General features: G+C 39.0%; 1 protein-coding gene across 2 annotated transcripts; it reads left to right on the top strand.

The window, feature by feature from the left end:
• Positions 1 to 18298: 18298 nt before the first annotated feature.
• On the top strand, positions 18299 to 56495 carry CNIH3 (cornichon family AMPA receptor auxiliary protein 3; the record flags this gene model as incomplete). Of its 2 annotated transcripts, XM_079550113.1 has the most annotated exons (6): positions 18299 to 18379; positions 39758 to 39826; positions 41006 to 41053; positions 53398 to 53510; positions 55453 to 55596; positions 56468 to 56495. In XM_079550113.1, 6 exons carry the CDS (start codon positions 18299 to 18301, stop codon positions 56493 to 56495), a joined length of 483 nt encoding a protein of 160 aa, XP_079406239.1. The 2 variants fall into 2 exon arrangements, with proteins under 2 accessions (XP_079406239.1, XP_079406240.1); XM_079550114.1 differs by lacking the exon at positions 41006 to 41053.
• Between the last annotated feature and the right edge of the window lie 15594 nt (positions 56496 to 72089).

Genomic DNA, 72089 nt, shown 5'->3' with positions numbered 1-72089 from the left:
AATTCATAATATCTAGTTACAGTGAACCGAACATCACATGCTTCCTACATGTATTGTTATATCTGTTGTTTGGGAATGTTGTTTGGAAGCTTCTCCTTGCAGGCAGAAAGAATTACATAGCAAGAGGAGCAACATCAGGAGGTACCCAGTTATACAACTGAAGATTAGACAGCTGGAAAGTCAGTTATTGCCTAGGGCCCTCTTCTTGGCTGCATTAGCTAAGTCTACAGTGTGTGCCTCAGAAGTGTTTTTCAGCTCCTGGAATGCACATGTCCTGTCTACAATCAGAATTTGGATGACATCTGAGCTCCCACCAGTTATTCATCTCTACCCTACCAGTTTATGTTCAGGGAAATTGTGACCAAAAAGGGAGTGGCAAGATAGTCTGGCAGTGTTAAATTTTTCACACCATTTTTTCATCAGTGATGACCACAGATGTTTCACATTTAATGGGTGCAGATGAAATAAAATGCTTAACTGTAACCACAATGGTTAAATACTGAAACTGAGACAAAAAATACCTTAAAATGACACCACATATTTATTGGAGCTTAAAATGAAAAATTGAGATTTTTTGCATGTCATTACTTGGATTCCTGTAACACTTAGCAGCCCTGGTTTCTGAACGCACTGATCTATGTTTACAAATACACAAAGAAAAATTACTCCCTTCTTTCAAAAGCATACAGTCTAGACACACCACAGGCAGCAACAGCTGAAGAGAGCACTCCAGGAAAATGAAATAATGCTTCACAAAAATGCAGCATGTACTATATAGACTGAGATTATCACCTGGTGTTCTTAGCTGCACTATGAATAAAAGGCAGTGATTTTGCCTTCCAGCTGCTGATAAAAATAAAGGAATGTGACATAATATTGTTCTAACAAGTACATATGCTGATGCTTACTGATGTGTAATATATATATGCAGTTGGTACAGTTCTGGTTTAGTCTCCAGAAGCAGATGATGAATGGATCTTTTGTTCTTTAAATTAATTTTAAAGTAGGGATATTTGCTATCAAAATTTGTTTTTGCTTAGCACACCCCCTCTGTTAATTCTGTATTCAAACCTCTTGAATGCTGGCTCTGGGCTGTAGATAAGCCTTGTTCCATTATATTATATATATTACATTATATATTCCATATATACTATATATAATATATAATATATATTATAAAATATATAATATAATATTATATATATATAATCTAAATAAATAAATATATAAATATATATATTTATAATCTCTCTCTATATAATATATCTACAAGCTCTTGTTCTATTTGTATTACAGGTAGTTCAGTTTTACTTAGACTATCATTTGGTTTTTTTATTTGTTTATTTTCTTCTTGTTTGTTGTTGTTGCTTTTTCACATTTAAAAAAAAAAGATTTTAATCCTTATAGAGTGGACAAATCATGTCAGAAAACAGTTTGTCTTCTACTCTATTTGCAGCACTTTTTGCTAGCTGGCATAAGCAAAGCCCCAGGAACTTTGCCATTCCAGGCAGGATTTCCAACAAGTGTAGTAAGGGTAAGATCTTTTGTTTATATTAAAAAGTGGTTGTTTTTGTTTTTCCTCCAGTTCTGCAACTTACAATGTGCAAATTAACATTTTTGGATAAAAGAAGATGCAGATTATGCGCTAACTGGAAGATGTGTGTTCCAGTACTTGAGTTATAGGAAAAAAAAGTATGCTGAGAGAAGCATGAAGTCTAACTTGTGTTGATTATTATTTTATTATTTTCCTTACTTAATGTGTTTGGGAGACAGTGAGTGGTGATATATTTAACCCTTTCTGCATATCAGTTCTGGCAATGCCAAGGAGAATCTCCTGGTAACTCTTCCTAATTACCATGATGTAGTAAGCCAGTGGCTGATAACACCTCCCAGTTGTCTCACTGAAACCAAATGTTTCAGTTGCACACAAAAATATCATAAAATACACTTTCTTCCAATAAAGCTGCACCTCTGCTGATAAGCTGGTGCCCTGAGGCCTAGTGATAATATGTCCGTCTGCCTCAAAACTCCTCGTGTGTTCCTCTTCCACACAGCCCTTCTGTGACAAACCGGCGTGCTGCAACTGATGTCTGCTGGATGCACACGTTCATTTATTATGCCTTTCAGAGAGGGGATAAAAAGGGTGAAAGAACGGAGCTTAAGACTCAGAAAAGAAAGCTGAAAGGTGGCTGCAGGAGCAGCCCTGAATCTGAGAGCAACAGCTCTCTGTCTGGAGATCAAAACAAGTGGGTCCACCCTCTTAATCTGCTTCTTGCACAATGCCTGACATGGCTGCATGTGGATGTTTCACTCTGAAAAGGGGTGAAAAGAGGACAGGCCACTGGCTTACACAACAGTCCACGGAGATAGACATAGATGTTGGATTCAGCCCCTGCAGAGAGTTCATGGAGTAAACAGCAAGTACAAGCTCATTTTGTACCGGGATGCAAAACTTAATGAGTTCCAGGTCAAACTCATGCCTTCTGCTGTTTTGAATGTTGATTTGTAAAAATATTACGTGTAAAATGCAAAATGAGATTTCTGGGTGCTAGGAGTGAGAAAAATTTTTAACAATATTTTTGTTTAAATACTGCTATTGCAGACATAATACAGATTGAACCACCTCACTAAGTCACAGGAGTTCAAAAGTTGAAAATGTATTTTTAGGACTGGTATACATAAACAAATGTCAGAGATGATGAATAAATTCTTTTCTCTCTTGAAGCTCCAAACCCTCTCAGAACCTGCAAATCACAGAAATTTCATCTTGTTCACCGGAAAGCCCTTCCAGAACATGCCATGACTTGTAGAGTCAATGTCAGCCTGAAAAGCTTTCCAATACAATTCAAGTGTAAAATTGTGCTGTGTTCTCTGCCACACATCCACCTGAAGCACAGAGTAGTGCCATCCTATCACCAATGTTTTCTGTGCCACTATTTTGCCAAGAGGCACCTCACCTTGTGTTCAAAACAAGTCTTAGTCACTGTGCCATGAATAAGAGTGAATATTAATTCAAAGCTGTGCACAAACTTGGCTGGAGCAGCACAGTGTTTGATTCAGGAAACTTGGAGGAGAGTTGTAATGCTCACGTGTCAGCTTACAAAACACAACTGAGCAAACACTAGACATGTTTTTGACAGAACTTTGGAACGATCATTATTAATCAAGAAGGGATCTTGTGAATTGTAAATAGTGCCAGAGTGGAAGCTGCCAGGGAATACAGGCACTGAAACATCTGTGTCAGCAAGGCAGGACTATCCCTTCTCTAAGCTGTTTTTATGCTTTCTTTCTTTTTCCTTTTCAAGCACAGATACCAAAGGCAGTAAGTAATACACTGAATGATTAATTGCTATGACTTTACTGAACAATCCTGTTTAAAGAGAAGTCTTTGAGAATAAGCTTATAGAGTTATTGATTGTTAACCTGCAGTTGTCTGAAAACAGAAAATCACAGAAGTGGACATCCTTCCTCAAAAAGCCTTGTCTGTTTCTCTGCAGAGTCACTGTAACTTTGCTTCATCACCTCTTACGTTGTGCACTGTTCCAGAAGTACAGGAAAAGAAGGAAGAAACTGATAGAGAAATATAAAGTGCTAGATTTAAAATCTAAGCCATTGATCACTGCGGGATTTCAGCCAGCTCTGCTAGAAATGTGCTGTACTACTTTGGACAAATCATTGCACCTGTTGGCACCTCACACCTTTATTTGATTTAGGGCAGAAGTTTCATGATTAGCCAAAGCCAATCTATGACTATATTGCTGCCAACACATACGTTCCTCCCCCTTCTTACATCACACAATAAACTGATCCAGCAGAACACCAGACCTGGAGGAAAAAAGAGAGATTAGTTTTTAATTGAGTCTGGAAGTTAAACAAAACCTGTGTGCCACCAGATGGTTGCACGTCTAACAACATGAGTGGACTGGCAATGAGCAGCAGGAGGGAAGGTTAGGCCCGGTGACGCTCAGTGTGCAGTCCCATTCTAGGTCATGACACCTTCTTTAATACACTACTGCAGCTGAAGCTCAAGGTCTCCGTGCTGCTCCCTGTGGTGCTCTTTGTAACTCCTGGAAACTTCACCCAAACAGCACGTGAACTCCTGTTCTAGCTTCAATGTGTCTTTGTGCACGGCTTTCTTGATTTGCCCTTCGGGGGCCTTTTGTGTAGTTCATTAACAATATTTTTCACCGGTCCCTCTGACAACAAAAGAAAAGACAGCAGGGGGCACCAAATCTGCATAATTCCATTTAAATGACAGCATCCACTATCTGCTAATAACAATGAAATTGCTGTGGGTACTGTTTTATGCCTAGAACTTCTTTCTAATACAGAAATTTTTTAAGACACCTCTTAGCATCTCAGGAGCTACAGCAGTGAAAGAAAGCTGAATTTCCACATGTTGAAATCTTGGCCATTAGCAGACCTTCTACCTGTCAGCTGTCATCCCATTACCGTCACCTGTTTCTTTAGCACTTTGGTGCTGTAGGCCCGAGATCACAGCCAAAAAGATGCCTCTTCTGATACTAAATTTGAGAGGGCACTTGTGTTGGCATTTCTCACAACTTATTTTTTTGGGAAAAAAAAAAATCCTCTAAAAATACTAATGAAATGCAAAATACATTCCCACATGTTTGTTTGAGAATTTGATTGAAATGTATGCTATGAGATATTCATCAAATTCAAAATCCTTCTTTATGTGAGTGAAACACACTCACTGAACATCTATGGGCATACTCAGAAACGTAGATATATTTTTTGCATACATAATACACACATATTCTTTGTACATTGGAAGTATTTCAGGATTGAATCATTTGAAAATAGGCATGGACAAGTAACAGCAGTTTGGCAAACTCTTTGTGAAATTTTTTAATTGAAATACTCATAAAACCATTTACTTGAAGAGGAAGTTCAGCTAGTTAGGTGCACACCTAAGCAAGCAGTTTATTTCTTCCAATTTGTCCCATATCTGCTAACCCATCTGCATCCAATCTTTTGGCTTGCCTGGGCTGCACTGAGTGAAGAGGAATTTTCTTGGGCCACATGTATGTAGATTACTCTCAGAGTAATGCCTCCTATTTCTTTCCATGGAAACTACAGCAGATATGAGCACAGTAACCTTGCTTGATAGAGCAAATTCTCATCTACAAAACAGTATTTTTCAACATGGTCACTGCCATTAGATGTGCATTTTCACCAGTGATGAACAAGAGTCTGCATGCCACGCTCATCAAAACCTGCACCAGTGGAGGTGACCCTCTGTCACTGTTGCCACTGCTGAAATGCACCACCCACTGCCTCATTGTGGTCACATTCACTGTTTGGTCTCCATAAATGTTCAGCAAGCAACAATAAATGTTAATGAGTGCTATTTTTCAGCATGGAAATTCAACTCCACATCACTGTTTCATACACACTCGCATGCCAGATGCCATTCTGTCAGGCTATCCCTCTGCTGCCATCTGTCACGCAGCAACAAAATGTAAAGGAACATGGATGGGAAGGTCCAACCTATACTGCCATGCTACTGACATCCACCTCTGATGCTTTGGGCCAACATAATAAAATAGGAGGCATTACTTTTGCAGCAGCCCTTGTAAAATATATAATATAGACAATCTTCATAATAAAACTTATTTAAAATTATTTTTAATATTTTTAGAAATGCAGTTTTAAAAAAGAGAGCAAAAAATCCCATACAAATAGTGGGATGTTTGACCTTGTTTTTGAGCGTCAGTGTGGTTCAATGGCAGTAGTAGCAATTTATAGTGAGTTCTGAAGGTGAACATTAGAGATTTTTTGTGAAATTTTACTTTTCCTTTGCTTCATCCTTGACGACAGCTGCTCATAGATGTGCATACTGACAAACGCAATGACATGAATAAGGTGTGATTGTGAAGCAAGAGATGCATCTCATTTTAAAAATGTATTCATGTTGAATGAAAATGGGAGTCCAAACACACACAAAAAAGATTGTTTTTTTCTTGAAACTTATTTTCTAATTCTTTTAGAAAAAAAGCTAAACTACAGATGTGTATTTTTCACTGTTCAGAGAACTGTATTTAAACTATGCATCAAAATGCTTAAAATTACTTTCTGTAACTTGAGTTAGCCCTGGTTTCAGCCCAGATAGTGAACCAATATTCAGCTGGTGCTGAGGGGCCAGGCTGGGCTGCCACAATAGTGTGGGGCAGGGGGCAGGCTTCAGTACAAGTTGTACCAGACCGTGTGCTAAACCTTCCAGAACAAGGTGTTCTTACAAGAAACTGGTATCGCTTCAGACAGCAGAAAAATAATTTCTTGTTGTCAGATGACCAAAACTTGAACAATAGCAGCTGTACCTAAGCATATCAACAACTCATTATCTGCTCAACAAGACTTTCATGCTCTGTATTCCAACTGCACACACTTACTCAGCTGGTCTGTGCATGTGTGGGTTAGTCCTCATCCTAATTCTACTCTATTCCTGTTCCAGTTGCTCTTCTGTATTTCTCTCACTTCTCCCTCTCTAGTCCATTCATAACATAATGCCAAGCAGTCAGAGTATGCTGTAATAAAAAATAAAGTAAGCAAAGCAAAGCTGGAGCCAGATTCCTCTGAGCAGAATGGCCACATCTGGGCTTTTGTTGCATTCTTACAGTCCTTGAAAACTTACAGTTCAATCTGTTCTCAATTATTCTTAGTCATGAAAACCTCCTGTATCTAGAATAAAATCTTAAGATAAACAAGAGAAATCAGTCAGTTGAGCTCATATTCTCTGTAGGTAATGAGCTAGCACAGTTTGTGAGCTTTAGAGTACCACACAGTATTTCTAAATGTGGTTGTGCAGTGTGATTGCCTGCCATAATGTTATATTTCATGGCTGTGCCATCCCCTACTCTTTGTTTACTCCACTGCCTTTCCCTGCTTCGGCACGGCACTTACAATTCCAGGAGAAATTAGCACTTTTTTTTTCTGCTTATGCAAATAAAATTTGACCCTTCATATATATATTGACACAGAGGGTTCTGGTTGGTAGTGGGGTTTAATCTTCTCTCTGAATTTAGCTACCCTACACAATGCATATAATACCAGAAAAAGCAGTCTGAATATTGGATCTTAAAAATAGATAGGTTTTCTCTTTGTGCTTTCCTAAATTACAAGGAACCTTTTGAAGAGCCTTGAATAAAAGGTAAGAAATCATTTAGACTGTGTTAGGTAAGATAATGAATCTTGGGTTTGTTACTTTTAAATAAAGTCTAGCTAAGCATTCAGCCTTCGACCTTAGCTGCAGTACACATGAAAGTTATTGGGAATGTATCTTCCATATGAACCATTATTAAGGAAATGGAGAGAATAGGACAAAGTAATTGCACTGCTTGAAGTTTTCTGGTTTAAATAGACTGTGCCACATACAGATCCTGCATATCTTTCTTTGTTAGATTTACCATCACAACTGGGTATTAAAGAGATGTCACTGAGCATAATTTTGGAAGTTGCAGTGTTCTTAAACAGAAGTGAAATTATATGTTCTCCTACTATTCCTACATTTCTTTGGAGATGCAAAAACAGAGGTTTTTTTCTTAATCATGTTCTAGTTTGAAGCCCAGACAATATTGTAATATTATGTCCTTATGCTCATCTGTTATGTTACTTCCTTGATTTGAGGAAAAACAAAACATATAACTTGAAGAAGACAATGTATTTTTCCAAAAGCTGTTTCATAGAAGTCTTGTGACCTGCTATTCAACCTGAGTGTCATTTCTACCGTAACGTGGTTGCTGTGTATTTCATTTGTTAATGACACTGATGCCTCTTTTGTTTGATATAGCTACAGTGAAGATTGTGTGAAATAAGCTAATAGTTTTTCCCCTTAGTTATTGAATTCATACAAATTAGAACATTCTTTCTCTTGAAAATATTAAATCATAGGTAACAAGGTTGGAAGGTATATCAAAATGCTTGACAGAACGTTGTGTAAGCTGCTTTAGAAATACTCCAATTCATGGAACTTGTCTCTGCAAGGAAATCTATTCCATTATTTCATTGCCTTTACCAATAAAAAACTCTTCCTAACTTCTAATTTTAAACTTTTTTTTTTGGTAATTTGAGACCATTGCATTTCACAGAATCAAAGGATGGCTTGGGTTGGAAGAGAAAAGGATGTAGTGTGGGATCAAGTCAAAGAGGAGTCCAGATAGACAATATCAATTGCCCTTCCTTTTGTATTCCATTTTAGAAGGTCACATTTAATTTTATCTGTAGTGAACACAGAATATTTCCACACTCTGTATTCCTTTATGCATTTGAACACAACTGTCATGCATGTCTTCAGAGCTTTCTTTAGGTGAAATAACCTCAGTTCTTTCAGCTTTACCTCAGAGATCGTGTTTATGACCCTAGCATCACCTGGCTTGTATTCAACTGATTCACAAGGTTTCTGCAAGTGTGATGTCCACATTTTGGCTTACTTCTCCCAGTATGATTTCTGTTTTCATGCCAGATTGAAGCTACTAACATATACTCAGATTGTGATAAAATACTCAGCTGTTTTTTAAGGGCTGCTGTCTGATTGTTCCAGCTCATATTATTGTGTATATATTCCTACTTAAGTGCAGTACTTCTCATTTGCCTTTGTTGAGTTGCTTACACTTTTCACACTGAGTCTTTAACTCATCACTGATTCTGAATTTGCCTCCTTCCTTTCACAGGCAGTTAAGAGATCCTCTGCAGTTGCTTGCTGAATGGTATTTAATAATACTCTCCATTATGTTATACAAAATATTAATGGGAGTTTTGAATAGTGCCAGACCTGAGATAGAATCCCAAGTGCAAAATCCTTCTTTTTTGACAGTGAATCATGACTTGAAGAACATCTGTTTGCCCAACATATTACTATACTCACATAAGAAAATCAACCAAACCCGTCTTTCTTAACCTACATTCAAAAATGTCATTTGAAATAGCATCGAAATCTAAGGATAAATGGCTGCTTGGCGTACCTTTCAGAAGGCAGCATCCACATAAACATCTTAGTGACAGCATTAACTGATAGATCATCAACACAGGTTGTAAATGCCAGTACTGCTAAAAATGTCATCTTTGCTTTTGTTTCATGCCCAAATCTGCCAACTTCATTAGCTCTGCTTAACAGAATAACATTGTTTGTGGTGATCGTTTCAATGGATACAGAATTAAAGTCACTAAAATGAATGTTTCAGAAAACAACTCCCCACCTAGATATTTGCAAAAAGAATGTGTCTTATTAGATAGCAATTTGAAAGCTACTTTGATTTTTAGTGTTGCTTGAATTGCAGTGAAAAGAAATTCTTACATCATCTGTTTGAGGGGAAAAAAGGTTCATTCCTATTATGTACTATTTCACACTAATTTTTAGGTCAACTATTTCTGTAACTTGGTCAGCAAGAAACAGTGATAGCAGCATCTACTATTCTTAATTGCTTGTCTGGTTGGTGTCAGGGCAGTTACGTTAATGCTGTTACTACTGGTTCAGGTAGAAATTTGAGTTTCTCTGTAGAAGAACCAAGTGCATTGAACTGAGAACAGATTTTTTTCTTTTTTTTCTTTTTGTTTTGTATTATTTTGCTCAGTGCTTGTGAGTCATTTTAGTTTCTTAAAGGCTGTTTAACTTTATGAAGTTGACGTGAGTCATTGTTCTCTTTCCAGGTAATGATTAGTGAAGATCACATTTAGAACTTCTGTTTCTCTAGCAGTCTCTAAGGTTTGTGTTTCATTGATCTTCCAGTGAACAACTACTTCAGAGTTCTGAGCAACAAGTCAAGTCTTTAAGAAATAACACAAGATGGCTCCATTTGGAGATAGTGGGTAACAAGAGCTAACACCTTTTGCCGCTCAGACATTTTTGTCTATGAAATAAAACTGATGGTTGGTTCAACAGAAGAAAGCATATCTTGTCCTTCTTTAATGATACAAAATATGTAGAACTTGGCAAAAAGCAACTCCGAATGACATAGATTTTATATTTTCCAAAGATAAGCCAAATAAGGGAAGATTTTTCTATATTGGCTACATCACAGCTTCTTGTAGTAATTCCTGGAATTAAAATGAGTGTTTTAGAAAACATCCTGAATTTTTTTGTGAAGATCTGGACCCAAGCATTCATAATTTGACCTTGTGTTCTAGGCAAATATTCTTCAAGACAACAGAAAGGAAAAAAAGAGAACCTAAATGAAGAGCATAAGTTTGTGGCATAAAAAGTATGAGACCTTCCAACCAAGATTTCCAATATTTTCTGTTCTCTTCTCCTAAGAGATGGATAAATCACAAAGAACCACTTTGTCTTAATGTATTGAAGATTTATTTTTAGAGCTGTAATGGCACAGCCATTCTCATGAGAATTCTTACTACATGTTCCCACTCCTCCGTTGCCACTTCCAACCTTCTGGTATTTTTCTAATTTACAGCATCAGTTATTCAGCTGTTGTTGTTAAATACTAAAACAATTTTTATAAGGGACTCTGGCTGAACTGATTTGAAATTCTAAGAGATGCAGTGCTACATCATTAGTATAACTCCCTCAGTTTAAAAAAAAAATCCCATTTATGGTCTTTTATTTTTCTCTCTCTTTTTTTTTCTTGATGAACATGTTTCAAAGTTGCAAAAGCTTAGGGGATTCATTTGGAGAATCTTTAACTAAACTCAGTATTTCAATAAGTGTTATTGTGAATACACTAATAGTACAACTCTTGGTACCACTGATTTTATTTTTTTCTTCTGTAAAATGAGATGTGTGAAAGCTGATACTAACTTAGTGGATGCAGTGGACAACGATGAGGGGCTACAAAGGTCCTGAGGTGATGGCAGCCGGTCCGTTTGTTGTACTGACTCTGCAGTGTGTGCTGCTCATGTCTGTACAGCCTCACTTCCCTTTCACGTTGTGGATGCACCCACCTCCCATGTGTCAAAAGTGAACACACTTTAAAAAAAAAAACAGCTATAGTCACAATTTAATTTTGATGCATTCATTAGTCAACTGATATTTATGCAGACCATGCTGAAGCTGCTTATCTATGCGTGCAAACTGAGAATGAATAACTCCATGAATTCAGTTAGAACACGTATGTCATTTTGGTGAAACACTCAAAATTCTTTATAAAAAAGACACCAGGCCTTGGTTTACAATACAGATTCTTGTTTTCCAGACAGAGGGTCTGATAATACAGTAGAGAAATAGCAGTCTCGGTATAAGGAGATAAAGAGGAAGAACATATCATTTGATGGAAAAGAATTTGTATGCGAACTGCTGAATCACAGCCTCTGATTGATCACCTGAGGCAAGCACTGAGTCAGCCCTGGGAGCACAGGTGAAGGCAATTCAGCTGTGCTGCTGGAAGGGGTGAAGCCTGGCTGCACCTCTCCTAGACCCATTTAAGAGCTGACTGCCACTGGAGAAGGATCTTTTCTGGAGGTCCCTCTTTTTGGAGTTTTCCAGTGAGCCTAGGACAAGGGTAAGCCCTATGTCTATTCTTTTTTTTGTGTAATAACCTGCTTAGCCACACTCTCTCATATATTTTTTTAGTTGTAACATCTGTATATTCATTGATTATACAGAAGATAATCTGATTCTGAGAAGGACAATTGTTGAAGTACATCACGTGTCTGCTTTTGTTAGAATCACAGAATGGTTTGTGTTGGAAGAGACCTTTAAGACCACCTCGTTCCAGCCTCTTGCTATAGGCAGGGGCACATCCCTCTAGACCAGGTTGCTCACAGCCCCATCAGCTTGGTTTGAATGTCTCCAGGGAGGGCAATCCAAGGGCAGTCCTTGTTCTGGCTTCTCTGTTTATAGCAATGGAGGCATGGAATTGAATCCTATAGGGTCTGCAATAGGTAGGAGCAACAAGAAAGTGCTGTAGATTGGCAGAATATTTCAGGTTATGTGGTGGGGAAAGAAATTAAACGCAATTAAAAGCGAAATAACTTGGCCCAGAATTTCAGTGTCTGGGGGGAAAAAAAAAAAAACAAACCCCTATATATTATTAAAATTGTCTTAGTAGCATAGTAAGGCTGTGGCATCTTCAGGGGCTGTGAAGGGTTTCTTTGAGTTCGCTTTGTCAGAAAATGTATTATTTCATTTTCAGCTCTGAAGGAATACAGTCAGAAGTGTTAAAGTTGGAGACCTCTCTCTCCCCAAACCAAGAGTAAATTACATTAAACCTGGGCAGAATTAATAAAGTGCAGCAAGAACTACATGAGTAAAGATTTCAGGTATCAGTTAGAAGCATATAGACAGCATCAAATGCAATTAAGCCTGTTTCAGGTATTTCATGTTGAGATATTACTTCTGTTCCTCAGTGGGCTTCTATTTGTGTAATGGGCTTCCTCTGCAATCTGAAGTTTTTTAACAGTTCAGCAAATGATTCACAGAAAAAAGAATTATATTGTTGGTGCTGAAAAATTCTTAATGGGAGGCTGCTTTCTCCATATGTTAGAAAGGATTCACATCTGGAAGTAGGTAACTTTTGTGTGATGAACATGACTCTGCTGTTGCCAGAAATGGTCTCTGGATAATCTTAATCATTCTGGAGTCCTTTTTTCTATGTAGAAAGATTTCAATGGATTTTATTGAGTAAACATGGAGATCATGATCTGACAGGAATCTTTGAAATTCTGAAGGTCTGGAATAGAGAACTTATTCTCCTGGCAGTAGGATGAGATTATTGTCATTGTGTTTATGAACTATCATGTTCCTGGTGTCTGGAAAAAAAAGTCTTCGTTAAGTAAATGTCACCTTTATGATTGCAAAGATAACCTTTCAAAAATGAACAGACTAGAAATGAATGCAATCATTTCATCTGAAATCTGCAGCTAATCTGAAATAATAATGCATAATAGTACAAAATGCTTCTATGAATCTCTGCAGAATATTAACAGTGAAGCCCAAGGAGAGCAAATTTTATGTAAACATTGTTAATTATTTAGTATTAATCAAAGTTCACCAAAGATAGTCAGCTGTATTTTTAAAATGTACTCAATCTAATGAGACAAATCTCTTGTATAATTAATAAATGCCTTTTACTCTAACATGCATTCAGTAATATATTAAAGTTAAAACTATGAGGGCTGTTCTGAAAGTAACACCTCCTATTTCATTATGTTGGCCCATGACTTCAGAGGAAGAAGTTGGTGGTATGGCAGTAGAGGTCAAACCTTTCCACCAATATCCCATTACATTTTGTTGCTGTGTGACAGATGGCAGCAGAAGGGCAGTGTGAAATAAAATGGCATCTGACATGGAAGTCATCATCTGTGTATTATGGCAGAGAGCTCTACAGAACCAGCTTATGTAATAAAACGTTGTGCCCCCTCCATCAAATACTTGTAAAAGAAAACAGCAACTGGTTAAAGATGAGAGGAGAGAATACAAACCTATTTTTTTTTTTTTTAATCAATCTGAATATAAATTTATTCACTTTCTGCTTGGTCTGACATTCATCTTCAAGCTTCTGCATTCTGAGGAATTATTGTTACTGCATTCCCACGGTGCAGATGTGTGCAGGGGGGTGAGAACAGATGTCTGATTTGGGAGTCAGGTGTGAATATTCCACCTAGAGGGAGTGTGAGCATTAGTGATGTTTTGAAGACAATGGGATGGAAGATGAGGTGCCAAATCTGAGGCTGAAGCTGCTGGCCACCAGAGGCCAAGGATTGGTGCATTTCCTACTGGATTTCTGCGGAACCTCTGGGACTTCTATTTCCATTAGCTCAAATGAAACCCAGGTGTGTCTGGACATGTGCATGCCATTTTATTTATTTTGGGGAGTGTGAAAATAATAGCTTTGAAAATCTTTTTCTTATTTTTTCCCAAAGGGGGTGATATTCTGTATGTCTGCTATGCTTATTCCAGATCCCATCAGCTGGTGATGCAGCATCATCAGCTCTTATACCATCCATTCAGACCTCTTTGGTATCCATTACACCAAAGGAGCACAGCTGGGTGCTGGGCTGTAATTTCTCATGCAGCTGGGATCAGATCCATCATCTTACTTGAAAGTTAAGACTAAGACCTTAAAAGTGAATGAGGCACCAAAATACAGCTTGATGTTCCTGCTGTGCTCTCGGGGCTTAAGCCAGTGAGAAAAAGATTGAGCATGTCTGTGTTATTTTCACCTTTTGACACAGTTTGAGTGATTTGCAGTAATTTAGTTCAGAAATGGTACAGCTTCCCCCTGCAATGTCCTTGTGCCACAGAAAGCTGTAATGAGTCTCTGATGAGATGGAGATAAGGAAGATATTTTTAATGACAGTATAGCCTAGACCAATTTCAGAGAGGTACTGAGTGAAGGCTAAATCCTTCCACCATTTTCCAACACTTAAGTATCTTAGGGTGCTTAAGATACCCTCATGGTGTATGGTTAAAAGAAGATGGTAGGACAAAAACAAACTAAAAGCAACTTGATGGATTTCCCTTTAACTTAGTATTGGAAATTTCTGTGATGAGACAGTCACTAAAAATTACTAGAAATAAGACTATTGGGAAATGCATGCTTTTAAATGAATATCAGGAAAGACTGTTTGATGTTGGAAGTATTTGGCTGTAGGACTATTTCCTTGCAAAATGAGAAGCATATTTTGCCTGTGTTCTTCAAACAGCTCCAAATAGATAGTTGAAATGTAAAAAGATGAGAGGCAGTGGAAAACAGGAAAATATTTACCTTAGAGTCTGAACTAATATTTAATGATTGTTTCAATATCTTTAATGATAACAACAATATATTTATATACATGAATGTGTGTATGCATGCATACTTGTAAGAGCTCCAGAAGGAAATGTTTTTTGTCTTTCCTGGAAGCCTCAGGTGTTCTGTGATAAGTCTTAACACAGGTGATGTATATCCAGATATTAAAGTAGATATGACAAAAATAAAACAAAAACAGAATCCAAATATCTATTCTTTAACTCATCAACAGCTTTTTTTCAAAATGTGTAGTTATGAATAAGCCATTTACTTAAATGTATGCTCTGCAGGATTTCAGATTAAAAAAAAAAAAAAAAAAAAAGAATTTGAAAGGCTAAAAAAACTGCAATGAATGCACTGCATCTTTGTAAGACAGCAAAGATCATTACTATTGGCTGTGTTCTGTCCTGCTTAATTAAATCATCAACCTGCCTGTACTTTCTGGAGCAGCTTAGTTACAGAAGGCTGTTTCTCTGCTCTTGTTTAGTTTATTAATTATTGGCCCTGACACTCTGTTCAAATCAACACATTTTCCTCATGATAAAAGTACATATTATGTTAAAAATAAGATAATTTTAAACAAATTTGAGAAGAAAGATAATACTAATCATGGCAGGCGACCACTGCAAATTTCTGAGTAGTTCTGCTACTGAACTTGCCTTCATCCATAAAGGACAGACAAAAGTGCTATGAGCTCTAGTTAAGTTGGTGAGGAGAATGCAAATACATAGCTTTCATCCATGGTTTTCATAGAGTTATAGGGGTTGGAAGAGACCTCTAGAGATCATTGAGTCCAACCCCCATGCCAAAGCAGGTTCCCTATACCAGGTTGCACAAGTAAGTGTCCAGGTGGGTCATGAACATCTCTAGAGAAGGAGACTCCACCACCTCCCTGGGCAGCCTGTTCCAGTGCTCCATCACCCTCACCGTAAAGAAGTTCTTGCGCACATTTGTGTGGAACTTCCTATGCTGCAGCTTCTGGCTGTTTCCCCTTGTCCTGTCTCCACATGCTACTGAAGAGTATGGGCTTGCCACTCTGCCTCCCCACACCTTGGGTATTTAGAGACCTAGATCAGGTCCCCTCTCAGTCATCTTTTCTCAAGGCTGAACAGACCCAGTTCACTTAGCCTTTCTTCATAGGGGAGATGCTCCAGGCCCTTCACCATCTTTGTGGTCCTCTGCTGGACTCTTTCCAAGAGATTCCTGTCTTTTTGTACTGGGGAGCCCAGAACTGGACACAGTACTCCAGATGAGGCCTTACCAGGGCAAGGTAGAGGGTGAGGATCACCTCTCTCGACCTGCTGGCCGTGCTCTTTTTAATGCACTGCAGAATGCCATTGGCCTTTTTGGCCACAAGGGCACACTGCTGGCTCATGGCCAACCTGTCATCCACCAGGGTGCCTGGGTCCCTCTCTGCAGAGCTCCTCTCCAGCAGCTCATCCCCTCCAACCTGTATTGTTTCATCCTTCCTAGATGCAAGACTCTACACTTGCTTTTGTTAAAGAATATTTTTAAATGAGTCCTCTGGTGTTCCTGTGGTATTTTGTACTGATTTCGCTTGTTTGCAAAGCTGCTGTGCTATCAGCTGATGTGGTTCTATAGGAGAACTCTTGATGGCAAATCTAAAGCAAAATCCCTGCAGAAATGGGAGGGTGGTGTTTGAAGGCACCATGGGTGTTGGCAGTGATGGGCTAAGAAGGAAGGGGCTTACTTTTCCTTCCTGGTTTTAAGTATACACTTCAGCAATTTGGATATCACAAATACTTGCAAGTCAGGTTCCCAAACTGTGGTTTCCCAAAATATGTCACTCCAATGGGTTTTTCTTTGTTTACTCTAACTGCTGATATGTGCTCTTTAATATCTTTATCAATGACATTGATGACAGAATCGAGTGCACCCTCAGCAAGTTTGCTGACAACACCAAGCTGAGTGGAGTGGTTGACATGGTTAAAGGAAGGGATGCCATTCAGAGGGACCTTGACAGCCTCGAAAGGTGGGCTCAGGTGAACCTGATGACGTTCAAGACGGCAAAGTACGAAGTTTTGCACTTGAGTCGAAGGACTCCCAGGCATCCATACAGACTGGAAGGAGTGATCTTTGAGAGCAGTCCTGTGGAGAAGGACCTGGGGGTCTTAACAGATGAAAAGCTTAACGTGAGCCAGCAGAGTGCCCTTGCAGCTCAGAAAGCAAATGGTATCCTGGGATCCATCAGAAGAGGGGTGGCTAGAGTGGTTGTCCCCCTCTATTCTGCTCTTGTGAGGTCCCATGTACAGTACTGTAGGTCTGGAGCCCCCAGTACAAGAAAGACAGGGAGCTGTTGGAGAGGGTCCAGAGGAGAGCTACGAAGATGATCAGGGGACTGGAGCACCTCCCCTATGAAGACAGGCTGAGGGAACTGGGCTTGTTCAGCCTGGAGAAAAGAAGGCTGTGGGGTGACCTCATTGCAGCCTTTCAGTACCTGAAGGGAGCCTACAAACAGGAGGGGAATCAACTCTTTGAAAGGGTAGACAACTGCAGGATAAGAGGAAATAGTTTTAAGTTGAGGGAGGGAAGATTTAGGTAGGATGTCAGGGGGAAGTTCTTTACAGAGAGAGTGGTGAGGTGCTAGCACAGGCTGCCCAGAGAGGTTGTGGATGCCCCGTCCCTGGAAGTATTCAAGGTCAGACTGGATGGGCCCTGGGCAGCCTGGTCTAGTGTTAAATGTGGAGGTTGGTGGCCCTGCATGTGGCAGGGGGGTTGGAGATTCATGATCCTTGAGGTCTCTTCCAACCCTGGTGATTCTGTGATATCCTTTCATAGTGTGTAAAGGAGGGTGTAAGGAAGCTGCTCTGCTGAGCCTTGTTTGCTACTGTATAGTTTCTGCCACTTCTCTGCAGGGGAAGCGATGGATCCTCAGTGCTGGCCTGCCCAGGTGACCCCTGGCAGTGCCTTCCTCTGGCCATGTTCCCCTTCTCAAGCAGCCTCTGGCACTGGGTCACATCTCACCCTTCCTTGCACCGCAGAATCATGAGAAATCATTAAGGATGGAAAAGACCTCTAACAAATTGTGTCCAATCACCAACCCATCCCCACCGCCCTTTAACAACGTTCCTCACTGCCACATCTCCACAGTTCTTAAACACCTCCACAGATGGTGACTCCACCACCTCCATGGGCAGCCTGTGCCACAGCCAGATTTACCTCATACTAAAAGAAAACGGAAAAAGGAAAAGGATAAAGTATTTCAAGTTTGGACAAGTCGTTCTTTATTCACTCTCCGGCCCAAGTCATCCTGAGTACCAGCCCACCCTCGCGCTGTCGTGACAGCATTTCAGTTAGAAACACGCGGTGGTGACAGAAGACCCCGCCCCGCCGGTGGGGGGACCCGTGCCGAACCCACCCCCCGCTGGAGGCTCCACCGCCCTCACGGGGGAGGGCAGAGCGCGAGAGGAGCCGGACCGCTCCCGCTCCCCCTCGTAGAGCAGGTGGAGGGTTCCACCGGGGCCGGACGGGTTTTTCATCCGTCCCTGGTTTTATCTGAAGGCGAGCAACTCCGCCTCTGCCGGTGTTGGAGGCGCGGGTGCACGTCTCTCCGCTGGGGGCTCGGGGCTCCCCTCGCCATGGCTTTCACCTTCGCTGCTTTCTGCTACATGCTGTCGCTCGTGCTTTGCGCCGCGCTCATCTTCTTCGCCATCTGGCATGTGAGTACCGCGGGGCCGTCCGTTTCGTTTGGAAGCGGTGGCGTTTGTGGGATTAAAAACCCCTCGCTGTTAGCCAAGACGGAATTTCTTATTCAAACTAGAATAAAGCTGCTGGCTGAGTTTTGTGTAAGCGTGGTCGAGGTAGAAATAGAATTATCTCCGCGGAGTGATCTTTGAGATCTAATTGCTCTGAGCTGTTAATGGTGCAGTTACAAGGCTTTTCTTACTAACGAAATGACAAAAAATGTGACAGTGGTGCCAAGCGCCGCGAGGCTAGAAAGGATCTGTAGCAGTCAGCGCCTGCTCTCCGCGAGGAAAGGAGTACAATTGCCGTGATTACTCACTTGTGTGCTCTTCTCTCAGCTTCCTCAAACCATAAGGTTTCCAAAAGCGTGAGTCTATAGATTCTTCAAACTTACTGAGATTAAAAAGTGTGTTTCCATACTCAATCACTTGCTATAAACTAAACTGCTGGCTTTTTTTTTTTTTTTTAATTCCATAATTATGAATACATTTGAATAGTTTTCATGTGTTTGAAGTCTGTTATCGTATTCCAGCAGTTGTCTTCTTTCCAGACTGAAGTTGTTGCCTGAAGATGCACAGTCTATCTAGCAAATGAGGCAAATCATATCTAAAGAAGTGCTGTAAGAAAGAAGGGGATGGATTTTTAGTAGAGTCTGTTGTGACAGGACAAGGGTAAATGGTTTCAGACTAAAAGATGGGAGATCTAGGTTGGATATAAGGAAGAAGATTTTTACAATCAGGGTGGTGAGGCACTGGCTCAGGTTGCCCAGAGAGGTGATGGATGCTCCATCCCTGGAGACATCCAAGGTCAGGATGGACGGGGCTCTGAGCACTTGATCTGCTGTAGGTCCCTGTACACTGCAGGGCAGTTGGACCAGATGGCCTTTAAGGGTCCCTTCCAACTCAAACAATTCTATGATTCTTCCATAAATCAGTGTAGTTACTTTGAATTCACTCTTGGTGAAATACCTATCAACTTTAAATCTGTAAGACAGTGGAGAGCAATCTGTTGTTTCTAGAGGTTCAGAAGAGGCAACTAAGAAAGGAAAGCTTTGTCAATAGATTCATTTTTAATGTGCTTGTTGAAAAATTGAGGGACTGAATTTGAAAATGACCGGGAAACAATGCTCTGCTGTAATAGAGCAAGAATTGGTACAGTTATAAATAGATAGTTCTATTGAAATGCATGGCTTGTGAAGGTCATAGAACAGACTGAACACATTGCTGGAACAAACTTTTAAACACAACCTCTACATACAAAACACAGGAATTTTTATTGTCTTTCCTCTAAGAACTGTTATAATTTCTTACTTCTTCTGAAGTGTAGTCTGATGTGTAGCTTAAATTTAGTGTCATAGGAGTTTCTTTTACCTTGAACATCTCACTGTGAACGTCTTACTGAGAAACAAAGCTCCTGCTCCTTCACTGCAACCCATCTTTTTTTCCACGGTAGTATATTTGTAATGAACAGTTGCTATATTTCAAATACAAGTTTACGAAGGTAGTATTTCCTGCTACCTGCTAAAATGCTTTTTAATTATTATTTTTTTAATGCATGGTTCCAAAAAATAAATGGTTGATTAATCAGAGCATCTCATCACATTGAATGATTTCCGAGGTTCTAAGACTGAATCTGAGTATGCATCTTGTAGATTACTTTAAAGGACTAAAGCAAATGGAAGCATTTGACTTTGTGTTGTTCCAGCCCAAATCTGACTGAAGTTTGGGCAGTTCTTTGGAATGAAATAACAGTGACTCGAACAGAATATATGTATTTAATTTCCTTTCTTCTTGCTTGGTGGTCAGATGGCTTATATAAAATTGTAATTTTCATTCATATCGGTGTAGTAAATCCAATAAAAACTGTGAAACCAAAACAGTGTAAAATGAGGATGTTCATTTTTGGAAACTATACTCTTCTGATGCATTTCTTTTAAATTGAAGTATCTCTTTTTCTTTCCTTGTGCTCTTCAGGACAGTCAGAGTGAAGCTGGTCAGAGTATTGGAAGGTGTTGAAAATGAATTACAGAAACTCCTTTAGGCTTTTGGTACACATAATAACATTGTTTCCTACCTTTGCATGGTCACTGTTGTCTGTCAAGGAAGAAAACACAAATTTGTTGATATGAACAGAATTTAAACTATGCACAAGGTTTATGTCCCTAGCTTTTTGTAGTTCTTCATTAAAGCACACTGTAATTACCTAATCAGTTTTACTCCATTCTGAACTGCTCTGAAGCAAGGTTTAGCTGAGCCATGTCAGGTCTTTTCTGAACTCCCATCCGGGTTTGACATGTTACATTTTTTCTGTATAGCTCCATTGATTTCAGTTATGTCTGAATTGAAGTTGACCAAATTCTGAGTTGACCACTTCTGAATTGAAGGTGATCAAATTGTGGTTTAATTGTTGTCCCTTAATACGTGATGTGTTTTTACAAACTCTCAGTTCAATTGTTTGGGTAATCTGACTATGTATAAGAGATTCCTTCCCTTTCTTTATATTTTAAGATGAAATCGTGTGCTTTGAGATTTGTTATTTCAAAGAAAGCTTTATAAAACAACCTTCAAAGTGTCCTGCTATGTAATACCACAAAGGCAAAAAATCATAAGTGTGATAGACATTGGTTAAAAAAATAATTCATGAGATAAGCCATCTACTTTCAAGCTCACACCAGCGTATCTGTGAATGTGTGTGATTGCTTAGTAACCAGTAGTACTTAAGGACTGCCAGAAAGGTTTAGGATTATTACGCCAGTGGAATAATGAATAGGGCTTGCCTAAGCAGTTGTTCCAAATCACCCAGGCTTATGGAATATACTTCAATGTAATAGAACAACTGCATGATGGCAAGAGCAGTGTGTGCTGAAATCAGTGATAGTTACTTCAACATAGAACCATTAAGGTTGGAAAAGACCTCTAAGATCACTGTGTCCAACTACCAACCTATCCCACCGTGCCCACTGACCATGTCCTTCAGTGCCACATCTCCATGGTTCTCAAACACCTCCAGCGAACAGTAACACCATCACCTCCCTGGGCAGCTGTGCTAGTGCCTCACTGCTCTTTCTGAGAAGAAATGCTTCTTAATATCCAACTTGAATCTCCCCTGACAGGACACATCTGCTGAGTGTGGATAATAGAACTGAACTCCAAGTACTGCTATTTTAATTTTTTTTACAAATATCCCTAAAACATCTTTGCTTTCCAACTGGAGCTGCTATGTTCTTAGAAGATGTTACCAATTCTGTTGTTATTCTCTGCCTTCTTCTGATGATGTGGACTGTGTTTCATTATTTATTAGTACTCAATTTGCAGTAGTTTAAGTTAAAATATTTGAAACCTCTCCATGAGATATGTACATGGAATTTGGTGAATATTCAGTTTCTGTCTCACTAGGTTTCCTCAGAAAATTCCTACCCTAATTTTTGATAAATTGAATAATCTTAGTTTTGAAGATAAGTAGAAAGTCCTCAAGAGAATCATTTAAAGCTTGGGTTGATAGCAAGTTGAGTTGAACAAACACTTTGATCTCAAAGTACCTGCTTCTCTATCAGTTTTCTCTGTGCATCAGTGCCTTGTTTCTGTAACTGATTTGGAGGATAGCTGGCTGTTCCGTCTGAATCTGATATAAAGAGCTCTAACCTAGCTGGATGTGGATTTCTCTTCATTAAAGGCTGCTGGCCACCTCAGTTTAACCTCCTTTAAGAGCCTGCCTTGAAATGAAAGTAGTTTCCTTACAGATTCGGTTGAGCTTGAATGTTCTTTCAGTTATTGAAGTTCAGTCCTGTACTTTAATGAGTCATTAACTGAATTTTCTGAGGATATTGGATAATCATGTAATTAAAAATAGTATCAGATGAATGTTTGAGGAGTAGGAACAGAAACACTGTTGTTATCCATATTTCTTGAAGATATTTTTTCTTCTCTATCTGAGTGGCTGAGCACATTGTCCCTGAAGGTTTCATAGTCATAACAGCTTAAGAAACATCTGATATTTCCACTCTTTTTGAAGACTGAGCACAGCCAGACTGGGCTGGCTATAACATAGCCTGACAGTTCCTTACAACTCTTCTCTTGGAAGTTTGTCACATTAATGCTGACAGACAGATATCAGCCTAGGCAACATAAGCAGCTTAACACAATATATTTTATATATTGAAAAATAAATACATTTCAGTGCAACTACCTTGCCATGCTTAAATAATAATTTTAAAATAATTTAAAAATGATAGAAGTCTGTCTTCACCACAGACTTAAAAGCTGTAAAAAGATTTAATTGGCGCTCTCTCCATGCTTGAACTGTCAATATGAGATTTATTTGGAGGAAGGTTTTAAACTGTAAATGATTGCCACTGGTTGTATCACAACTCACAGTGACTCCATTATCTATGGACAATAAATTATTCTGTGGAGTCTCATGTGTCCTTCAGAAACATACAGAGAACTGTTTCAATGATATTTAGTTGTCACATCTTTTTTTAATCATAAGATTAGCTGGAAAATCTATTTAATAAAAGGATGTTATCTCAAAGCTGGTAAACACCATATTTGTAGTGCTTTATTTTAGCTGCTCTGCGTGTTAACAAGCAAGGCAACACAGCTGTCATATTGCATTAGACTGTGAGTACAGCTCTCTGATTGAGTCTGAGGCATGAGTTTGTAGCTCTTATTACATATATTTGTATATTCATCCACCAGATATGTTAAATCATCCTTTACACCCAACACTCAGGCTTCTGGCTTCATTGATTTGCCTGCTTCCTTTGTCCCTCTCAAGATAAATGTCCTTCTATCAGAATGTTTTTCGGGAAGAGGGGGATGCTCAGCTTGAGAATGTAGAAACATCTGTTTGACCCATTCCTCTTCCTCTCTCTCTGGCATGAGGTTTATTTATAACTGTTCCTGCTGCTGACAGCTAGAGGTGAATCCACCAGGCAATCCAATGGTCTCAGAATATCAAAAGCTAAAGATACTGAGGACTTACCTCCTGTAGGTTGGTGCTTTTGGAAAGACATCAACTTTCTGTGGAAACCAGGTAGCTTTCCCATATGAAACAAGTATTGTTATTTTCATTCTGCAAAGAGAGAGTCACCTGAAGTCTCAGGACAGAGGAAGGAAAGTTCATGAAGGAAAAAGCAGAGGGGTGTTGAAAATTTTATTAAAAATGCTCGGTTTGTGGCTATGATGTCATGCAACAAGCAAGATTCAGTTTTATTAACAGGATAGTTCCCATGTTCTATGGGTAATAATTTACACCTTCAGAATATCCTCTTCCTGTTAAAGGAAACCCAATCACTGGATCCCCCCTCCAATAGCTACGTTTAATGGCAGTGATACCTCCTGATATCACCTGCAAACTTGCTCTGTCTCATCTTCCAAGTCATCAATGATGTCAAACAAGACTTACACCAATACTGATTTCTGAGGAAATCCACTCTAAAATGGTTATCAGGCAGTCTCCAGATGAGTGACCGCTGTCTTTCATCCTAGTGATACAGTCAGTTTTTCACCTTGTGGTCTGTCCATCCTTTCCCCTATTACCCTAGTTTGGGTACAGATTTTTTTATGCTGGGGCACAGCATCTTCCTCTTGCTTAGTGTCACGCTGTGTGCCCTTGAAAACTCTGAGGAGCATCAAAGCACCTTGTAGCAGCAGGACAAGGATCCATCTAATTTTATCCGCTTTCCTATGGAAAAATATTACTGTATAAAACAAGAATCTATTTTAGAGATGTTACTGTGAAAAGTTATATTAGGAGGCACTGAAAAAAATCACAAAACTTTCACAGCAGTAGGTTTTCTATTCAAGGTAGTGCAGGATTGCTGAACTCACACCTAATGTTTTGATAAAAGAGTAGGTAGAAAAAAATGAGCGCCTTTGTGGAGCTGTCCTATGGAACATTGCCTCCAGCTCCTCACCTGTGCGGAAGGTCATGAAATACCTCTGGGTTGGTTTGGGTCCTTTTGTATTTCTAGGCTTTTGGGAGTTCTGTCATATCCTAGCTATCAGATTTATATTTTGTAACATAGCTGGAAGTCTAAACTAAGCACATTACTGGGGTAATGGAGTTTAAAATGCAAAGAAGATCTGCAGTAAAATGGTGAGAATTAGTAAGTTAAAGTCTTTGCAATTCTCTAATAACAGTTTCTGTGCAAATGTCAGGCATTGTTGACAGAAGCACTACTTCTTTCCTTTTTTTTGAAGAAATGTCATTTGATTTTTCAATGCATGTAAATGCCAGCCATCTTTATGCTGTGAGTCACTGTTTCAAGCGCTTGATTGTTTAGTCAATCATCTGCAGTGTTGTTATTTTATCGTGTTAAGAGTTTGTGCTAAACTGTTATTTGTATCACCACATAAATGGGCATTTATAAGCCAGAATTACGAAGACTCCATGAAGACCGATTTGACTGTGTGTGCTTCAGAGTTGATCTGCTTGCAGTATTGCTTAAACACTATTACATCCTTTAGCAAATTGATTTGCTGATCACTTGAATGGCAGATCTGTTTGGAGTTGTGCTGAAATCTGTCTTTATCCTTAATCATGCTCTTGTAATTAAAACAAACAGTTTCATAGGGACGTAGGTAGATAGTGGAGGCATGAAAAAAGTGCTGGTGTTTGATTATCTTAGACTGTTTCATCCTTCTTACTGGCTGTCACGTGCCTTTCCCTTGCCTTCTGCAAACACAACTGCACTACTGATGTTTTGTTTCACCTTGCCTTATCTCTGCCAACACAGCTGTGTTGCTGGTGGGTGTGTGTGTCTATGCCTTGGGGTTTCTTCCTTCAAGTTCTTTATGGGTAAGAACATCGGGAGAGATTCTGAGCATTGTCATCGTTGCCTTATGCCACCTGCAGGAGAACCTCCTGTTCTATTGCCTTGCCTCTTGGTCCAGCTGGGCTCCAGCTGTGCAGGCTGGAGGCAAGATACACAGATAAGCCAGCATTTTGGCCTGCCACCCCATAGCAGGCTCCTTTCTGAGACAGCATTGCTATTACCACACTGCTAAGTGGATAATGGGCAAGAAAATCTTCATGAAAAGGGGAGAAGTTGGGCTAAGGGAAGCGGAACTCTGAGGAGAAAGATATGGAGATCATATTAGATATAAGAAAGTGTATTATGAGTAAAGGTTAAAAAGAAGAAAGATTGAAAATGTAGAATTCTTGCTTGAGAAACAGTTCCATGAGAAGAGAAGGCTGGCTGAATGCAGAAACTGTAGTTGAATTCAGGTAGTGGGCATTTTTGGGTGGCCTGTGTAATGAGTCTTCTGTGAGGGTATGCTGTAAAATGTGACATGCTTGGACAAATTTATTAGTGGCAGAACCCAGGTGCACTTATGTGTTTTGTGGGGTTTGGTGAACATGGATAAATCACTGCTGGTAGGAATGGGGAATGCAAGAGAGGAAAAAGAGGTGACAGCAGCAATGGGAAACCTGTGGTGAAACGGAAGAGAACTCAACATAAGGAGTGGGGGAAGGTATCTCTCCTAAACATCAGTTTTTACACTGTGAATTGACACTGTTGAGGAGAGAACTGACTGGAAAAAATGATGCATGGAACAAAATAATAACTTATTACAATAGGTAGGATTCTTTGAAAACTAAGTAGAATAAGTTGTGGTGTGATGATAAGATCGGAAACTTGTTAGATATAGCAATAGCCAACTGACCAGACTTTCATTGATGACTTCTGTCCTACTGATACTGGAAAAACATTTCGTCTTCTTATCTCATTCTCTTACCTTCTCCTTGGAAGCAGATTTTTTTTCTAGTTGTATTTATTTTGGTATATTTCCTCATTTATTACTGCCCTTTCTCTGAAATTATTCTGCAGAAGCATCCTGTTTGTTCCTAGCTTTGTGTTATGTTGTTAACAAATAGAAAGAATTGAAGTACATTTTTCTGAGAATAATTTATGAACACAGAGCTTTGAGAATAATTTATGAACACAGAGCTTTGTGGCTCTAAAGTCTGTTTCTCTTTGCTTCCACATCTCCCATACTGGAGGTCTGATGAGAGGGGAAAAAGCAAGTGGTAAGACTGCATGCGAGCACATTACATTTGAAGTGAACTTGATCAGAAATAACTTGTAATTTTGAGGAAAATCAGGAAGAGAAGAATACTTCCTCTTGTTACGTGGTTTCCAGCCAGGATTAACCTGCTGTCAGTCCAATGTGACCATGCCAACATCCTATAAGTTTACCCTTGTGTGTCATGCTTTTCACAAGCCCAAACCTAGCCTGTTTCTGACGTGGGGAAAGCTGGGTAGTAAAGAATGTGACCTATACAAGTAGAAGATGTACAAATCCCTAGTAATGAGTTAGTGACATAGAGGTAATGAGCAATACCTCCTCATTGTTTCATTTCTCATTGCACTTTCTTAGTGTGACATTTAGTCTAAGGAGAAGCAAGAGCAGAGCAGCGCTCTCCTTCTTTTGTTGAAAGTAGAGTTCTCCAGTCTCTCCTGGACTGGGATACAAAATGCCATCATTTTCTTCTCACCAGTGTTGTTTGGGAAGTCAGCAAGCCATTTCAGCTGTGCTGTCCATTACCTGAATCAGAGCCATGAATCACATCAGCACCACAGCTTGAAAGCTTGAATCTAAGTGCTTGTAATTTGCCCTTGGCCCACTGAGGAAACTGAGATTATGGATAATGCTTTGGCTTAACTTTATATATATTTTTTAACAATTTATTTGCAGATCTGGTCTTTGTTTGCCTCTTTTCCAGGATAGAAGAAAAAAGCGAGGCTTGAGTCTGTGTGACCTTTGCTGGGTTGCCCTCTGTTACCTTGATGAATGTTTGGCCACGACTGGGAATCCACACTGTTACAGATGGTTTTTCTGAACAGACTTGTCTGTCACATCAACTTAGTGCCTGGCTAACAAGGGACAGCGCTGCTGATAGGGCATGTCAGTTTGTTGTCACTGCTGCGCTGAGCTGAAGAATCAGAAGTGGTTAGATAGTCCAATGTATAAAAGGTTTTGATTTTGTTACTTAAATGGAAAAGCCTGGTTTTCATGAATCCATGTGAAATGCTCCATTGCATGTAGCAATAGGAGAACATATGCAGAGCAGATTATTGGCAGGATGATTGCACTGAAAGTACAGCAGGTGTGGGAGATGTGTGTTCAGCTCCCTTTGCTGCACAAACTATTTCTCCGAGTACCTATGAAGGTGCTCAGATTTTGGGCTCTCTGTGCTTGATTGTCAAATCCTGGTGATAGGCCCTGATGTCACCTTCGACATGGACTCAGAGTCTCCAGAAATGGGTGACCTGCTGGGTGCAATAGTCACATATTTCATACGTTTCTAGTATTAAAAAGCGAGGGTAGGTCTTTTGCCTCAATAAACCCTTCAGTGAAATGTCTTTATGCACTGTAGCAAGATAACAGCAATGGAATTAACCTTATTTCCAAAAAACGTTGCAAGAAATGAGTTCAGGTGCTCTTGTGAGAAATAGAAGACATGATTTTTAAGTCTATGCTGGCAGAAGAGTTTCCTTACAGTACTGAATGTAAATACATTTAAGTAATGCATCTGTAGGTACATTTAACCTTTACTTCTGCTCAGAGCAATGTGGTATAGCCATCATTTTTGCTGCTAAGTGAAGACCTTTTGCTTTGATGTTTTATTTTTGCTTGATGTTATTATCAATACGTTCTGTCCCTCAAAGCATGTCAAGGGTTGTTCTTCATTCACATAATGCTGCTCATTTCTGAACTGTCTCACTGTAATGAAGCAGCACACCTACCTTAAAAACTCCTCCTCCATTGGAAGTCTGTTCTGAAATGTGTTCTAGCTGCAGGGAGAAGAACTATTAGCCTCTTCAGAAACAGGCTCTGTACAACTGTGTTAGGATCATGTCTCCTGTACAGCTTGCTTGCTCGTTTTCCTTCTTGTAATGAGCTGCAATTTATCAGTGCAAAGCTGATTTTTTTCTTTTTTTTTTTTTCCTGGCTGGATTTCAGCTGGTCTGGACTGAAAGCCAGGGAGTGGGTGTGAAGCTGTGGCACAATTGTAGGTCATCTCTCAACTCCATACCTGGGGGAAAAGGTAGAACTTCCTTCCTGATTGAGAAGGTTGGCACATCTCAGCTTCTGGATAACTGGGGAACATATTTCAGTGACTGTGGAGAAAAAGGGAAATCTGTGTCCAGAATCCTGTTGTTACCTGTTAAAATTGTTTCTCCTTGCAGTTGGATGAGGTGACTTTTAAACACTCTTTTCATAACAGTTATAGAAAGCTGTCAATAGATGCTTGTCAGATCAGCCTTCTGGGAACATCATGCTCTTAACAGAATTTTGCAACTGCTGAGGTTTTTTTCTGTGCTTTTGTCAAAACAAGAAGTGAATTTTTTACATGTAGAAATCAGGTTGGTTTTTCATATTGTCTGTAGTGTTGCTATAATAATAGCAACCAGTAACACACTGAGATAGTAACTTTCAATTCAAAATACTTGAAACTCTTCACAGTATGGTTGTGTTCCTGAAGATAAATCTCTGCCTCTTTCACAAAATGGATGGAGTTTTTCATTCTTCTGCTAATACATGGACTTCTAGGTGTCTGCCAAATGGTTATTCTTAGTAGTTTCTCCTGCACCTCTCCACATGCTCAGAAATCTGACTTGGTGCAGCGGAAGCAACGCTGCTGCTTTTGACTGTCTGTGTAGTTATTGTTTATGTGGGGGAATATAGTGATGTGTGTAGGCATAGCAGTCTGCATTGGTGTAGCTACATGTTCTGGGCAGGAGAGCCACCTTCTTTGGGTTTTTATCACTATTTAACAAAAATAGTATAGTTATGCCTCTACAATTCCATAGGTAGATAGGGAAGCCTTTTCAATTATATTTGTGGAACAGTCACTGCATGCATTTTATTTTGCAGATCAGAATTTCTAGTGGAAAAAGCTTACGGTGTGTTGAGAAGTTACAGTAAGATTTTAATGACCGTTAAGCTATCTTAAACTTCCAGTTAGAGCTCAAAAGTTTGAACTGTATTGGATTAAATGTAGTACCACCTCACACAGAGCTAAGAATCGAAAGCCAGTTGCTCAGCTGTATGTTTATGCAGCCCTGGATGGAACCACAAGTGCTTTGTTTGCATTAGCAGTGTAGAGAGTTGTTTAATAGCAGCAGCATAAGAAATTCAAGTTAAGTAGAGCAGAGAAATGCCATACAATTATTACTGTGAAATCTGACAGATAGAACAATTTTCTACCCTTGAGTGGTTTAAAGCCATTTGCAATCTTAATCCAGAAAGGCACAGCTTAAGGCAATGCTCTGCTCCAGGGATGAACAACAGTATAATAATCACACAGAAACACAAAGTTTTCATAGCTTCTCATATGCTATTAGTCTGCTGACAGTATTCTTGTATTCTTTGTTTCCCCAAACGTTTAGGTTTGGTGCAGAAATTCAGGGGGCTCTCTTTCATCTGCAACTACTTCTGCAATCTAAGTTCTGAGCTTTGTTTTTCCCCTAGTATAAAACATAGGAGTGGTGCATTTGTTAAGGTCTTCATTGTCATGAAGTAAGTCTTTTAAATGCAAAACATAATTGTTATTCTTTACTTTTATTGATAAATACATTTCATCTCACTTTCCTCTTTAAGCTCTGTTTGACTGTAGTGTTAAGACTCTGATCAAAACCAGCATTTCAGATATATAGTCTAGAAAGCTACTGAGTTATGTGGGTAGATACGATGAAAAGAAAAAAAACACATATGTATGTTTTAGAAGATGTTTAACAAAAGGATACAATAATGTGCGGAGAAAAAAAGATTAACTTATTTGGCTTTTGAGAGTAGTTACCCATCCATTCCTGCGATTTTGAATAATCATTTTAAGAAACTGTCTGTCACTCTCTGTTAGAGGAGTTCATAAAAGTGGAAAGCCAGGAGGGTGTTTTCCACCATAATTATGCTTAATGATGCAAAGATCAGTCCACATTTTTCTGCTTTATGTCCTGTCCTTGCTTCATTGGCTATGTAATTCCAACTTCCAGAGAAATATAAGACTCACTTGAAATAAAATGAACATGCAAATGCATCTCAATATGGCCATCTGAAATACCAAGTGGGTTTGTGGCTGAGATCCTATGGAAGAAGGCAGAGAACTATGTCATAGGAGGTAATACTGAGACATTGACTGAAATACCCATGTGGGTCATGAAGAAGTGCTGTTACAAATATTAGAACATGTGTTGAGCTTCAGAGATAAGCAGTTAAAAATGTCCAAGTAGAGGGAGAGGGAAGGGAGACTGTAATTGATGGGAAAGGATTATAGGTTTGTTTAGTACCAGCATGAAAGTTGGAGTTGAGTATTTCACCTATTAGGATAATATATCATCTAAAATTACAGCATTAGTAATATTTGAGCTTCATCATTTTTTTGTTTTTCCATTACCTAGAACTTTTTCAGGGCACAAAGGTTTAAACCTGCATATATGCATATATGCTGTAGAATTGTGCCTGCTACAAAGATATATAGGTAAGGAATCATCGGTGCGTGGCATTGGCAGCTGTACTCTGAAAGTTCACGATGTGGACCAGGCGGGCAATGCTCATTAGCTTCATACATTTGTTCATTCCTGGTCTGCAATGCAAAACCTGCAGTACAAACAATGTAGGTGTTTGGAATGTAGGGCTTTCTAAGTACTGTCCGAACTGCTGTCTAAAGGATCAGACTTCAGTATGTCTTTGGGTGTCTTTATCCTTCTGTAAGAGATATTGAAGTCCATAAATAGCAATGGTGTTATCTGCCAGTATGAAACTCTTTCCAATTTCTGGATGATTGACTGAATTCCATTACTAATTCAAAAGCTTTGCTGACTTTTCAGACAGTCCCTGCACCTGCCGTATGTAAATTCCTGCAGTGTGGCTTTGATTGCAGGGACAGCGAGCAGGGCTGTGCCAGCTCTCTCCACTCTAATGGTTCCCAATCAAACTAAAGCTGTGAAGGTGCAATCATATGGGTAGCAGCAAGCAGGTTTTCTTATCTCTTTGGCCACAGCTTGGCTCATAGGGAGGATTTCCCTGACTGCCACTCATCTTCAGATTAAATTCCTGCTGTGCTTCTGAGTTAGGGACTTCTCTTTTCCTTGGCATTCAGCCACTGATTCTTTTTGGAGCTGTCAGTCCCAGCCAAAATTGAAGATGGGAAAGTGTGATGTCCTCTCAGCCACAGAATACTGGATGGCCATATGAAGCCTGAAAAAGGAAATTTATTTCACCATTTTGTGTTTTTCTGCTGCTTGTTACTGCACATCTCACAGCACTTGTCTCTTTTTCAGAAGGACCTTTCTTCTTATCAACCCGCCTAGAAGTGAAGGGTTAATAAATGCTGAGATAATTAGACATGTTACTTGTGTATAAGCGCTCCTACAGAAATTTGGCAAGAAAAATGTTTTTAGTTTTTCAAAAGAAGGTATTGATTAGATTTAGTTTCTGTTGGCAGGTGTCAAGATAAAATGTGCCAGATATCCAAGAGTTAACCCATGCTTTTAAGGAAAAACTTGAAAAATAGATACAGTCCCAGCATCATTTAGCTCTGTTATTAATTCTTACTCTTGTGCAAGGGCTGCAGTGCACAGGATCTGCATGTGTATGTGTGGGTTTGTATGAATGTCAGCTAGCAGGAACTAGGGATGGAGTCTTCTGCTGAACTGAAGACAAATGGCTTTGGAGTCACTCCAACTGCAAGTTCCTGCAAAATAAAACTTTCTCATTTTATTAAATAGCTGTTGTAATGAAGTAGTGTTTTGCAATGGCAAGGTGTTGTCTGTGAACAACTTTCATTTAGGAACAGGTTCACGGTTTCACAGCAGCTTTGTAAATGCTTCCAAATGGAATAGTCTTCCAATTGGAACAGTAAGAGGGGAAACTGTATGCCTCCTTTTCAAAATAAGCTTGGCATAGTCATCACTTGGAACACTTGGGTTGGCAGAAATAAGGGGCTATACTTGGCAGCCCAAAGTGTCCCCTCCGGTACTTCTTCATGGATTCTGTTTTGAGAATTAAATGATAATAAAATAATAACATTTACTATCATTACTGTTTCATTATGGTACAAACAAGAGGCACTTTGATCTAGAAGGTAAGATAAGATGTTTCACTCTCTATAAGCAGTGTGTTTTATTAAAACAAATACAGTGATATAATATCGAACTATGCCTCACAATCCAGTTGTCTGAAGTCAAAAGGTAAAAATGTGGTTTGGGAACAATTTCTGATTTTGTGTTACATCTGGATATTCTTTGAGTATTAGTCTATTGAAAATGACAGAAATGGTTCTGCCCAGGAGAAAATACAGCATTTTGAAAACTCTGATGTATACACCACCAAAAATGGGGATCTTGTTTGCGCTGTTTAATGAGATTAGTGTGCAGGGTCACTGGTAGATGTTCTTTATTTATGGAATAGGAGGCTAGAAGAGGCCAAAAACATTTCCCTGGATGCTTATGTGTTTTTTCATTTCCAAGTTGTGGTCACTGTAGCTTATGTTTTACTTACTGCTGCATTACATCCTTGAGTAATGTTTCTTCTCTAGACTGTTTCCATTATACTTAAGGTAATGGCTGTAAATTGCACCAGAGCAGGTTCAGGTATTAGTGAGCACTGTGGGGATGGGTTGGTAGTTGGACTAGGTGACCTTAGAGGTCTTTTCCCTAATGATTCTGTGTTCCCATGATGTTTCTAGTTGCACAGCAGCTCCCCAGCCTTCAAGTTTGTAAGTATTACGAAGCTGTGCAGTAACTTATTTTGGATCTCCAATAAACAAGGTAGTTTGCTTTGTGAAGAACTTTTGCTTTATTGCAGTTCTTTTGATGCTGAAAAAAGATAGCTCTTGGGGGGCATGTGTGAGAACAGTTTTGTATGCTTGTAATGCTGCGTACCTCCAACATTTTAGTCACTGTGCTTCAGTGTCTGCCTTGCTGAAATAGTGAGCTTACTATAGGTATGGTTGTAACCTTGATTAATAATTCTGTGCACTTCCCATGGATCACAAACTGAATGTGTGCACCTGAGCATGAAGCAGTTATGAGGGCTGCCAAAAAAAACCTTCATGCTCTTTAAGCACAGCTGCCATACTGAGTACAGATCACTAGTGTTAAGTGCACGAGTAACACAATAAATGATGAATTTATGATGTATGAAATAAGAACACAAAAATTCCCTTTTTAAGAAGTGTAAAGCAGAGAGTTGTACAAGTCTGGAGATTTTCTGGAAAGTGTGAAAGTTAATCCCAAGACTTAGAAAGACAAAGACTGTTTCTCAGCTTTGGGCTAGCATATGTGATGATGCGGCATAGCTTTGGTTAATCTATTCCATTTTTCCTGAATTAACTTAAGCAGCAGCAGCCTACGTTGTCCTCTCTTCTGAAGGCAGAAAGTGACTTGAGACTGGAGTCTGGGAATTACTGTTTTGCTGCATATGTACCCAGCTTCAAGTGTTCTAAAGTGAGCTAGATCTTTACCCTGCTGTTGCACAGAAACATGAAATCTGGGCTGTGCACCTGAGCAGCAACCAAGAAGTGCTATGAACATGCTGATTTGTTCCAATGCAACATGAAATGAGAGCTGAACACTGCATCCTCTGAGCAGCCAAGCTCTCAATTTTCAGACCTTAACAACCCCAGGCCATCTGATGTTAGGTAGTGGTTGGTAAAAACAAATAACAAATGGCACATGCAAGCACTGGAAGTGAGGAAAATATCTCCTTAACAGTGCAACCTGCATTCCACCCTTTTCCAGAGTTAGTGAACCATATAGACTGAATTGCTCTTAGCTGTACTTCACTATCATGTCAGAAAAGAGGAGCTGGTAGTTTTTCCAGTGATATTAGATTTATTTTTCTCTCCTGGCCTAGTATCAGGTTTTTGTTTGTTTGTTTTTTGAAATAAGATTGTCAAGTTAAGCTTGATGATGATGCTGTGAGTGCTGAGGGTACACAAAGTGGCCCTGGTGAGGGGGAGGAAGGAGGTACTCAAAAAGCAGTTTAAATCTGACAGCTGCATTACTGGATATCTCTGGGCCATACTGGAGACCATAGAATTAATCCTTGTAGTACAGTTTACATCTCTTCTGATTTATGGAGTTTTGCAAGAATCTTGAAAGTACAGTGACAAGCTGCTGCTAAGCTCAAATGAGCGTTCTCCAAGGAGATGACAGAGGAGGTATTGGCTCAGAGGAAGCCCTATGAACAGTTTTCCTTGTATTTACATTGCTTGGTAGCCTGGACCTGATCACTTCAGATGGAAGGAGAGGACAAACCATCTTTGAGAAAACGTTCATCAACCTCAGAGCAAAATTTCTTGTTTGGTTTTATTTTGCATCACAGTAACAGTCGGGTGGCAGGAAGTGTTCTCTCAGTCTGTCACTTTGTCCACATCAGTGCTGTTTTTCATCTCTCTGCAAGCTCCCCATGCTCCATCATACCAAGTGATGTATCTTCCTTTTCAGCTCCTTCTGTGTTCTTCACTGACTGACGCTCTCTCACACATTTTGACTCACAGCTTCTGGTCAACAAAATCCATCAAAGTAACTCACCCAGCTTGCCCTTGAACTACCCAGCGTAATTCAAACATGATTAATGTTCAACAGTATTTCCCAAACACGGTAAAGATGTCTATCCAGCAGCTGATGGGCAGGCATTAAATGAACGTAAGCACAGTGTGCTCCTAAACCTGTCTACCTTCTGTCCATGTGCTGACTTGCAGACAGCCAGGAGCTGCCTGTGTGGGAGCTGTGCATGAGAGCAGAGGGGGAGACAAATGTTTAGATGAGCCACTAACAACAGTTTTGCAGGACAGGACTGGCAGGGTGGTGGCAAGGAAACATATGTTAAATGCTGCTGTTCTGTTCTGTGCTTAGTGTGGTTGTCACTAAGTTCTGTTTTACATATATTTTAATTTTTCTAAGATACCAATGAGCAGTAATATCCAACTTCTTTGTTGTCACTGAATTCAAATGCACAGTAACCCCACCCACCACCTGAAAACATCTCATTCTCCATTGAAAAGTGTTTCTTTGAGAGCTCAGTGGTTTAAAAACAAAAAGTCTTCCCTAAAATTGAGAGGTTATAATTAATTCCTGCCATTAATAGGTGAAATTTTCAGTTTGTGTGGATAAGAAGACAAAATTCAGGTTTTGTCTATTTGAATACTTCGTTCTTCAAAGCTGTTGCTGTCGAGAGAGATGAGCACAGGGAGTGCAGGTAATTAATGCACGTTTTGTAAATCTGAATGCAATTGTAGGTGTATTGAAACCTACGATGTCATCCCCATCTCATCTGTTCAGAGCACGTTTAAACTGGGCAAACTCCTTTCTGACTTACACTTGGATCTTTGAGACTTGCAGATGATGTGAATCACGGGAGAATGCAATTGTGAATTGTATAAACCTTTAGTTTTATTAGACTGATAACACCCACAAGCATATTTCTATCAACAGAAAAAAAAAGTGCAGATAGGGCAGTGGTAGGGCAAACTTCCTGCAGTGTTTTGCAGTGTGGAATCAGGAAAAATTTTCCAAGTCAGAGGGTGAGTCAGCATCCATTGCCCCTTTTGCAGTAATGATTAAAGTCTTTGCTAAACATGAAAAAAATGAAACGATCCTTATTCTATCAAGCCATGTTCAACAGTAACGTTTACTAAAGTAGGTAATTTTCTCCTCTGTTTAAGATCAGTCCCTGGTGTATGCTTCCAAAATGCCAACCATGTGGCTCTCTGTTAGACACTGTGACTGGAAGTTGGTTGTTTTCCTTTGGAACAGTGTGTTGGTTGCCCAGCCTTTGCAGAGATGAGGTCACTGATGCCCACATGTGTGTATGTCTAAATTGCCACACTGGATCAAATCAGATTGGATGACTAAAAGATGCAGAACAGTTTCTAAAATACATTCATTTTACGAAAGCTAAATGATGGCAATGCCTGACTGGGATCTATTCCATTGCTTGCCTTTAAATGATCTGCTCTGTCATGGTACTGACAAATGTGGCAATTTCTGAAGTGGACCTCAAACACACTCAAGTGCTGTTCTATAGCAATAAGCATCTCTGATGGGCTCTGTATGGAAAGCAGGTAGCTATACTGCATCAAGCTGAAATGTATGAATAATTGGGCAGCAGATTGGTTTTTTTGGAGTATGGCCAGAACCCCACACCTCCTGTGAAATACTTAATAATGGCAAGTAGTTAATTATTTGTTTTTCTGTAGGGTTAAATGGCAACTCCAACCGCACAATACCCTAGAGCACTGAACTTCTACGCAAGGTTAGTTGTAATTGGAAGAGCAAAATGTTTACTAATTGATTATGCAAACTTCTCAGCAGCACAGCCCACCTGTAATGCAACATGGTTTGTTTTACAGTTACAGACTGTATTGTGTGCAGCCACCAATCTTAAGAAAACACAGTTTTGCTTCCATTATTTCCTATCTGTGGCTTTAGAAATTGGATGTCTTGAGAGCAATCCAAAAACCCAAATGACCAAACAAACAAACAAAAAAAAGGGAGCTTCTTTACATCCCTTCTAGTTGTGAACCTGCCTAACACTGCACTTTATAGCTTTTCACTGTGAAGGACAAATAGGAATACACTATTTTCATGAATGAAAGAAGGTATCTTCCTGTAATCACTGTATCTCCATTCCTCTGGATTTAACAAAGTATAAACTATTATGAAAGTAAAACATTAAGAATTAGGGGGAGTTATTTCTGTCTGCCTCTTTCCAGAGCAAGACTGAAACTTTTGCTGAAGAAACTTTCCTCTAATTCTGTGTGCTTGATACAAATTCTCAGTCTATTTCTGGCAGGTGTAATAGAAATGTATCTTAAAATTGTCATGATTTGCAGGTATAATCCCAAGTGGTCTGCCTGATAGACTGTTGTATTTGGAATTATTGATTTGGAGAAAGCCATATGCTTAATAGTTTCTGATTCATTTCAGTGCTTTTAGATATTATGGAGGCATAATGAGAAATGAATTGCTTGCCAGCAAATAAAGAGCAGGGGTTTGTCTGTGGAGCTGAAAATGCTGCTGGAGAAAGAATGAAGAAAGGAGAGAGAGGGAGAGCAGGAAGTCTAAAAATGTAGCATATTTGAAGTTAATTTCATTTACAAAATGTCATTTAGTATTTCTCCAAGATTTCTGCATTAGGTAAGGCCTGCTCAACAGACCCCTGCCTTTAATGGTTCTGTCTTTCAAAATGGCCTACTTCTTCTACATCTAAACGTGTTCCAGCGTTATCATCAAACCTCTACATTCAGTGAAGCTTTGAAGCCTTTTTTTGGACTCCTTGTGGAATAGGGTCCACCTCATTATTCCAGTGTTTCCAGTTCTCCATGTTATTGTCTCAGATCAGTCGTCCCTTCCAGTGAAGAATCATAGTAACTCTTGAATTGGAAGGGACCACTATAGGCCACCTAGTCCATCTCCCTGCAGTGAACAGGGAGCCATGAACTGGCTCTTGCGGACTGCCATTTCATTATTTTCTCAAACTCCTTGCTGTTACTGACCACCGAAAGGAACAGCACAGCAAATTCACTCAGGGCTTGTTTATTTCCTCGTTTCAAGGAAATTTTGAGCTCATCTCTGTATTTGCAACACCCGTTTCCATGGTACATTAAAAAGAGTTGTCATTCAAATCTCCTAATGCTTTCCTGTCTTAAAATGACATCTGTAAGTACTGGTGCAGTGAGGCAAAGACAATTCAGGGGAGATGCACAGGATCCCAGAGTAGATCTGTGGCAGAGCTGTGAACAGAGGCACCCCCTTACCTTCTCCCTTTACGGGATGCAGCCAGTGCCCACATCAATACCCAATTACAAACAAGCAAGTGTCTTGCACGGTCATTACCTTCCTAACAGTTTGCCCAGCTTGAGTAAATGAAGAACTGCTCAAGAAGTATTAAGTATAGAATTATAATGAGCCTTATTCCTCACAGCTGTATTATGACCCTCTCACAGTCTCTGTTATTGCACTTTCACCTAACAGCTTGTTGCTGATCTGAATTTTGACTTACAGAGATACTACACTAATGGGGAGAAATCCTTCACTTATAATCATGCTTTATCGTTCTTTTGGTTTATTCTGGCATATGACTTGTCACAGTGGAATAAATTGAATTCTGTAGAATTCCTACAAAATGCCCCACTTTTGATTTTAAATGTGCTCCAGCATGATGAATGCAGCATTAGGGTGCTGGTTAAATGTGTGTAACTGGGTTTTACCCTCAGATCTCTCAGCAGATTATGATGGTAGTTATGGACAGCTCATTTTCAGACTTCTTGTATCTGCATGTCATATCTGTAAAATGAATGTGTGTTAACTATACAGCAGGTCTGTTCTGATCCCCCCTCAGTTACTCAGTTTGAACATGACACAGAACGACTGCTGCACTCATACCAATTACCTGGCTGCTACCTCATCTTCTCAGTGGATACAAATACTTTCCTAGCTGTAAATTGTCTAAAAAGAAATCACTGTTTTATTGTGTGTTTTATGTGGTGCCTGTCACAGGGAGCCTCTGCTCCTCGATTGTAGCCAGCAGAGGTATTAATAAAATACAGCCATGAAGTTAAGAACACTCTTTGAGATCTTTGAATGAAACATGCTGAGGGCAATTACAGCTGTTTCATTTCCAAGAAAACATTATCACATATTATTATTTAACGGGTACTTTTATGCTGTGCTGTAAAAGCAGGCAGTAATTACCAGCTTATCCATCAGCTGATGGATGAAACTAAAGCACCTGTGCAAAAGCTTTCCCTCCATTAATGATGTCTGAGGTAAGTGTTCCAAAACCTGCCGCAATTGAGGTAGGGCATGCTTTTCTTTAGAGTGCTTGATAACGAATAGCAGCTTAATAATAAAGACAACACTAATTCAGAATTAATATCTGAAGTAAGTTCAACAACTGATAAGAGGAGTCTGTTGTATATGCATTAAGCCTGGTGCATTGTATCTGATGCGACTCTGTGTGTTAGGCAGTTAGTGATTTTTTCCATCAGGTCTAAAGATGCATTTGTTTGGAAAGTAGTTTAACATCTTTTGAAAGTTTCAGAATGAAGTCTAAGGGCAGAAACATGGAAAACAACCATGCTGGAAAAGCTGCAGATGTGGTTTTACAGTATGACAGAAAGATTAATGGATTCCAGATTTTGTCTATGGGAGTACCCCACATTTCATTTTAATGAATTAGATCTGAAAGGAGTGTATTAGGAAGCTAGGTTCCCATATTTTCTCAGGAAGCAGAAGAAAGGGAGGCAATGAGGCCATCCTTCTAACTAGCTGCTAATAGAAAAAGAAGTATTTGTTTGAACAGTCATTGCAGTGTTTGAAAAAAAATGTTTTTCAGATAATTGCCTTTGATGAGCTACGGACGGACTTCAAAAGCCCAATAGATCAGTGCAACCCAGCCCACGCAGTGAGTACAACCAGTGGTGTGCTAAGCAACAGCTGCTAAACAGGAGGAGATACATTGAGCCATACGTCAAAGCATGAGTGTGGAGGGGAAAAGAGAGCCTGCTGTGAAGTCAGTTCTAGTTTGGTGAATAGATGTGTTGGACTAGACCTGGGAAACCAGATGGTGGTTCTTTATTCTGATAACTTTGCTATTTGCTGAAAGAAGTAGGAAAATAATTTGGAAGTTTAAAACCTAAAAGACACCTAATGTGATGCTAGAACTTTCTTTTGATTCTGTGGCACCAGTTTTCCTTTTAGAAACCATTTGCTTTCTCTGCTTTCCAGCATGGCTTGATGACCTTTCCCAAAACCGTCTGTAAAAATCAGTCAAAATCTTTGAAGAGATTTGATAAGAAGTGCATTTCCTAGATGTGTTTGTCCCAGAGCAGGGCTGTTCTCCTGTGCTTGAAGAGTAAATAACACATTCTGTTACATTTGTTATGTGAAAGTTTAAATGTCACCATGTAAACTGACTGTAAACTCAGTTTTACCTAATGATCCAAAATGCAACCCAGATTGTAGCAGAAGAAAGCTCTTTTTTTTTTTTTTTTCCTGTGAAAGCTGTAATCCAAAATTATTTTGCTAATTCCAATTAAACATGCATCAGATTTGTATCACTATAGCGACAGCAGAACTTGCCCCCATAAACTCACTGGGAATTGCAAGATATGCTGATTTTGCAGAAATTAAATTGTAATATCATTTTGCTCGGGTACTCTATTAGTGAGAGCAGAAGAACTACCACGTGAACTTTGCAGTTGTTTTTCCCATTCAGAAATGTCTTGAGGCCAAAATTGAGTACCTGAAAATGCAAGGCCAGGTCTCTGTGGTGTACATTGGCACCAATGGTTAGAGTCACAAACGCTGACTTGAGCTTCTGACTCACAGCTAACACAGACTTGAAACCCCTGTTTTTATTGCTATGCTCAGTAACAGATGAAAAAAAATAACATTGGGGCTTGGAAATGAGCAGATTGTTTGACTTGTAGGCAGTACATCAGAAGCGAATACAGTTGGTTCAGATGAATAATGTTCATCTTTACAGCCAATAATTATGATTTTGACTCACTATGTACTGGTAATATCTTTAATTTATAGCACCAGCTAATCTTCTGCCTCTTTCCCTACTTTTTCTTAACAGAGAGAGCGGCTGAGGAATATTGAACGTATTTGCTTCCTCCTGCGAAAGGTGAGCATACACTAGCCCAAGATTTATTAATTGGATGAGAATTAAAGCCACTGAGTGATAATCTGCCTTCATTTTCTTTTTTTTAATGATCCTCACTCTCTACTGAAGGGCTGAGTTCTACTACAGAAGTAGAATTCATGATGACCTTGTAAGAATAGATGGAGACAAATTACATAAAGTTAACATAAGTAGAGGATTTCTAGATAAGAACTGAAATTTCAGAACATTTGCCCGTTCATTTTGGAATGTGCTTTTGGAAGGTGGTGAATCATTTTGCAGTTGCAGCTTGAGATGTTAATAGTCCTATCATCTGATCGTAGTGATCATACAGTATTTGATTAAGGCTTGCTGTTTGATGAATTAAACATTTTATTAGCTATATATTTAATAATTTAGTTTTTGAATTGATTTAATAAAAAAGTTGAATAAAATTGATTGAATAAAAAAGCATTTACTTTAACTCAACCAAGCAGATATTGATGCCTCAGTTTCTGAGGAAACTGAATGAGTTGATAAACTGTAGGATTGATATGGTCATACGTTGCACCTTTCCTCTGTAGCTTGAAAGAGGTCTTTCATAAACATTTGTTGTTCTCCTGACTCTGTACTAATAAAGTCAAAATAATCATTGTTCCTAAACATTTTACTCCCTATATTCAAGTTTCTATAAATTCACCAGGATAGTAATGGAGCCACTTAAATTATTGAGCATTTTTGCTTAAAAAATGATAACACTTGAAATATGGACCACTGACTGCATCCCCTAATCAAGGTAAGAATTAAATCCTGGTGTTTTTTTTAATAAGCTGATGGCCTCATCCTTGGAGGTTTGGGGAAAACCAGTGCTAAGGTTTATTTTCTTGGGATGTTCCAGAGATCTAACTGTGACCATGCTCAATCTATGAATTGTCATTCTCAGCTCAGAACTTGAGTCGTTCCTGCTTGTCACGATTATGAGCATGTGGTTTTTAAGAGCCATACTCAAGTACTTATTTAGCAAGGGTGAGGCACTAGGAATGTGACAAGAAGAAACAATACTTATCACCAGTAGCTTTCCATTTTTGTCAAATTGGCAGCAAGCCGTTTTCAAGCTGCGTCCCAGTTTAAGAAAAATAAAACATAAAGACATAAAGCAACTGGTGAGTGATAATGTATTAATATATGTAAGCCCCATAAGAGTGCTTGGTCTTCATGAGTGTTTAATTTTTATTGAGCCTCAGTCTTGACGCAAACATGGAGTATTTTGGCTAATTACAGACTCTGTATTCATAGGGGATTGGCTTGCTTCTGCTTCACTTAAATAGTTTGTTAAGTCAACCTATTCAGAGTTCTTTAGGGATGCACTTGTTTTAATTGAGAGATGATATGCAAGAAGAAGGTGGACTAACTACAGAGATCTGTAGTCATTAAAACTGACTGTCTCTAAAAATAGCTTTAGTCTATGTAGCATAAAGGATTTACTGCTGGAGAAAAATTCTGGCAAAAACAGTGAAGTGTCAGTTGTATAGATAAAGGAAAACAGCAGTTAGGATGCTATCAGCAAGCGCTAAATATAGCCATCATTATAACTTTGTGAGGCTTTAAGTTTGTTTCTCCTTCTACAAAGCAGCAACATATCCATTTCCCAGTGTCGTTAAGTCAGATATTTATTTCAAATGGCTTTGAATATACTGCCTTATTACTATGTATGACATTAGAACTTAATGATAAAGATCTGTTGTAAATCTGTTTTCAAAAGAGATTATAGGCAGATTTTAAAACTGTTGTTTCATGATAGCCTGTTTTTTGGACATGATTGAGTAGGCAAATAGTTTGCAGTGCGAATGGTTCTAATAAGCAGAGTGTTTTTAAGGATGGATTTTTGGTTTTATCTCCAAAATACTTGGAGAAGATTACTAACAAACTGCAACCAGGTATGTGATATGTCATCAGATGCTGTATAATTTAGCTGTACATTCCAAAATGGTATGAAGAATGGAATCCTTCAGCAGCCAAACACTTTCAGACATTTGCTTTGGGGAAAATGTTTTCATATCACAGAAAAAACTTCGGGAGCATGTGAAGAAGGTTTATATGGTGCTGGCATGTATACATACCTGTAGAGATGCGTCCATGCTTTTATGGTGCTAGAAAGCTAGAATTAGGTCTGTCTATGTTTCCCAGTAACTGGAGAATGATTTTGTGTGAAAAAGCTATGAACCTCGCAGAGCCATGGTTATATCTCTTCTGTTCTGAAGTGTGTGACAGGAAGGACTTACTTCCTGAAGCCAGCACAAAGTGAGGAGGATGCAGATACCTCATTTCATTCAATTATGTGTTTGGAAGGCTTTAACTATCAATTTGTGTTGATGTGCATGTGATGTAAGTAGTAGAATGTTTAATTGTCCAGACATTGTTGTGTCATGCAAGTGTTACATTGTTCACACAGGATATATACTGGTATTGCTGAATGCTGTGGATTCTGTGGATCTGTGCTGTCTTTTCTCTTTTTTTCTTTTTTTTTTTCTTCTTTTTTTAAATAAATTGCCTTTGTTTCTCTAAGGATATGATTACATGATACACTACAATGCTGCATAGAGATGCACTAACTAGTTGTGAATGAACTGTCTTGGCTTAGTGGAAGTAGTATCATGAGCAGTACAAAATCATAGAATTCTTCGAGTTGGAAAATACATTCAAAATCATTGAGTATAACTATCAGTGCAGGATTTTTGGGTTCATTAGTGCTGCTAATGAGATAACGGGAGCATGCCATATAACTACACCATGATTTTGTGATTAAATCATTGAATAATAGAATGATTTGGGTTGGAAGAGACCTCAAAGATCATTTAGTTCTGTTCCCCCTGCTGCAGGCATGGCTGTCAGCTGCTTGACTAGTACTACCTCAGGTTGTCCAGGGCCCCATCCAACCTGGCCTTGAATACATCCAGGGATGGGGCATCCACAACCTCTCTGGGCAGCCTGTGCCAGCATCTCACTACCCTTTCCATGAAAAACTTCTAGCTGACATCTAATCTAAATTTCCCCTCCTTCAGTATAAAACCATTCCAATATTTTGTGAGGTTATTAAAACATATTTGATTAACGAAGGCAGCATTATTGTATAATTATAATTGCAGGTGTATTTGAATGATCTAACTACATGGTTGATTTCTCTTGTAATTACTTATTTTAGCTCTAAGGACAATTATTTTCTACATTAAAACATGGTCTCTTTCATTAATCAACCGTTGTAAAGTCATTGCTTTACCTTTAGGGAAATTTAAATTAACTTGTGATTAGGGGTGTACTTATAAGCAACAGCATCTTAATATCTGATTTAAGCAGATAAATCCTTACTAATGAGTAGAGTTGATTAAGCTTGCTTTATTCTCAATGAATGTATTTCAGACTTGAGTTTGCTCATGCCAGACACTGCTGAACAGTGTAAATGACCTTCCTCAAGTTTTTAGCCAGTATTTGTTTTTAAACCCCATTAATCTGAAGAGTGATTTCTGAATGATGAAACTGGCAATACTGCGTGAGGAAAATTAGGTATAAGACTTTTATTCATTTTCCTGTTACAGCGGAAGCATTTTAGCTAAGTTAAATTAAGCATGAAATCCATGAAACTGCAAACATGTATTTTATAGAACTCAGTCCTTTATCTTCATTTTATCTGGTTTGATTTTGTTTGTTTGATTGCTTATTTTGGCAAGGGATAATTGGACAGCAAATTCAGCAAGAAATCTAACTGCAGAAATCTTCGGCGTATGCCCAAGCTGGTGAAGTGTCTGGAGCACAAGTCTGATGGAGATTGGTTGAGGGAACTGGGATTGTTCTATCTGGAGAAGAGAAGGCTTAGGAAAGACCTTATTGCTCTCTACAACTGCCTGAAAAGAAGTTGTGGTGAGGTGAAGACCAGGTTCTTCTCCTAGGTAACAGCAATAAGACCAGAGGAAATGACCTCAAGTTGCATCAGAGGAGGTTCAGGTTGGATATTAGGAAAATTTCTTCTCAGAAAGAGTGGTGATGCACTGGCACAGGCTGCCCAGGGAAGTGGTGGAGTCCTGAGGAGGTGTTCAAGAACTGTGGAGATGTGGCACTGAGGAAAAGGTCACTGGGCATGGTAGAATGGGTTGGTAGTTGGACTTGACCAACCTTAATGATTCTATGATTTGTTTGTTATTATACTGATCGCTTCTTCCATTGCTCTGCCTCATGGCCACTGACAAGTTGGAGATAATGTGTCATATTTATAGCATGCATTTCTGGATGTATCAGTTCATTGCTTCATCATGGATTTAGAGATTTATAAATATTTGACATTCTTTTAGCTAGTTGCCAGGCTGATAGTTATTAGCAGGGAATGTCTCTAAGCCTATTGCATGGTTCATTAAAGTGCTTAATGTAAGGCTATATAAGTCAATTTAGCAATTTTGGTGGATTTTTTTTTAAGTGATGAGTAACCATCCGTGTATCATACTTTCTACAGATTTGAAAAATTGCATTGGCTGAGACTACAGCAGCAGGCCAATTTGATGCAAAACAAATGCGTTGCAAACAGGAGCGACTTTGCCTTTTGTTGTACTGTATATTACTTAGAACTTCAGCAAAGATGTGTTAATTTCTCAGCTAGATTTGACAGAAAAAAAAAATCATGAAAAGCAGTTCATCACAGCCATGTTAGAGAGTTAAGTCGCTTAAGCCAAAGATATTTGCATTGTCTGTGCAGGGGTGATTCGCACCAGGGTTGTGGCATTGTGTGTATTCAGCACCTCCTAACCAGCAGTGAGCATGTCAGCTTTCAAGTCCATGTGCTTGTGCTATCTGAGAGGAAAACAGAATTATCTAGTCACAAGGTATTTTTGGAATGTGGAAATAGCAGTGCCATGCTGCTCACAGGACAAAAAGGTCTCTCTGTCCAGAGTTCTGATAAATTGCTGCTGTAACAAAGATCACAAAGGGAACAGAAAATGGCACCATGTGACACTTTCTCCATTAACAGTGAAGGTTGCAGTGATGGAGCACCTGAACTTTGTCCACTTGTTAGAGACTGAGGAGTTCATCATTGTTACTGGTTTCTCAATGCATATTGTATTTCTTGATGTATCTAATGCTATCTCTTTTCATACAGCCTCAGTACAATGGAACCGCTGAGTTTGATTAATCATCTGGGCAGTAGGAAATCTTTCAGGAGATTCTTCCTACCAAGTGCCTGAGAGCACAAATCTTAATCAAGAGATGGTGTGGATAGCTTCTGAAATGAATATAGAATTGTGTGTGTAGAAAGTCTACCTGCATGCCTGCAGTGTTTCCTCAAAACTTTGTCTCTCTATGACTGAGTGCAATATAGAAGATTGCAGGCATTGCTGTCTATCAGAAAAGCTAAGTATATATTACATATTTTTAAAAATTATTTTTGTAATCTCACTTGAAAAAAAAACACAGTAGTTCAAAACAGAGTTGTTTTATATCAGAAAACTTTCTGAACATCTCTGGATTTAGGAAGGGTTTGACCTCATGTTTGACATTCGTGCTTACCATTTATCTCAGATCGGGCAGCAACAAAACCAGATCTGATAGTCCTCTGTGGGTGCTTTCAGAGTCTCTCTTTCACACTGACAGCATGGAACAAGCCCTGTTTATTGTTCTGAGATGAGAATATTGTTGATACTCAAACATAAAGCTGTGTAGAATAGGCCCTGGACATAGTTTTGGATTTGAAGTCCTCCTAATTTAAGCACCATTTGGATAAAAACTTTGTATCGTATTGTTAGCAATTATAGCCAAATTTGTATGAATTTCTGTGGGAGTTCTTGGTGAAATTCAAAAGAGACCATAAAGGTCAAACAGAATAAAACAAGGGGGAGAAATACAGGTTTTAATTAGGCAATTCAACAGGTGCCTTTGTAGCACTTCATTTGTGCTAATAATATTTTGCACATCAGAAAATCATCCTTCTCTTCCCTTTGGGTTTGGACACTACTGAGAGAGGACTGTCATAGAGGGAGGTGAGTGGTTCATGTTTCCAAGAAGCAAGGATGCCTTTTGACCTATCTCCATTCCATCTCTAGTTTTATTAAGGTCTAAACCTTCTATTAACTGACCTGATACATGAATATGGAAGAGTTCAGTAATCCTGCTTTCTTTAGAAGTTTAAATGCCGGATCTGTTATTGCGACTACAGTAGCTATTTTGCAAAAATGATGATAGAATTGGGACCAGACAGCTGGCAGTGTTGTTACTTTATACAAAGACAATGTCATAAATATTGCTTGACTAGAGACAGGGCATCTCCTCATACTTTTTATTTTATTGCAAATATCTCAGTTTCATAATTATTCAAAAGGAATTGCTTTTGCAACAGAAATACTGACCACAATCCCTTTTGTCATTTTCTTGTATATAATTCCCTTTCCAGTAGTTGTGTTATCTGATTATCTTCATTTCCAAGTAAGGGATTGATGTGCTTATATAAACTCTGTGCTCACACTTGTAGTTACTCTCAGGTAGGCTGATGAATAAACTAAACTTATTTGCTGCAGCCTTGGTTAATGTGCTCATTATGGCATCTTAAAGGACTAGATTAGAGAGTGATAATTGGAAAAGGGGAATGTATAGCACTTAAGAACTTAGAGGAAGTATAGTATTTCTGGCAGGCAATCCACTCACTGCTAACATTCATTTGTTTTATGTGTTGTCACATTCTTTTATTATGTGCATTGTGCCAGTGCTATTTTTAGTCAAATTCACAAGTTCCTGAGTTCAGCATTTTCAAAAGTTAGAGCATAATAATTGTTATTTTTAGGAATTGTTACTTAAGGACATCTGTTTGCTTCATGGAAAGCTGTATCTTGCTGTGTCTGCACAGGTGTTTGAAGCAGCAGTGAAAGATAAGAAAAGCTGTGAAATTATTGCAAACCTAAAATGTTCAAGCTTGTGACTCAGTCACAGTTTGGTCTTTACCCTATTTTTAACTCTGGGGAGGAAGTAAGATTTGCCAGTACAATGTCTGATGGAAATGGAGAGCAGAGATATATACGTGTTTATTATTTATTATAAGTAGTACTATTACTCATGAAAATATTTACATATAAATCTATATCAGTTTAACCAACTGTATTTTGCTGTTTAATGTGATCTTTTAAATATTTATTCAGTAATCAAAATGGTGAAGTATCACCCTGTAAGACAACCTTTTGCATTACAGTTCAGCTTCCCTCCAGCACTGTTCTGGAGGATATGGCCTTATTCTCACAACACTGCAAGAAGCAGTGAATAAGTCTGGAGATGCAGCAAAAAATATATATATGAGTAACTGTTGTCTCTAATGCGCTCCTGAGATGAGAATTCTGAGTTGCTTGGGGTAATGTAATTTATGCATCTGCTCCTCAGAGCTGTGTTGAAGATATTGGCAAAATTTGACTTGCTAATGGACTGTATTTGCTTTAATTTGGTATGCAATAAAATATATATTTGCATTTTAATGAAACTAAAGGAACTGGGATTAAATCAAATGTTGCTGTTATGTTTAGCAGAATTTTCATTGTGGATTTAAGTCAGGATTGGATCCTACACAGCCTCTATGCTATTACAAAAAACAACACAATCCCTAAAAACAGAGTGGAATTATTTCACATCATATCTGTTATACGAATGGGAATGGTTTTGGTGGGAGTTAAATGTCCTACCTTGCATTCAAATGCTGACGTTTCCAAAAACCTGTTAGAACAGCAGGACAGGGATCACCCGTACCAGTTCTGCTCATCTCTGGTTATGTCTGAAACACAAGAGAGAGGTATGGCAAAAGGGCATTTGTTACCCTATTCCGTATCAGTGTGGAGGAAAATTAGATGTTTGTGCTCCAGGGATACAAACTACTCAGCTTCTGTTACTGGTTCTGAATTAACATTTAGAAAATAAATAAATAAAAAAGGTTGTGAAGATATCATCACTTCTAAGATCACAGCACTGCTGCCTTAATGAGGTACCACCCAAGGATGAGGTGCTTTTTGAACAGTGCTGATGCCCTGCAGGCTGTGCTCAGTGGAGAAGCTTTTTATTAATATTATTATTTTATGACCTCTTGTAGGCTCTGCAGAACAGAAATCTTATTGATATTCTTGATAAATGATCCATGAAGACGTGATCTTCCTCTGTCACTGTTGTTGAAGTTATTATTTGTAATACGACAAAGTTTAAATATGCCAGTCATAAACTGGCTCCGTTAGAATCTTAGACTTAAAATATAATTACCTCTATGATACAGAAGATAAAAATGAGACAGTGAGTATTAAAATGATGGGCCTAAATAGAGGTGTGTTCAGTACCCGAAATGGAAAGAGAGCGTAGATCCAGTATTAGTATACCTGATTTTCTGTATTGTGTTGCAGATGGATGTGGAGTGCTTTGTGAGTATGATTATTAGGTTCTTTGTGTTACTGTCTCCCTGTCTGCTGCTTGTGCTGTGGAATGAATTCTCTCATATTCTCTTGATACTGTTTAAACAAATTCCAGTAGAGCATTAAAATTAAGGACATTTCCTTTCCAGACGTGTATGTTTTGCTCTGCTTCATGTCGTTGCTGTCCAGAAAAGGGGAGAGCTGAAAGCACAGGTGTTAAATCCTTTTTAATTTGTGCTCTGCATTTGATCTGTAACATTGAGTATGGTGTGCATGCAACACTGCTGTCCCCTGATAAAATGTAAAGATATGGATGTGAATTTGTTAGGTTCAACTGCAGGTGTTCTTTATATGATCAGAAATTTATTTTCCAGCCATTTTCTTTTCAGCTAGTTAAATGCGACATAGCAAACTGCTGAGTGCTTGTAGCAGTTTGAATTACATGACTTTGAATAAATTGAAATGCTACTGCAGTTTTTTCTGTGTGCTTGTCCTTTCTCTTTTTCATTTCCTTATGCTACACTTCTGATTTTTTCATTGTTCAATTAGCAGGATTTCGGAGATGCTAAATAGTGAGCTCCAAAGCTCACTATTCAGCAGCTGATACTCCTCAGTAAGCTGGGTTAGCTCTGGCAGGCTCTACTAGGATGGACTTCAAAGTGTAATTAAAATAACTCTTGTGTCCTGAACACCATGGGCATGTCGCCCTCCCCTCTTTCCCTGTGTGTCAGCTTTAGTAAGGCTATTATGGAAAAAGCAGCAAAGTGAGCATCTTAGAAACAAGCTGCAGCCATCCTCTGCCAGCAGCAGGTGCAGCAGCGTTAACTGCTGTGCTAATGCAGCACTGCTGTGTCTGGTTTGCCTACCTGTGGGTAAAGTGGCACATTCGTGGTCAAAGGAAGGGGTCTGGGTATGTGCAAGGAGACTTGTTGGGCGAGAAAAACAGAGATTTTGTAAGAATTACTATTACTGTCTAGGACTCGAGTATTGGACATAAACAAGGTACTTGACAGAGGCATGAGTTCTTGGCATTATAGTGACTTAATAGTGACTTTATATAATAGTTTGATTCACTTGTTACATTATTTTTTCTAAGTAAGAGAATTTAATAGCATTGATGAAGGGAGGTCACTATTCACTCTGTTCTGTCTTCCCAGTTTGGGTTTCAGAGAGGTATTTCATATGCATATTCACTGGTGAGCCCAGCTGTGAGAGTCATTCCATTTAAAAACAATAGAATGTTCTGGAAGAGCGAAATTACATTTGAGAAGAAGGTAGTAATGTGTAATAAGCACAAAAAGGAGGAAGACTACTGACAGGAAAAGATGGGATTGTTGTTTGTAAAAGAACAACAGAACACAATTAGGGAAGAGGAAACTGATTAATCCAATAAGTAGTCCAATAAGTGCAGAAAAGCTGCTGTCAGGTTCTTAGTTAGCTTCAGTGCATGTTTTCCCATGCTTCAGTTCAGCCAAACTTGCTGTCTACACACAGCAAAGGCTGCCTTATTTGCTTTGGAACTGTAAGGATGACAGTATCTACCTGTATGCATGTGTATACTACTTTGTATGAGAGTGTACTGAATATTTATTATGGGATGATAATGATTTGATATCTAGCAAAGATTTTACATTTGAAATGCAAATCATTTGTGAAAAAAAATTTTTGAATTTTTTGGTGATACATATATTAAATGTACATATCAGAGCATGCATAAGAAGGTATAGTAGTTTCTTTCCTATGCTTACATTATAGCAAGAGATGCTTCTGACTAGCATCACAGTGGTCTAAAAACTTCAGTTTACTTTTCAGGCTTTTTTGTGGTTTTCCATGGGTAAACATCAGCCAACAGAATTTCTAATAGTATATTTGCAATGCTGTTCGTTAGTTTGGAATTCCAAGAGACCATGTTTCAGCTCTCAAGAGCTGTGCTTCTTTGCCAGCTTCTCCAGCTCTGTGTTCTGTAACCGTCCCCAGATTTTATCTTGAGCTGTGTCAGAAAGCAGAGTTCATTATCTGAATCAGAGTGTTTCTGGTTCAAAATAGAAGCATACTGTTTATATCCTAAAATGATTGCCATCTGACAGCCTTATACACTGTCCCAGAATTAAAGATCCTAGCACAACTCCTATAGCACAACACTCATCTATCAGAAGTTACCATTGCAATGGACTAGCTTGGCAGCAATGACAAGGATTGACAGTTGCTGCTTGCTGAACTGGCTTTCTTCCCTCCAGGAACCAAATCCTGTATTTGCTGAAGTGCATTGGAATCTCCATTGGTTTCAGAGGACTGCAAGGTGACTGTTCCAGCAGGAACAGAGGCAGTGTTGCATTCTGTTTTTCTAGTTTACTTTTCCTCACAAGCCTTGCTGTTACTCCCTTATGCTTTTACTTCCCTCATTTACTTTTAGATTTAGTCGCTTGGCTAAATCATTTGAATGTTAACTGCAACTGGTTTACAGACTGGTGTTTGTTTGCTTCTTTCCACGAATTCTCTTTGGAAACTGTGATCAGAATTGATCCTGTATTTATTTATGCCGATGCAAAAATATTATTCCAAGAAAAAATGAAGAGATAAGGTGACCCATCTGTTATTCTATTAAAAGCAGAGGTAGATCTAGTATACAATAGAAACTGACTGGAGAATCTGTTCTCTACTGCTTCCCGTGTTTCCTTTCTAGATGATTGTTTTTTTTTTAAATCTCCTTTATAAATTTGCACCTTGGGTTTCCTTCTCAGCTATTACCAGCCAGCCCACTGATCAAGCAACAGCATTGTGGTTTTGCTCATTTTGTGAACTGTGTTAGAAGCTGAAATCAAATATGTGATAATGAATGTAATATACTTGAAAGTGCTGTGATGCTTAGTCGGAAGCCATTCATCATTAAGACCTTCCTTGTCTGTAATTTATGGCGAGGATGAATCATTCTCTTGGTAAAGGTTATAGTCATGTTCTAAATCACATTCTAAAAATGAAAAGAAAAAAAAAAATCCAGCAGTGATAAGTAACTGCCATCTGGAATCTGTGCTATGCAATTGTACCATGAGTTGTCATCCACGTAAGATAAGCTTTTGAGGATGCTTAGACTGACTGCATAGAGTTAGAGACATGAAAGTGAAAAAATACGTTCCTTGTGAAGTGGAAGAAGTCCTTAAACTACGGAATTTGTTGCACAACTGTATAGGAGTAGGTAGAAGTTGAGAGTAGCTGTAGTGGGCTTCTCAATGTTTGCAGAAACAAGACTCACTTGAACTGTTTGACTGATGAAGATGAACTGACATCAAAAGAAGTACCTCAAATGTTTTTTTTGTTGGTTTGTGTGTGGGGGGGGGGGGGAGGGGGTTGTTTTTGTATTTTTTTAAACTTTGATGTGATTTGGAGACACAGCAAGAGATACATATGAACTGTGTGTGGGATTGTCTGGCTTTGAGGAATAGAAGATACTGGAATAAAATTATTTTATTGCTTGAATAAAGATAAGAATTGAATTTCTGAGAAAAGGCATAAGAAAACAAGTGAAGACCAGCTAAGAAAGGAGGGGTGAAAAAGAGCCTTTAGAAGTAATCGGTCTGAATCAACATCACATAAACTTCTGTTTCTGCCAGCTGCCCACTCACTCTTTTAATAGAAAGGATCATGTTGGTCTGCAGTAAGCAGCATGAGAAGCCATGGATTTACCAGGGGTGTAACTTTTCTTTTTTAGTGGGTTTTAGCTCAAAAAGCTAACTTAGTAATGGATTTGATACCTTTAGGATGAATGTAACTTACAAAAAAGCTCACAATGTACAGCCAGGATCAGAACCAGGATGGCTCCATACCTTGTGCTCATTGCCCTCTGCTTTGCTGTCCCTCTCTTGAGGTATGTCTGGGGATCGATGCAGGTTTGCCTTCTGCAAAATCAGTGATGGAAGTCACAGGGATATTTTACTGATCTGTTAATTCTGTTCCTTTCAGCTGGTGTTGCCGGAGTACTCCATCCATAGCCTTTTCTGCATAATGTTTTTGTGTGCTCAGGAATGGCTCACACTGGGCTTAAATGTTCCTCTGCTTTTTTATCACTTCTGGAGGTAAGCCCATCTTTTATATTCTGACTGCTTGTTAGCCATATGTGCCAACTTATCAGCCATGCAGATTGTATGAAGCATGAAGCTCAGCAACAGGAAAAAGGCCTAAAGACAGCTAAGACACAAGTTTGGAGAGGAAAAGTATATTATAATATTTAGGATGGGGAAAGAAAACCTATAATACATAAAAGTGGCTTCAAATAGCCTAATTTAGGTAGCCACATTTAAATAACCACTTTGAATATTGCAAGTGCGAGATGGAATCATTCACACATGAGAACTTGAAGTGGCCTGCAGTCTGAAGATGGAGCACTAAGAGCTGTACAGGCTGGGAGCTGTCAGGGAGTTAATATCACAGAATCATTAAGGTTGGAAAAGACCACTAAGATTATTGTGTCCAACCACCAACCCACCCCCACCTTGCCACATATCACATCCCTCAGTGCCACATCGCCATGGTTCTCAAACACCTCCTTGGATGGTGACTCCCTCATCTCCCCAAGCAGCTGGATTCTCCAGCTGTCTTCAGCTTTGGGTCTCTGCTACATGTTTGTGCTCACCCAAGGTCTTCCTTAGCAGACTGTGTGGGAGCTGCTGTGGAGCAGCTTTAATGTTTTCTGAACTGAAGCTGCTGGCAATACAGCTTCCACTGAATTCTAGTAGAGGATCTGGCACCTCTGAAGATAGGCAGGAGGCATTCATTTTTCTGTCTGTCAGTCTGCAGTCTTTCACTAGTTTTGCATTCCCACTGTATTTGGAAAAGCATAGGCAATTTTTGTCAGGTTCTTTCTGTGTTACAGAGATAGATATGGTAGCAGGGAGCTTCTGTTGTGAAGTAGCTTGAAGAACAACTCTGTAAAGAAGGCACTGCTAGTGCCTCAGCTACAAATTAAAAAATAGTAGCTTTTAAACTCTATTTTCTGTGAAACTTGGTAATAATGCAGCATCTTGTGGTAGATTTATATTATCCAGAAGTTAGAGTGATAGCATAGTTCTCAGAAAGTTTAATGAGATGAAGTTATGAGCGCTCTTTTGTTGGGTATAATAAAGATCATGGTGTTTTACGATGCTGTCTTTCAAAGGATAACGACTCAAGTGTGAAAAGTAGAAAAAAATACAAAGTGGAAATGGTCATACTTGAAATAATGATGCCAAACTTAAGATATGTTTCTGTGATTCTCCGTATGTATTGTCATAATTACTCATGTTTTTTGTTGCTCTTGGGTTCATTGTAAAAATTTCTGCATAAAACCATGGGAAGGTAATTGCATGTTATCATTCCAGTGAAGCTGCAAAGTAACTGAGATTAAGGTTCCTTTGCCAAAAGCATCTTTCATCATAGTTTTTTCAAATATCCAGTCACTGGTGAAAATAATAAGAAATTTCTCCCACGTAAGAAAAATATTTTCTGATAAAAATCATTTAGATAATGAATTTCTGAGCAGTGCTATGTGTAGAAAACATTAGACAGCCAACTCTTTTGTTACACCATATTGAATTTTTCCTTTTCAGAGCAGAGGAAGCTGAGCTGTCAACTGGTTGAGACTGTCACCTCTCATCATATCTGAAATTAGTTGTGTGGATGCAGTTAAAGCCCAGTAATTCTTCTTCCATGCTGTGATCACAGACCACGTATTGTAACACACAATATACAAGTTATTAGCGAGTAAGCCAGAAAGAACTGGATAGGCAGGGGGAATGTTGCAGTCTAACGATTTAACAGAGCACAGAAATTTCACATCCATGAATTGCTTGGTTCTGCAATATGTCTAGGCTAGCATTCTGACTTAACCATGTCCAGAAAGTGAGGCTTGATAAAGAGAGGTAAATTTCTCCTATACGATGGAAGACTGTTTTCTTTTGAGGTAATGATCAGGACAGTGTGTGTCAGCACATATCTAATACAGCATGTTACAGTTGTTCTTGAGTTCTCCTTCTCTTTCAGGTATTTTCGTTGCCCAGCAGATAGTTCAGAACTCGCTTACGATCCACCTGCAGTCATGAATGCTGATACCTTGAGTTACTGTCAAAAAGAGGCCTGGTGTAAGCTAGCTTTCTATCTCCTTTCTTTCTTCTACTATCTTTACTGGTAAGTCTGGTAATTTTATATAGAGGGAATAGTAGCTGCTTTTCATTTAACGTGTAAAATTGCATTTAGGAATGGCTGGAACAAATGTGCATGCTTCCTTAGCCTTACAAAACTGCTTCTGATCTTGATTCAGGGAAGCATCAGCAGCATTTGCTTAAATCTGCGGATGCTTCATTACATGTAGAATATTAAGCATTTGTCTGAGTATTTCTGCTGGAACTAAACTGTAGTACTGAGCCCTGCTTTCCTTCATTCTAAAATGTGGCCATAAGCCAAGGACTGCTGCCTGGTCCTTAATAAAACAGTACTATATCCACTTTTGCTGTGCGTTCCTGGGTATTGCAAGAGCTAGAATTGCAGTAAAATGGGGCTGTGGTAACATACTGCAGTTTCCTCATTTTTTAGTGTTGTACTTAATATATATGGATTTGTGCTAGCTGGTTGTCTGCATTTTATTTCTTCTACTATATGGACTTTTCTCCGAAGGAAAGAAAACATAGTTTCATGGTAAACCTTGCCTGCCACACTGAGAGTTGGTGGTTGAAGTTGTAAATATCAAATGTCTGAAAGCTAAATGGTTTTGTTTCTTCACTGTTCAAATTCAAACATCATAGCACATTTTAATAAGCTCAAACACAGCTTGTGGTACAGTAGGATATCACTAATGAATTTGCTATTTCTTGAGTTCTTTTTGATACCCATCTTGAATCCACCATAATTAAGATACTTTAGAGAGACAGAGAGAATGCAAAGGAAGGCACTGGCCATTACAGTCAGACCTTGAGGAACAGACAGCAAAGGGTTATAAAAATCAAAGTGCTCTTTATGTTTCAAAAGGATACTTTCATACTGTGTCTTTCTTTTCACTCAGCATGATCTACACTTTGGTGAGCTCTTAACTAAAAGATCATCATTAAAGACTGAAAACAACAAAAGCTGTGGAGGTGCAAGGAGTGAGCCAAGTGATGCATGATTCAAAGATAAATAAGTAAATGAAAATTAAAGAGAGGAAAACTTTGAACCCAAGAAGTAAATAGAGTATATGACAGAGACACCAAGCAGAAGCAGAGTACCATGAAGAGTGGCTGAGTTAACTGTGTTTCTCCTGTCTCTGTGTGTTGCAGCAAATGACTTTCAAAACCCAAGGGAAACAAAAAAATGCAACCAAATAGACTGAGTTACAGAACTGTTTTCCTCTTCAAGGATAATGCTGCTCAGCTAAATGGATTCATCATAAACCGTAGTCCCTACTGTCTTCCAAGGAGCAAAGTTTCTTTTTTCTTTTTTAATGATTGTTCTGTTCTGAGGAAGCAGAGGACAAGATCACCATAAACAGCAGGAACATTTACACAATACGTCATGAAAATGAGCACTAACTGGGGTTCAGACAAGATGTGTGACTGTTCTGCAGGGGTGTTTGTGTGACACTTACCAAACAGGGTGTTGGATCTTGGGGGAATTGCTTTCTGTGGCTTTTTTTACCCACTCCTCTTTAACAATAACAACAAAATTATTTAGAAATTGCAGTGCTCTGTTTTTTTAACGACATGTTATTACTGTAGATAACATGCAGTATGTTTCTGTACTTCACTTGTGGTGCATCAATAACATAGTGATAGTATAAATACGTTGGAATCGGCCTAACTATATCAAGCACATACCAGAATAGTGTTCCTCTGACTGCAAAAAAGACTGGTAAGAATTACATAAGTGAAGAGGATTGTAATATAGATATTGTATTCGTTAGAATTCTGGAGAATGAAATACCAGACCAGATTGTGGTCTGAAATTCTATTGTGCAATTTCATTTCTGCTGTCAAATTTATGCTGGAAGTCACAAAATGTTTTTGTTCTGTACGAGGTGGGTATTTAAGTTGTTCAGTTCTTTTTATAACTTAAAAGGATTTTTATTATTTTATCGTACAACTAATATTTAATTTTATACATATGAGCTGTAAATCTTCATATATATGTATATACAAATACACATCTATGTAAGCACTCAAAGTCTATTCATATTTTATGTTAATCTGTTTGATTTACCAGGTCAAAAGCATCATCTGTTCAGAACTGCTGCTAAATATGTTTCAGCACTGAAACTAGTGAACCAGGGCTGACTCCAGAATCACTAAGGTATTTCAAGGCAATCACTGGTGCCCTGGGCAGCAGGAAGCTTCTAAGACTAGTACCAGCACATACAGGGATCGGGTCCTGCACTGTGAATGAGCTAATAAGACATGCTTTTGGCACAGATGCTGAGGAGAGCAGGGCAGAGAGTTCTGTATGGAAACAGCTTGTTCACAACTGGTCTCGTTAGCTTTGGCCCAGTGTAGACTCTGCCAAATTTGGTGTGTCTGTTGAGAGCCAACAGATTGTTCCTAAGGACTTTGGGCACAAAACTTCAGAAAGGTCCAGTCTCATGTTCAGCACTGCTCTTGTGCTAATAAACCCTGTTTTAGAGCATGCTGGAGAAGCAGTGGCTGCATGCAGTAATCTAATGTCTGGCAAAATAAAAACTGAGCTGGAGTTAATGTGTTGTGTACAGTGCCAAGGCTTTTTCTGGTTTGATCAGCCTACACTGACAAAATTAAATCCTCTTAGCCTGCAAAACACTTCTTGGTGCATGAGCCTGCAAAACACTTTTTGGTGCATTCTAACTGACTGCTCTTAGCCTGTGTCAAGATCGTGGCTTGGAGGAGTGCTAACTGGCTTCTGTAAAAGGTATACCAAGGTCATTCTAACAGTATTTAAATGATGAAGTTCTGCTTAGCATTGACATTCTACAACTTACCAGTACAGATGTAACTGATAGTCTTGCATTGTGCAGTTTTAATTTTTACAGCCTAGCATTTCCATTTCTAGAAGCAGACAACAGAGCTGCCATATCAGGTTACTTGGGAAACTAATTTCTGCCTGATGGTTCATAAGTTTGGATTGCACATGTTACAGAAGTGACTGAACTGCTCTTCAAATCACATTTGCAGACAGAATGGATGTATTTCCTTGAAGTGTGCTTGAGCTAAGGAAAGCTGAGTGGTTACAGAGCTAACTCTGATAGCTCTTATGCCATGGTATAATTAATGCATAATCCATAAAAAGCTGAAGATTGCCTGTTACTGAATTTCTTCTATACATACTAGCTGAAAACATCTCATTCTACAATAGTATGGAAGCTAGCTCCACAGGAGAAAATCAGCATTGCTACCTCGTAAAACTCAACTCTGAGGAGGTGACTGACACATCTTCCAGGGTGCATCAGAGGTGGAAAAAACGAAATTTGGATTTCCAACATTCCAGATAAATGCTTTGAAGTCAATTTTGTGAAAAATCCTGGTATGTTTTTGTGAGGCTGAATGGGTGAAATTCTGATCAGGTCTTGCAGGAAAAGGCGCAAATCCTCCTTGGCTTCCATGCTGTCAGAATTGAGCTCAGAGTCTCTTCTTCCATCTTCCTGTAGTAAAGCTCTCCATCTTCCATGTCATGTTTAAAGGATTTCTCTGGCCCTTCTGGCCAAATTAATCTTTCTTGAGGATGATGAGAGATGTTTAGAGTATTCTTGAGTCTGTCTTACCCAAACTTATCCTTTCCATGAGTGGATAATGAAAGCTGGCTTTTTCCTTTCTTCCTAAAAATTGTTATTCAAAAAAATAACCCCATTGCTTTCAATGACAATTTATCATAAAGAAAAAATGTGGTCTAAGTCAATTGAAAAAAATCCTTAATTGAGGATACTTTTCCTTTCCTGGAATTTAGTTAGCCTGCTGAGTATAAATACTACAAAACTGGCCAAGGCATTAATTGGAGGACGTTTTGGATGTATCTCCAGCCCAGAACTCAAGAGCATGTCTAAGGTATCGAACAGTATTAAAAAGCTGCTAATACTGCAGATCTCAGAGGCAACAGATACAGCCCTTGATATTTTCATTGCTAGGTGTTGTTGCCCAGACACATGGGCACATGTTGCAGTATCTTCCTGGATTGCCCCGGCAGACAACAGCACTTGGCTGCAGTCATGGGCTACACCAGTATGTGTTGTCTGCTATGGCAGATGGACTTCAATACCATATTCATACTTGTGTCCAGATTAATCATTTTCTCATAATGATAGGCTTTTGTTTCCTTGCTTTGGTAACTTTTGTAGTAGAAAACTTTTCACTGCTCTAAAAGGTCCATACATTTACCATGTATTCTTCTGTGTCAAGGCTAAGGGCTGTCTGCTGGACAGTTATACCCATGCACAGTGGATGATTTCATAACCAGATTTACCATTTTCACTGTTAGACTTGCTAGATAAGTTATGAGAGAAAAAGTGTGAAAAGAGGTAGGAAGAATGGTAAAGATACAGGTTGCCCTCTTAGTATTGGCTATCTTGCTGCTAAACATGAGCAAACATGGATCATGTTTAGGCAAGGATCATGTTCAGGCAAGTGGATCCCCATAGACAATAGTGAATAATAGAAAAAGTGCTCAGATTTTCAGTTACAAGATCTTCTCTTCCCTTCTTGACACTTAAGAAAGAAATAATATCTGCTTTAGTCCCTTTAGTCACCAGTTCTTCTTGGCGACTGGAAGTTGCATATTTCTTCCTCAAGCCTTCTTGCTTCCTGCCTCTTCTCCTGGAAAAGTAAATACCATCGCTTAGGAGCAGCAGGTTTTGTTCTCTCACATGCTCTGGTGATAGATATGAACCCCACAAAGGTCATAGGAAATCACATTATTTCCCTTGCTCCCTTGAAGATATGTGCAGTGAGCACACATTCATTTTCTTCAGTTGTACCATCTGTAAAGTGAGAATGGTGCTACCTACCTTGTGAAATCTTTCCACACATATAATACTCCCTTTCTTTTTGTGAATGCTGAATGTATTTAAAGGGAAAAGGTAGGAGGTGGAAAAACAAAATGTGAGTGGATGAAACCTGAAGGAGCTGCATACCAACAGAGTGGCTGCATAGCATGCTGGCCCAGAGCTGCCTCCCCTTGGCTATGATGGAAAGGCAGCCCCAGTGGGGAGGAAGTGCTCTGTGCTTCTCTTCTCCTATTTGTAGTCAGGTAACTGAGCTGCAGTGATGCTGAAAGAAGTCACTGCTGCTATGACTGTTTCAGTTTCAAATGCGGCAAGACAATGCTGATAGCAGTATGATTCACCTACAGATAATTAACTGCACTTAAAGTGTCATGAATGTTTTTCTGTCTGTTCCTGGGGCCATATGCTTCCTTTTGCACCAAGGCACTGAAAACTGACCTGCACCTTTCTACAGAAACTGCATGGAGGTTGTGATGACCTGACTCTGCTGTGGGCTTGTGCTTGTTCATTCATTAGTACAGATATTAGCACTCTGCTTTTCTTTCTCTACTCTGTCTCCACACAGATACCTAAAACTAATAATATTAATAATTTTACAGGGCATGGTCCAAAGTCCTGGAATTTACTGGAGATTTTCCTTTGTTTCCAAAGGTCGTTGGATCATGCCCATGTATTGCTCTACAGCTATGTGGGAAATAGAGTTACATTAGAAACTCCCTAGAATTTTGCTGCTAAATTGTGTCTTGCCTTTTAGATTTTGATGTCACATCCATTTGCATTAATTATGCTAACGGAAGAAGAACATGGGCATCAAAGGGATAAGAGGGGTGTTTCAGTGCCAGACTGTCAGTGAATGCTAGGTCAAGTAGGTAAAAATCTGGCTTCAAAGGAGTTAATGGAAATTTTGTCTCTTACTTCATGTGAGTCCTCCTCAGCACTGTGCAATTTCTACCAAGATGACAATGAAAATTAAAAACAGAAGGCAAAAAAGTAACAAAATAACTTCAGTTGGTCAAAGATGTTATTGGATGTTACATAAAACTTGTATTACTATGAACAGAACAGGAGGTAAAAAGATTGAAGTAAAATACGGTATCTTTATTTAGGAAGCAATTATTATCAATCTAGCCTCCATGCAGCACCGAGCTTTACATCGATGATCTCAATCCATTCTTATTCTGGTGAGCTTATAATTTTTTATCATTCATTAATCACAAACACATTGTTCTGATTTATTCTGTGCAGGAATGCAATTGTAGGTGGGCAGGAGGGAAAATTCTGCTCTGAAATACAACATTTCCCCCTTTCTTTCCTCTCAAATATTTTGTATGTGATAACAGAATTCTAAAGTTTCAGTGATACATCTCAATGATGAAGTTATTTGCTGCAGATGATCCTGTGCTGCAATTTAACAAAGCACTGTTCTGTAAATTTTTTAAGTGCTTATACAGTTAACAGTAGTTATTTTCTTACCTGTAAATTGGTGGTCAAATTCTCATTCAAGAGCAAATGTAGTTCCATGGCCTAGTTCTGTGAGTTTCTGGGTAGTCAGACTTTCTCAGTAAAGCTCTGGAGGAAATAAAGTGCCTTTTAAAAATATTTTTTCTAGTAAGGTATGTAGGTCATACATTATGGAAGTGGAACAAAATGTTAAGAGCTAGAAGTACTTATTTTGTCCAAAGCTTGAATAGATGTTCCTTCTATTCTTCCCCCCTCCCCCTCCCTCCCCCCCCAATGAAGTATCTCTAATATCACCATTGTGTCGTGACAGATCTGAAAGGATCTGACTGTCCTGCTGTTGTGGTAGTTCAGTCTTATTAAGCACATTTCCAAATACTGATCATTGACATGAAACACTGCCAGGAAAGCATAGCTCCTACAAACTATGCCAAGATTTATGCAGCCAAAGTATAGTCTTGTGGGATAGCTCAAACCAGAATTTCTGCTCCATCTGCAGTATAGTACTTCCATTTTGCTTAGTTTTTAAAACAATGTAAATCACAAGACAGAAGGTAATCAGGCTGTCACTGTTAATAGGAATGCAAAGTTTGGCCACAGTTATTACAAATAATTACTGTTTCAGAATTATTGATAGAGTAAGGTTACTGGAGGTGCAAATTGAGCTGTTAATTGCAGCTTTAGCTTTAGAAATTCATTTCTTTTGAAACAGGAGTTTTTAGACCTTACCTGACATAATGTGGCAAATATAAATGTATTAAAATAATAATAAAGAACTGCAAATGCAAAATACAGCTGATTCTCTAGCAACTATCCAGATATCTTTGCTGTTTAAATGTAATTTCTAGGTCTTATTATGAATCTCTGGACTTTTGAAGTACTTGAATATAGCCACTCTTGACAGTAGTTCTGCAATATAGGCAAATTTGAGCTTGGTTATGTCTTCACAGCCACCAAGAAATCTTGTCATGTAGGGACACTTACTGCAGAGCAGATGACATTCCCTTTGTCACTTTGAATCACTTGCTCTTTCTTAAAGTAAGAACATGACAGTCCAGAACTCTTAGCCATTTGCAGCTAATGATGTTGACCTACCTTGTCTTTACAAGCACACACTGGTCATACCTTAAGGCAAAAGCAGTTCTCCCTGACCTGTTTGTTTTGAGGTGGTTTGTTATTTCTTTGTTTTGTTTTGTCTGTAAGGAGAATTTGTTTTCTGTGCCTAATAAGCAGTGTCTCTACATTGGGTTTGGAAACCTTCCTGCCAACTGTCCTTTTATAGGGTGTGTTTTAGTAGAGTTTCAAATGTACTAAATCCATCTCTTTGAAATGGACTTCTCCTCAGGTCTGACTTTCAGCTTTCCTGCTGTTTCTTTGCTGAGTGGATGTCTGGCTAGGGAGAGGTGCATAAATGAATTACAAAGCTGTACAAAATATCTGGAGGAGGAGGATTCTTACCTGTCTTTTCTCATAGTGTAAAAACAATGAGAGCACTGAAAGAAAAGTGAGAGGCAAAGATATAACACGTGAAAAGAAATCTGAACCAGTTTTTCTAATCAGTGGAAGTTCTTGTTGAAAGAGTAAAGCTGCAGAAGAGATACAAATTCATGTATCTCGGGAGACATTTAACTATCAGTGAATTCAGTTCAGCAGGCTACATACACTTTGTCCAGCTTATCAGTTATGAAGCATTTCTTGCTTTGCTTTGAAATGACTACAAGGGCCTGCAATTAGAGATAGCAGCTGGAACCAAATGGGCCATTGTTCTGTTCATTCGAGGATTCATATCCTGTTCTTAAACGACCACAAAAACAAACCACCCACTGAACCAGAAACTGTGTTTCAAATTATGAATTTCTCTACCCTGAGAATAAAACCGTTAAAATGACTTTTGGCAAATAATTGTCACAGCCTGTTTGCCTGGAGAAGCTGTGGTGCTCCATCAGCGCTCAAAGCCAGGTAGGATGGGGCCCTGGGCATCCTGAGCTGATAGGGGACACCCTGCCCACAGCAGGAGGTTGGGGCTGGGTGGGCTTTGGGGTCCCTTCCAGCCATAACCATTCTGTGATTGATGCTCTGTATGCTAAAGCCTTATAAAGCAAAGTATGCTGTTTCAGGAGCAACTTGCCTTGGAAGCACCCAGAAAGGAAGTTAACGCAGAAAATAATTGATGTGTTGCTCAGGTATTTTACAATGTTACTTGGAAATAAAAATAAGACAAAACCAGGTGTTTTGGTTTGTTTTTTTTTTTATTTTTTAAAGAAATTGTTATGTCTCAGGTATCAGATCTGAGAAAATGGGAGTTTAATTCTGTCCTGTTCCTTTGCCACTTTGGCTCTCAGCTCGCCATCCCTAAGTGGAGAAGATAGTGCTCCTTTTCTCCCTCAGATTGTCTGGCTTATCAATTTACATTGTGAACTCTTATGAGATGGAATTGCTCTTTTCTCCAAGTAATGCCTAGCATTGCAGAGCTGGACTTGGGAACTACAGGGCTAGATGGTATTATAATGTAAATAATTAATATTTCTTTTCCTCATGGGAGGAAGCAACTGAATTCAGTAGAATTAGTCAAAATGCATTTGTTCCACTGTCGCTAAGATCAGTGCCTGACCTGGCACATTGCTGAGCTTTAGGGCTAGCTGACAGATTTCAATGCTTTTCCCTCCATAAGGCTGTAACTCAATGCTGCCAAAAAGCAATAAAACTTAGAGAATAAAGGAAACAAAAAAGCAACTCATTCTAGCATGCTGCACCCTTCTAACCACTCCTTGCTACAACCTTTTAACCTTTTGTCCTCCCCTTCATCACACAACTGACATCCCATTTTATTGACCTTGCAGTGTTGCATTGAGAGCATGCTCAATGCAAGCTCAATCTGAAGTGGTGGCACTGGCTGTACCTACGTAGTTTATCTGCCTGTGGGCATTTATTTGGTAATAAAAACATCTTCATTTGGTTTTACTTAGGTACAAATGCAAATCAGCTAATTTGATATAAATCCTTTTTGTTCTGAAATAGGACTAAATGTGCATTATGTGTCTTTATATCTACAGATGCTGTGTATCGCAGCAGGTCTAAGCGTTGGTGTTTCTTACAGGATTACACTAAGTGGGAAGAGGAAGCAGTATTTCTGGGCTGTAGTGACTTCTTCCAAGTTTGTTTGAAATTCCTTTTCAGCAAACAGTGCTGGAGGTCCCTGAGGAGCTGTTGTGTCCATGTAACCAGGATCTTTGGTAACCCCGAGTCCCATCGAGTGCCTGGGATGCTCTTAGCAGTGGGTGTTCAGGCCCAGCTGTACACACCTGGCTCAGCAACCTAATTCCAACAGTGGCCAGAGCCATAGAGGAACCATCTAGCAGAGTGCTGATGGATGTGTTATGATCTGTCCAGTATGTCAAGTCTCATCCTGGACACATACAGAAGGAGATTAGTATAAGCCTCTGCTGGTTGAAGTTAATATCCCTGAAGCATTAGTCACAACTCTTTTTTTTTTTTTTTTTTTTTTTTTTTAATGATTAAAATATCCAATCTTTTATTCCAACTGAATTTTTATTTATTTATTTATTTATTTATTTATTTATTTATTTATTTATTTATTTATTTGCCTATGGGCTCCAGAATTTTGTTAGATATTGTTTGGAAAATATATAATTTATTACTTTAGAATGTATTCCTAGGTTCATTAAAAGTCTCCATTCTCTGAGATTGGTAAAGCAGAAAATTTTGATGTGTCACCTTCACAGTGTTCATGATCAATTTCTGTTATGAACCATTTTGTCATCTTTTTAAAGTGATCTATACTAGGATTCTGAGCGCTTTTGCACCTATTTTTATATGCCTCATCTGAGCCTCTGTCTCCTTTTGTGGTAGCATAATGGCATATATTTTTAATTTGGTTGATTCAAACAGCATTTTTTGCATTTTGCTTGCTATTCATCATTATGCTCCACATGCAATCTTGCATATTTACATTTTTGTGTTTAAATGACTTCTGCCAGGAGGCACAAGTTTTTACTGAGCGCTCCAACTGCAATAGCCATTTGGGCAGACATCCAACCGGATAGATTGGACTGAGATATCCAGTTGAACCAATTCCTTATTTGGATTTGGAATCCAAATCAGCTACTTTTTAAACCAAAATAGAGCTCTGCACCACTCCTTGGAATGCACAGTCTGTGGACCAAATGCAGCTATGTGGCATGTAGGCCCCCAAACAGAAGCTTTACTCATCCTGATTTGTCCAGCCAAGAGGGATGGCTGTCTGATGAGTCACTGGAAGGAGGGAGCATTGCACCGTAAGGTTTATCTATCACTTGCAAAGAAATCTGAATATTGTGTGTATGACGTATCTGGTTTGCACACGAAATCTTCTATTAAAGAGAGCCAGCATAGTTTAATATTTTAAGTACATGACAGGGAAGCCTACATTTATTTCCAATTATCCTACTGACTTATTTTCAATGAGGCATTGCTTTCTTTTCAAGAACATTGACTTTTCCCTCTCTCTGAAATTGGATAAATGTTGAAAATTGCAGTTTTGTAATGAATGAGGAAACTTCCAGATGCAGTGCCAGAGAGGAAAGAACAGTATTGATATCACAGCTCACAAATGCTAGCTGTCTTGAAATTGGGGGATTTTGAATGGTTAACATCTTGCATGTCATCTTACAAAGGGTGCTTCCTCAGCAGAAGTCTTTAAATGATATCATTGAATTGTGTTGGTTTCATAAATTATATGTCCTTATTTGCATAAGAGCCCAACAAGTTCATCAGCCAAGCTCCTGTGTGTAAGAAATCTAATGCATTTTGTTAGCAGCTCAAGTAGTTCTTAGATCTGTGGATTATGGCACATAGCATTTCAGGTCTGAGTCTTTGTGAGCTTCCAGGAATATATTAGCTGACTGACAGTTACCACAATTTTGTTTTAACACTTTTGAAGTTTTATTTTGAATTCACTTATTTATTACTTATAATCCTGCTTTAGCTTTGGATTGGACTTGATCCCAAGTGGTCCCTTCCAACTGCTATGATTCTGTGATTTTGTGATATGTATTCTGTTATTGTATTATATTAAGTTATATATGTTATATGTAACATATACTATTTATATTATTATATTTGTTATTTAAGTCTATTTGAAATGGATTTATTCAAATTCAGTAAGTGAAGGAGATGAAGGAGGTGATAATTAATGCAGTCTGTAAAATAGCTCTGCAGTGAAATGTAGCATGGAGGGGCTGATCATTCAGCATGAATGGGAGAAAATTCCTCATCCTTGGGTAGTTGGTGTACTAATTTGTGTTTCTCTCTGAATATCCACAGCTACTAAAAGCCTGACAGCTCGTTTTAGACCTCATGAGGAAACAACAAAATTAACAAGAGATACGGCATTTGTGGAGCTCTGTACTTAGGGATGTTTAGATGTAGAGAGGAACGAGTGGAGGTGTGTATGGGAACTGCTGAGCCACGGCCTGAACCTCTGATTGATCACCTGAGGCAAGCAGTGAGTCAGCCAGAGGAGCACAGGTGAAGGCAATTCTCCTGTGCTCCTAGACCTATTTAAGAGCTGGCTACCAGTGGAGAAGGATCTCTCCTGGAGATCACCTCTGCTGGTGTTTTGTGAGTGAGCCCAGGATAGGGGTAAGCCTTGTATTTATTCTCTTTTGTTATCATAGTCTGCTTTGCCTAACTTTCTTGTTTATTTTGTGATTATAACATCCTAATATTCTTTGATTATACAAGGTGTAATGGTGTTCAGTTATTATTGTATGCTTACATTAAAAATACCTTCAGCTGATCAGAGCAAAAACTCTCTGTATCTATGTTGTGGTCACCTATTTACATGCTTTATTCATCTGCCATCATAGAATGGCCTAGGTTGAAAAGGACCTCAAAGAGTCATAGAGTCGCTTGAGTTGGAAGGGATCTCTAAAGGCCATCTAGTCCAACTCCCCTGCACTGAACAAGAACACCTGCAGCAGACTCACAGGGTGCCTAGAGCCCCTCCAGCCTGACCTTGGATGTTCCCAAGGACTGGGCATCCCCCACCTCTCTGAGCAATCTGTTTCAGTGACTTATTAGAAAAAACTGCTTCCTTATATTCAGTCTAAAAAGTGCTTTACTATGAAAGTGATGAGGTGCTGGAACAGGCTGCCCAGAGAGGTTGTGGATGCCCCATCCCTAGAGGTGTTCAAGGCCAGATTGGATGGGGCTCTGAGCAGCCTGGTCTAGAATTAAATGGGAAGGTTGGTGGCCCTGCAGGTGGCAGGGGGGTTGGAGATTTGTGGTCCTTGAGGTCCCTTCCAACCCTGGCTATTCTGTGATTCTGTAAAAATATGACTTACAACTTCTGATCCCCTATCTAAAGTGGGAATCTGCTCTAAAGAGAGCAGGTAGCTTACTTTGTCAAGGCAAGGAGCGTTATTACAGAAAATAACTTGTGAAGTCTTGATGCAGTTCTGATTACTGTACTAGCTCCAACTCTAATAACATTTTATAATACATATCACTTAGATCTGAAACAGCAATCATTTTTAAGTTGGAAGGATAACATGAAGGAAGAAATACGTATACAACTTCCTATGATTGCACATGAGAAAATTTTGAACTGAGGTGGTTTTCTTCAGGGGCAGGTGTTCTGTGGGAGGAATGTTAATATTGTCCTGTATGGAGAAGCAAACAAACATCATCTCCAGTGGTGCTTCTTACTGCACAGAATGGACACTGTGTACTTGTGATCTGGGTTGTTCATTCCATCAAGTGATGACATCTGACATTCCTTAGATTAAGCAGTGAGTAATGGAGGGCCTAAACAAAGTTATCAGCTGTCCAGCAAGCAGTCACTGTCAGCTGTCCCCTAACCATGCCCAACAGCTTTCTCTAGGAGACTACGAGAATGATGTCATTGACTCGTTGAATGATTAATTGCTTGTTGTGATGGTTATGTTATTTTTCATGTAGATCTGCGTGGTGAAACAGGATGTAATTTATTTATTTATTTATTTGCCTCTGATTTGAATTCATCTGTAATTGCCCCAGATTAAGTTCTGTGTTCCCATGGAGTTTAATCCACCTCCAGTCTCTACTAAAATTGCTTGAGACGGTCGGTCACTGTTGCAACGCGCGCTGAATGCTAATGCATATGTTGTGCTTCTTATCCCAGACTGAATGACAGCTTCCAGGAGGGAGAAGGGTATGAAAAGATTTCAAGTGCTCCATGAACCCAGCTATTTTCTTACACTTACATATGAAATCAAAGGAAACGTTTGACAAAACTTAAGAACTTGAGTTTTTTAAGTTATTATAATTTTAACTATATTAATGATAACAATAATTAGGAAATGCTACATAGGAATTGTAGTTTTAGCTTATGATCTATATTAGCAGCATGTTGAAACGCAGCTGTGCAGTTCCTATGAGTATGAGAGAGTGAGTTACTGTTGTATAAAAAGGGGCTAATTAGATGCTTTGCCTTGTGTAGTACTGTAATATCTGAGCTGTTGCATTACCTCCTACGCTACTAACCCTAACCAGGTCAGGACCAAATAACTGCACGTACACACCAATATGATGAACAGCAAAGACGAGCACGATTTCCCAAGTTACCCAGCAGGGCCTGGCAGGCCTGCCGGCCACAGCTCTGTAGCAGCATGGACGCCATCTTGGTGCTGGGTAACTTGGGAGATCGTGCTTTGTCTTTGTCCAGTGTCTGAATTAGAAGGAGACATGATGATTAAGGTATAAATAAACGTAAGTTCTATGCTCTGCAATTAGGAGGAAAGAATCAAGTTGTCAAGGGAAGCAGAAAGATAGTCAAGAAAAGTTAATTGATGGGGCAAAGGTAATGACCACTTAATGAGAGAACAGGTGAGTAGGAAGGGGGATTTAAAACAACAACAAAAAAATGTTCTGTCGTCTTATGTATATTTCTGAGTTGCAAGAGAGCTCACTTCTGAGTATGGAGTCTGGGGAACCTGCAGTTACCTAGAGTGCCATGATGGTGACTGTGGCCATGAAGCTGAGCTCCTGACTTCAGTGTGCAGTCAGTGCTCTCCTGTGGCACAGAATAATGGTAATTATAAGCATTGCAGGAGCCTGCTGCTGTCAGAACTGAAGTCTGATCATTTGGTATCTGTTATTAAATGTTTACCTACTTAGAAATTCCACACTGCATGACATTAAAGTAAGGTGTAAAGTTGTTTCTCATTTGGTTTCCTTTCACTGTTTAGCCAAAGTTTCTGAGCTCAGGCTGCATGGTTATGTGCTGTTCTCTGGGAAGTTGCTGGTAGTTGTATTTGTTGTTTGTACTGTAGCAGCCTTTTCCTTTCAGGCTCGTTCATGCAGTGAGCAAACAGCTGAGTGTTCCACACCAACTTATATTTCGGCTCATTTTTGTTAAGCTTAACAACTCTGATGAGCTGTCTAGGGGTGTAACTGCTGCTGCATAGCATCTGAATACCTGAAAGAACACAAGTGTTACAGCCCAGAATTCCCAGCCTTTTGGGATCATATTTCTGATTTCAGATGTAACAGCTCAAAGGTGATAGAAAAAGTGCATATGCAAAGTCTTCCTCTACCAGGGAGAAACTTGTGTGTGGAAAAGCTTTGGGCAAAAAAATAAAAGAATTCAGAGAAGAGAGGGAGGCACGGTTCTGCCCTGGGCTTTCTATTACCATTATTATTTTGGCATTGACTTAAACAGAGCCTGAATTTTGCTTAGAGAATGGAAGGGACTGAGCAACAAGAGTAATGGCCTCTATGCCAATTCCCATGGGCTTTACCCATATTGCTGACACCTTCACAATAAGAAAGAAACCATAAATCAAATTCATACTGAAATAATGATATGTGACTAAAACATTAATAATGGAATAATAGATGTATTTAATTCATATGGAAAAGAGTACAGAATAGTACTCCTGATGTTTCATAAGGACAATGATGAATTTTTTATCAGGGAACAGTCTGGTTTGCAGACTTTTCAGTTCTCACGCAGAGAAGTTATGGACTTCTTCAAAACTTTCCATGTCAATGCAGCACACTCTTACACTTTTAATACCATCCTGTTTAAGGGCACCATCCCATTCCTTAACTTTATTTTTCATTCTCTTGAAATAGATGCGTTTCCTCCATGAGAGGTCTGACTATTGTAGATGGTCCTGGTATTAATACTTGTTTGGTATCATGGCAATGTACTGATGCTGGTATTTACCAAGTGAGAATTCCAGAATAAAAAGCTTAGATTCCCCTTTGGGATGAAGAGGTTGTTCAAACCTTGTACTGGTCTTTAGGGGTTCTCAGAATTCCTCTTGGAAGGTCATGCTGGAGTTCAAGAAGCCCTCAGATTGTTCACCACATGATTCCCTGTGAAGAAGTAGCCACAGCTGACAGGGACATGAATACAATGCCAATGCTTTGTTCTAAACCAAGCTTTGGGCTGAGTGTGTCAGCTGGTCCCAAAGTGCATGATATGCTTTCATTTTTCACCTTATAAAATGAATTTGGGATGTTCTGCCGATTTATTTAAGGTGCTTTATTTATTTCATGTGTCTGCCACATCTGTGTTCTTCAGTGATGATTTCACTTTTCCCTCTTATTCCTCTCTCTACCTCCATCAATTTACAGTTCAGTTTGTAACCTATTATCCTGTGTTTATTCACATAATATACTCACTGCATTTTTCTCTTAAATAATAAGAACTTGGACTTTTTAGTACATGGAGCAAAGTCCTCTCAGCCTGCAGGGAAACTTTTCAGGAGAGTCCTGAGAATCCAGTTTGCTGCAACTACTGGAAAGCCCTCTGTCTTTATCCATCCTGAGACTGCCTACACGTCTGAAAGTATTAAAGGTTCTTTTTTCACAAAGGGTATTGTTTGTTTTTTTGCCAGTACATTGCATTTGATTTTGGCTTCTTGATTTTATATCAGAGAGTAAAAAAAAAAATTCTGTATCCATGCTCCTATAGCAGTTTCTCTATATGCTTCTTTTTATATACTCCTATATATATGTAAGTGCTATAGGAGTGTGTATGTAAGTATATGTATGTGCATATGTATGTATAGAACTGTAAATAGCTATGGACTCATAAAAAACACCATTTATTCATGTTGTTCCTGGGGTTTTCAGTGCAGTGGGATCTATGTCTGCTACAAAGACTCCTGAGGTTTCACACTGGGAAGAATTTCTTCTTAGAAAGAGCAGTGAGGCACTGGCACAGGCTGCTCATGGAGGT

This window comes from Tetrao urogallus, assembly GCF_951394365.1.
Source record: "Tetrao urogallus genome assembly, chromosome: 2".
Taxonomy (NCBI): domain Eukaryota; kingdom Metazoa; phylum Chordata; class Aves; order Galliformes; family Phasianidae; genus Tetrao; species Tetrao urogallus.
Note: the sequence above shows the minus strand (reverse complement) of the source record. Positions and strands in the feature narration are given on the sequence as shown.